The sequence below is a fragment of the Azolla caroliniana genome, unplaced genomic scaffold (genome assembly GCF_043228905.1).
Source record: "Azolla caroliniana isolate FFs.n. ecotype wild unplaced genomic scaffold, voAzoCaro1.0.p SCAF_9, whole genome shotgun sequence".
Lineage (NCBI taxonomy): Eukaryota > Viridiplantae > Streptophyta > Polypodiopsida > Salviniales > Salviniaceae > Azolla > Azolla caroliniana.
Window position 1 is genome coordinate 1,974,313 of NW_028230444.1, and position 72,089 is coordinate 2,046,401.

General features: G+C 39.3%; 2 protein-coding genes and 1 pseudogene across 4 annotated transcripts; 1 reads left to right on the forward strand and 2 right to left on the reverse strand.

Annotated features, from left to right (window-relative positions):
* The first annotated feature begins 5,851 nt into the window (after window positions 1-5,851).
* Window positions 5,852-6,366, forward strand: LOC147859805 (large ribosomal subunit protein eL30 pseudogene; annotated as a pseudogene).
* Window positions 6,367-15,507: 9,141 nt separating this feature from the next.
* On the reverse strand, window positions 15,508-19,091 carry LOC147859806 (myb family transcription factor PHL13-like). 3 transcript variants are annotated; one of them, XM_087325069.1, is made up of 7 exons: window positions 18,771-19,091; window positions 18,088-18,316; window positions 17,007-17,083; window positions 16,826-16,886; window positions 16,700-16,748; window positions 16,432-16,502; window positions 15,508-16,351 (listed from the first exon to the last, which is right to left on the reverse strand). In XM_087325069.1, the coding sequence occupies exons 2-7, from the start codon at window positions 18,314-18,316 to the stop codon at window positions 15,807-15,809; spliced, it is 1,032 nt and encodes a 343-aa protein (XP_087181195.1). In that variant the 5' UTR covers window positions 18,771-19,091; the 3' UTR covers window positions 15,508-15,806. The 3 variants fall into 3 exon arrangements, with proteins under 3 accessions (XP_087181195.1, XP_087181194.1, XP_087181193.1); XM_087325068.1 differs by having other exon boundaries at window positions 15,508-16,358; window positions 16,433-16,502; window positions 17,007-17,080; window positions 18,771-19,090; XM_087325067.1 differs by having other exon boundaries at window positions 15,508-16,358; window positions 16,433-16,502; window positions 18,771-19,088.
* A 21,777-nt stretch (window positions 19,092-40,868) lies between these two features.
* On the reverse strand, window positions 40,869-41,448 carry LOC147859807 (putative pentatricopeptide repeat-containing protein At3g05240). The gene is made up of 2 exons (XM_087324759.1): window positions 41,129-41,448; window positions 40,869-40,986 (listed from the first exon to the last, which is right to left on the reverse strand). Exons 1-2 carry the CDS (start codon window positions 41,372-41,374, stop codon window positions 40,912-40,914), a joined length of 321 nt encoding a protein of 106 aa, XP_087180885.1. The 5' UTR covers window positions 41,375-41,448; the 3' UTR covers window positions 40,869-40,911.
* Between the last annotated feature and the right edge of the window lie 30,641 nt (window positions 41,449-72,089).

The window sequence follows — 72,089 nt, forward strand, 5'->3', positions numbered from 1 at the left end:
TGGGAAAACAACCATTGCGGTTTACTTCATCTTTTCTTGGACATAATAACTTTAAACATGCTATGGGACAATTGGTGGGAGAGTTTACTAGACAAGTCAATGTTCATTGTCTTTCGTCATGGGATGTTTGTCTCTCTAATATTCAACGCTTTACACTATATTATGGAATTCATCAAGCATCCATCCGTAAACAAAAGATGAGTTTAATCCAACAATTTCTAGACACATTGTAATGCATTGTTGGTGAAATCTCCATTTGATGATGTGTTGTTGGATATTCAAGAGGCATTGTCACACACTTTACAAGTGTTAGATGTTTGTACTTATCAACAATCACGGGTGATGGCTATGAAAAATGAAGTACATGATCACAACTGTCATTCACATAAGTTTTTCCATGGGTTGCATGCATCTCATGCTAGGATGAATGTGGTATGTGTAGAGATTGATGGAATGTTAAATACAAACCCACAAGTGATTATTGATGAGTGTGTTAAACATTTCAAGAATCTTTTTGGGCAAGAAAGTAATCTAAATTATGACATAACACAAGCGAGATCAATGTTCTTTAACTCAGTTACAACGATTGGTGGGCAACATGTCATGTTGGCCTTGGAGGAGGATATACAGGAGGAGGAGGAGGTCGAATGTGTATTGTCATATCTCTTAGTTGATAAAAATCCAGGTTGGGATGACATTACGAATGAGTTTTTTAAAGCATTTGTACAACAACTCAAAGGACCTCTAACAATGTTATTCCAAGAAGTGTGGAGTTCTTGTAAAATGCCTAATTCATGGAAAATAGGATTGGTTAAGCTTATACCAAAAGTTGCATCTCCTATGTCTTTTGCTCAATGGAGACCAATATCATTAATGGGTGTGGGTTGTATAAGATTTTTGCCTAAGTAATTGCAAATAGACTTCAAAAGGTATTGTCGTCTGTGGTTCATCCAATGCAATATGGGTTTATTAAGGGAAGGGATATCTTGCATAATATTTTGAATGTGCAAATGGTAGTGGATTATGCAAAAGAATCCAAACAAATTGTAATGATACAACTAGATATCGAGAAGGCATATAATCATGTAAGTTGGTCTTTTATTACTCAACTCTTGTCCCATATGGGTTTTGGGGAAAGGATGTCTCGCGTCCCCTTGTTGGTGGGATTAGGTGCAGTGTCACACATTATGTTAAATGGTAGCGTGACTAAGGCAATACCATTGGCAATATCACTTCGACAAGGACGCCCATTGAGTCCATTGTTATTTGCAATTGCTACACACCCGATTTTGGTGAAGATGCATGAGTTGGCAACATGTGGGGAAATAGTTGGACTAGCTCTGCCATAAGGAAAACAATTGATAGCTCAAGCATTGGCTAATGATTCGCTCTTATTTCTCAAAGCGGTACCTGATAATATAGCAAAAGCCATGGAGGTGTGGAATGTGTTTGCATTAGCGTCAGGATTAAATATAAATATGTGAAAGTCGATGCTCATTAGATGCATTGAGAGTGATTTGGTTGATCTTGGATGGTGTTGCCAAATATTGGATCAAGGCAATGTGTGTCGGCACTTAGGTTACCCTACTACTGTTGATATCTCAACGTCTCAAAGTTTGAATTGGATATCGAGGACCATTTTTGACAAATTTATGTATTGGAAGTATCAAGCATGGACGTTGAGTACTTGTCTCAAAATGGTACAAGCTATAATGATTCCAATGATTTCTTATTTTTTGCCATTATTACCTTGGACAAAGAAAACACTTGATCAATTAGCTCATTCACTTAAAAATACATTGTGGAAGAAAGAATCAAGACTAGGTATGAGTTGGGTATCATGGAACAATATCTGTACTCCAAAACGGTTAGGGGGAGTTGCATTACTAAATTTGGAGGATCATATGGTGGCTCGAAGATTCAATCTGTTGAAAGGTATGTGCATAGGTACCCGACCTTGGGCAGAAATAATTCGTTATTTTGTGGAAAAGGTTGGTATATATTATGGGAAAACCAGAATTACAACATCGTGGTGGCATGTTGTTAATAGTACCTATGCATTTAAATGTTCAAAATCTATTATGGTCCAACAATTAGTACTTTCTTGGCAACGATGCTCAAAATTATTTCATTGGAGCCCCCCTGAGTGTAGAAAAGATATTAATTCCTTGGCAGCTGAGGTTTTGGCATCTTCAAGGATAATACATTGGGATGGAAAAGAAAGCCTAAATACACAATTAAATCGAATGGCCAAGCTAGGATTGGTAACAGTGGAAGATTTTATATTAGAGTCATGTAGGAAAATGATTTCCTTTTGGACAGTTAGAAATAAGTTTCATATACCACGTGGATATGGGTATATTTGGGTATCAATATTGGCATTGCCTAGATTAGTTTTCCTGCTTCTAGAGTTGGTGGTTGCGGACCAAGGTTGTTAGGTACGGTACGGATACCATACGTATATAACGTATTAATACCCGTATAGTACCTCCCAATTTAAAAATACGTTTTCTTAATATGTTAAATACTTATAAAATACGTATTTTATGTATAGTACGTTAAATACTTCTAGAATTTGAAAATTATTTACCTTTCTAAAAAATATCTATAATATTATAAAAAACATCTATGTTTACACAATTTTGTGATGTACAATATAGTTCTACATCCTAAAATGCATATAAGACATTTGAACATTTCACATCCTAAAATACTTGTAGTAATATGGATGTTGACATTTCCTTATTCTATAAATTAGTGTAACTGTGTATCACGATGTTCTACTTCAAATTGTAATTATTTACAATTATGCCTTCATAGATTGAGGAATCATCTACAATAATCACACTCATGATAGGTTTCTCTTTTCTTCGTTTTCTTCTTCTTCTTCTTCTATCTTCTACGATTATCACACTTAGAGTTAGGACAGGTTTATGTCTTCTTTTCTCTCTTCTTCTTCTTCTTCTTCTTCTTCTTCATCATCATCTTCTTCATCGTCGTCTCTTCTACTCTTCTTTCTTCCTTCCTTTGGCTTCTTTTTCACTAATTTTTTTTTTCTTTTGGTTTTTGTTGGGGTTTTACTTACATTTTCTTTATAAATACGTATTATACCTGTTTTTTTATAACTACGTTAAATACCGTATTGGACAAATGTACATAATATTTGACTAAACAACATTGAGGTATAGTACGTACTATACAAATGATGAGGTACTATACGTATTTAAATGTTAAATACAGGTACTTAAACAACCATGTTGCAGACACATGGAAAGATTGGTCATTTGGTATTGGACAATCAATTTTTGTGGTGAACACTAATGATGTATACCATATGTTGGTTGAAGATAGAGTTGTGTTAGCAACTAAGGTTGTAGACACATGGTACATTACTCGACATGCAAAGTGGTGCCATAGAGTTTTGGATGCAGGATGGCAGTCTCATCTTTCGTTCCATGCTAAGGTGTTTCTTTGGCATGTGATTGTTGGTGGGTTGCCTTTGGCGATGGCTTTAAAACGTAGACATATTTCAAATGGGACATGTTTTTTTTGCACGGTGGTTGAAGAAGATGCCAAACATAGGTTCATTACATGTCCGGTTGCTAAAGCCATTTGGGTTGTTATATCATAAATTTGGGCATTGATAACATGCAATATTCTGTCACCTTTTAACTGGGTTTCTATTGATGACGATAAAGGCATGACTGCACCATCATATAAGGTCGTGTTTGATTACCTTAGGTATTGGGGGATGTTATTTAATTGGACCATGAGAAATGGGTTCTTGTTTGATGGACTTCATGGGATAACACAACAACACCATAGGATGAAAGGGAAGTTGATGTGACAATTTTCGCAACTATGTTGTTTGGGGGCATTGTCCCAAGACGAGATAGTTGTATGTCAACTAGTTTTGCAACACTTGAGAGGGTTTCCCATGCATTATCGCTATTCATGATGTAATGAAGATAACAAGGGTCGTATTATCATCTTGTTTTAATCACAAACATTCATTTACAGAGAGAGAGAGAGAGAGAGAGATTATATTATCTTCTTCGGAGGTCAAATATGACATATGAGACCAAAAATATTACATTTCACGTGATACATGTGAAAGTGAGTAGTGACTCTAGATGTTCAAGAACTTTACCAAGGAATGTTGCAATCGAGAGTGCACATTGTGGTTGTGAGAGTAATTCATGCAAGGATTGGGCTCGATCGAAGAGATGTGGAAAGCATGGTCGAAAATGACCAAAGGTAGAGCATTGTACCAAAATGTGATACTCAGATTTGCGAACTTGTTTAGGGAAAAGTGTGCATAGCCGACCACTCTCATCACTTGTGCCCCAACGCCCTATCTCACATCGCAATGCATGTGAACTAAGTCACATGGAAGCAATGGTTCGAATGGAAAATAACGGTATGGGCTCTAACATGTATCGATGTGTACAATTTCCCCGTTCCACAAAGAATATGGTTTTGTAGTTAGGTGCAACATGTGTAGGATAATGTGTGAAGCGTGAGCCTCCACATTTGTCCCATGTCATGATACATTGGCGTTGCAAAAGGCCTCATTTATAGAGGAATCTAAATTATGATGTTGATTATGAAGCAAGTGTCTCACATCCCATCTACCAAACCAATTTTCTATATCTTGCATCCAACCAGAACACAAAATTTTGCTTTTATGCGTCTTTTGGATCTTTTTGGTTGCTTCCCATGCAATTCTAGGAAGTCAATGTGAGGGACTTTTTTCAACCCTAAGCATGTATTCAACAACCCTTTCCATGGTCATGATCTCAATAGGAAGCGATCCCCTCTCAAGGAGGAGGAGGGTGTAGGGCGTTTGTTTCTTAACTTGATTCCCTAGTTGAACAATTGATTCTATCAATTTGATTCCGAAGCCAATTTCAAGATGTCGATCACAAATTTTGTGTTGATTATCCAAGCCGATCCTACTTCAAGTGTCTGCAACGATGAGAGGGACAAAGCCAACTAGTCCTCCCAAATGTCGTTCAGCTGAATGAAGCACGGATTGAGGTTGTTCCCTGGGGCTATATTTGCTTTGAGAGGTTACACCAAATGAGTAGATAGTGCTAACTTGGTAAAGCACTATCGAGGCCGATTTGACGAAGATTCCACTCGGAGCGGTTGCAATCACGGAAGTAGGGTACTGCCGGTTGGCTTACCTTAAGAGTGATGACGGCTAGCAGTGGGTTGAAGAACCACTGCTCTGATACCAAATGTTAGGAGCTAAGACACCCAATGCGGAAACATTAACAACACTTTGAGGTGCAGATCACTGAGTTAGCAAGTAAAGGTAAGATCAAGAATACAGAATGAGAAAGAGGGATCGATAGGCAGAGAGGCACACAAGATGTAACTGTATAATTATTCAAACTCTGAGTTACGATACAATGGAGGCAACAACTCTCTAACGATAGAAACCCTCACAAACTAGGTTACAAAGCCCATTATATACTAACTGGGCTAGGGCAACTGCCCTTTCTTGCCTCTAAGTGGCATGTAGCACATTCGTTCCATCTATGATTTTGAAGTAACTTCAAGGCCAAGATATTTGAAGTTTTCCACACATTCAAGTGGCTCATTATTGTACATAGTGCATGACTTATCTTTTTTTGGCTCTTCACAAGCATAATCTTTGTTTTAGAGTTATTGACACTTAATTTAGTATGTATGCAAATTTTTTCAAATGTCTTCATAAGCTTTTATGCATCTCCTAAAGTATAGTAGAAGCATAATGACAACATTCCCAATGGTGACTTCTTCAACACTGTCTTCCTTTACAAACTTGGCAACCATTTCTCTAAGAGAGAGAAAGAGAAAGAGAGAGGTTGTAGAAGCTGCAGCTATGGTGTTTGCCAAGAAGACAAAAAAGGCTCAAGAAAGCATCAATAACAAGCTTGCACTTGTTGTGAAGAGTGGGAAATTTACTTTGGGATACAAGAACACTTTAAAGTCTCTTCGTGGTGGCAAAGGTAAACTCATCACTATAGCCAGCAACTGACCCCCGTTGAGGAAATCAAAGATTGAATACTATGCAATGTTCTCGAAAACTGGAGTTCACCATTACACTAGAAAGAACGTGGATCTAGGCACTACTTGTGGGAAGTATTATAGAGTGTGTTGCTTAAGCATCACTGACCCTGGTGATTCTGACATCATCAAGACGATGCCAACCGAGTAGAAAGCCTTTTTTTTATATGGTGTTATAGAGTTTTGTTAGGAAACAAATTTGTCGTGTTTCCTCGATGATATAACTGAAAATGAATTTGTATCGCTTACAATGGAGATATGTTGTATGGATGAGTTCTCAATTCAACGTCTCTGGTTTGTTGCTTTAAATGATATTTTAATTACCGAGAGAGAGAGAAAGAGAGAGAAGCTCAGATGGATGTAGCTCAGTTGGTAAGGTTGCCCAATGGAGACCAGGTGGTCATGGGTTCAACCCCTACATTCCACAGTGGCATCTAGTGAATTAATATAAGAAAGAGTATATGAAATATATAATAGAGAGGTGAGGAGATTGGGTTTTGAACCCATGATGCAGTGCTTGTAGTGTTAAGAACTTACCACTAGGGTAAGGTATTACGAGAAAAAGAGAGAGAGAGAGTTGTGTGATGGATAGAGTGTTAACATTGTAGTTCTTTTCACATAATTAATATAGTTGTGTGTTTTCATGAAGAAAAGAAAGATAAGAGGAATATCAAACACTAAGAGTAGTGGACAAAGCAAAAGCACTATATTCACAATTGTTACAACAATAAACAATACAATACAAGAATTTCACTCAAACCAATAGACTATCTCCTTTTACAATTAGGACTAGAGGTCCCATAAAGATTCAGCCATCTGGCCTTGTTTCTTAGTGTGTGCTATTTACTATAATTATTCAATAGCAAAATATCGACACTCACAACATGCATCAATGAAATCTATCAACGTTGATGAAAGATAAAGCTTGATTGGTACTAACGGTGTCATTTTATTGGAAGATTACTCAAACCATACGATGATGAAATTTAGTGTTGGACACAAAATGAGAATTCCATCTTTAGTCTATATGAAAGTATGTTTTTGACAATGTCTTTACAACGTTTGCTGGATTGATGAACTAATCTTGTTTCAAAGATTGACGAATAGCTTCATATTTTTTACTAATTCATGGCAAACATACTTTTGCTTACTGTGATTGAGGATGATGTTGGGTAAAGATTCCTTCCATGTTGAATCTTTAAATCTATTGAGATTATTATGTTGCAATTTTCAACATCACTAATCAGGGTTTCTCACTCTTTCAATAGGTTTTACCCTTCTCATTGTATAATATAGTGTTTCATTTATGTAGGCATTATGATCTATTGTACAATTTGAGTATGAAAAACATGTTCATGTTTGATGGCTCCCAACAATTGATTTCATTGTTCTGGCAATCAAACTTTGTAGGAGTTGCCTTAATGCTAAGGTATTCTTGCACCACCTTTGAGTGTTTACCTAGCCATAAGATCCTCACTATTTTGTGGATACTTGTGGTTCATATGTATTGCCATGTCATTTTAATATTGATACACTACATTTTATGAAAACATAAAAAAGAGAACATTGGATTTGAAAGTGATTCTCACACTTGCAAACGTGTTCATGCAAAATATGCTTTGGGATCATACACAGAAAAGAAACGGGAGATAAATGCACGACACAGAAACGAGAAGAGTACACAGGATGTTTACGTGGAAAACCCCAACTAGGGAAAAAACCACGACAGCCCACAGGTTGCAAACTATCACTATGTTAGAATGTACAACAGTGAGTTCATGGAACCAACGACCTCATGCTCACGATCTTCGCCATAGGCGGCGGTTTCAACAGAGGCAACGACCTCGTTCTCACTCTCTCTCTCTGTACACAGTTCCACTAAAAGTTTGCCCTAAGTCATATTTATACTAATATGACTTTTCGGCTATTTACAAATATAGCCATTATGGACTCTCAGAAACATATTTACGAATATGTCTCTTCATCCGATGAGCACTCCTCACCGGGTCTGCACCATCCGGCTCTCCGTAGCCGGGTACTCCTCATCCGGTTCTCACCGGGTCTGCACCATCCGGCTCTCCGTAGCCGGGTACTCCTCATCCGGTTCTCACCGGATCTGCACCATCCGGCTCTCCGAAGCCGGGTACTCCTCATCCGGTTCCGGGCACTGTTCTTCTCCCTTCCCATCCGGAGGGACCTGTCTTCCAACAAACTCCCCCTTCACTCCGGCATGGGGTGTCTTACTAGTCTGATCCTCTTCCGGCATGCATCCAGCTTGTCGGGTATCAGCACTTTGGTCAGCATATCTGACCCGTTCTCGGCCCTGTGGATCTTCGTCAGTACAAACTCCTGGTCATCTACTCTTTCCCAGATCCAGTGATATCTTCGTTGGATATGCTTCGTCCGGGAATGGTAGGTCGCATTCTTAGCAAGGTGGATGGCACTTTGACTGTCACAATAGAGTCGGTATTCATCTTGCCGGATACCGAGCTCTCCGATGAAGTCCGTCATCCATAATATTTCCTTGCCGGCTTCCACAGCCGCCATGTACTCCGCCTCCATGGTTGACAATGCAACTGTCTTCTGCAGCCTCGACTACCACGAGACAGCTCCCCTTGCATATGTCATTACATACCCGGATGTAGACCGGCTGGTATCCACATCAGTCGACATGTCCGAATCGGTGAAACCGTCAAGTTGAGGTTTTCCGGAGCCGAATCGGAGACACATATTTGAGGTGCCGTTCAAATACCGGAGTATCCATTTGACCGTGTTCCAATGCTCCTTGTCGGGATTGCTCATAAACCGGCTCACCACTCCGACTGCGTATCCTATATCCGGTCGGGTACACACCATTGCGTACATCAAGCTCCCGACGGCAGAGGTGTATGGAATCTTCATCATATCCGCCTTCTCTGCTTTCGTCTTCGGGCTTTGCTTACCGGATAGCCTGCAGTTTGCTGGAAGTGTCGATCCGACTGGTTTCGCATCTGACATGTTGAACCGCTGAAGCACCTTTGTCACGTACTTCTCCTGTGACAACCATAATTGCTTCATTGACCGGTTCCGAATAATATGCATCCCCAGCATCTGTCTTGCCGGACCCAAGTCTTTCATTGAGAAGGTCCGGTTGAGAGCCTTCTTCAGCATCCGTATTTTGGCTTGGTCTCGTCCGACGATCAACATACCGTCCACGTACAGAAGGAGTATCAGGAAGTCGCCTCCTTCGAACTTCTTCACAAACACGCAGTGATCGGCCTGCGTCTTGTGGTACCCTTGATCGGTCATGAAGGAATCGAACTTCCGGTACCATTGTCAAGGAGCCTGCTTTAGTCCGTACAGGCTCTTCTTTAGCCGGCATACCAGGTGCCCCTTCCCTTTCTCCACAAATCCCTCCGGTTGCTGCATGTAAATCTCCTCTTCGAGGTCGCCGTGAAGGAATGTCGTCTTCACGTCCAGCTGTTCTACCTCGAGGTCCATGCTTGCCGCTATACTCAGCACCGTCCGGATGGAGGTCATCTTTACTACCGGGGCAAATATCTTGTCAAAGTCCACACCCTTTTTCTGCTGGAACCCCTTCACCACGATCCTGGCTTTGTATCTCGGGGGGTTGCCGGCGTCTCCCGGTTTCAACTTGTACACCCACTTGTTTCGAAGTGCCCGTTTTCCTTTCAGCAACTCCACAAATTCATACGTATGGTTCTCATGCAGGGAATCCATCTCATCCTGCATGGCACTTAACCATTTGTGGTTGTGGGTGTCATCCTTCGCTTCTTCGAAGCTTTCCGGCTCCCCCTCATCGGTCAGCAGAACATGCTCTGCATCCGGAAATCTCTGGGGCACCCTTCTCTCTTTGAGGGGATATCTCCGTCTTCGGGCTTCGGTAACTATCACGGTATGGCAAGACTTGAACCCATGACCTTATGCTACATGGGTCGAGCTCTTACCATTAGACTATGAATTGTAATTTGTAGGATATTATTTTCATTTATGCTTTATCATAGAAAATTGATGTATATTCCAGATCTCTCTAGAACATTCTAGAAGCTTCAGGATTATTCCTAAAAACACTATAGAAGGAGGCACGAGGCATTGTTTTGAACCAAATTGGTTCAACACCAGTCTTAAGCCTCTTAGCCGATTTGTACTTATCTTTCATATAATATAAGAGCTGCTGTCATCATCCTATCTCTCTCTCTCCTCTTCTCACTTCCTCTCTCTCGGGAATCTTACGCAGTCCCATCCTCTTAGTACTAATAGTACTACTCTTCTTAGTACTAATTCCATCTCTGCTTTAGTACTATTCTTGACAGTAACCGGCTCTTCCATTTGCTCTTCATCTGAATCCGATTCGGGGTCTTGGCCGGTTCCGGTTTCAACTTCCTCCACTTCTTCTTCAGCCTGTTCGGTATCCTCACCGTAACCGGCTAGTCGTTCGAGTGCTAACCGGTCTCTTGCCGGTTGGGTCTGCTCATCGTAGAGTCGATCCTTACCGGTCGACTCGGAGTTCATTATCTTCTTCTCCGACTCCCAGTCGGCGAGCGTCTTGTCCTCCATGAAGATAATATCTTGACTCCGGAATACCTTCTTGTCGACTAGGTCCCACACTCGGTAGCTGAACTCGTCGTCACCGTAACCGAGGAATATGCATGGCCGGGTCTTTGGATATAACTTTCCTCTCCGGTCCTTAGCTACATGCACGTACGCGAGACACCCGAACACCTTCAGATGCCGGTAGGATACTTCCTTACCGGTCCATACTCTTTGTGGTGTGTCTCCGTCCAAGGGTACTGAGGGTGATCTATTTATCACATCTGCCACCGTCGACAATGCCTCAGCCCAAAACTTCTTGGGTAGTTTTGCATGTGCTAGCATACTCCGGACCCTCTCCATTATGGTCCGGTTCATCCTCTCGGCCAGTCCGTTTAGTTCCGGCGTCTTCGGCACGGTAAATTCGAGTCGGATTCCCTTCGAGCGGCAGTACTCCTCGAACTGCCCCCGGTATTCTCCTCCGTTATCTGCTCGAACCGCCTTCAGCTTCCGGCCGGTTTCTCTTTCCACTCTCGCGTGGAGCTCTTTGAAGATGGATAGCACCTGATCCTTCGTCTTCAACGGCGTGGCCCACAGCTTCCGGCTGTGGTCATCTATGAACGTCACGAAGTACTGCGCTCCGGCATGTGACTTCGTGTCTACTTGACACACATCCGTATGCACCAACTCCAGTGGTGCATCACGTCTCATCGATGGCCTTGGTCGAAAGGAGGTCCGGTTTTGCTTACCGGCCAGACAATCAGTGCACTTCTCCAAGTGCACGTTCTTCACTGGAATGAGGTTGTCGTCTGCAAGCCTCTTCATCCCCTTCTCGCTCATATGACAGAGCCTCTTGTGCCACAGCTCACCAGCAGTGTCGGATGCCACGTTCACTTCTTCCGGACATAACCGGGCATTCATCAGGTACAGTGTGTTGACCTTCTGGGCCCGAGCCACAATCAGGCTCCCTTTGCTGAACTTCATGACATCGTTCCGGATGCTACCCGTGTAGCCTTCATCATCTAGCCGACCGGCTGATATCAGGTTCAGACGAACCTCCGGAACGTGTCGGACATCCTTCAGCAGCAACTTGCATCCGGTTGGTGTTGTCAGCCACATGTCTCCTATGCCGACAATTCGGCATGTACCTTCATTCCCCATCCGGACACAGCCGTGATCACCGGCTGAGTAGAATGAGAAGCATTTCCGGTCCGGGGTGAGGTGGAACGACGCTCCGGAGTCTACCACCCAGGTCATCTCGTCGCCGGCAAGGTTTATCTCACTCTCGTCGGTGATGAGCATCAACTCTTCTTCACTTGCCGCGATTGCCGTCGTCCCCTTCCGGTCCGTTCCCCTCCGGTCTTTACCGTTCCGGTCCGGTATCCGCTTCGAATCGGTACCGTCGGTTTCCTTGTCCTTTCGAAAATGCCGACAGTTCTTATGGAAGTGTCCCGGCTTGCCGCAATAGAAGCAAGTAGGTCTCCCCCTTGACTTTGACCGTGTCCCCAACTTTTCCCGGTTCTGGGGACTACGGTTTCTTTGTCTTCCGCGTTCCGATTCGGTAAGGAGCGCTTTGGAGTCAGAGCTCGTATCTTTATCTTTCCGACGCACCTCCTCATCTAGCAACCTCGACTTTACTCTTGCTAGGGATAATCGTTTCCCTTCCGGCCCAGCGTTGCCCAAGGTGACAACCAACGTCTCCCAGCTATCCGGGAGGGAACCGAGCAGGAGTAGCGCTAGTACCTCGTCGGCGAGAGGTACTTCCAATGATGTTGCCTGGTGTATCAGCCCCTGGAAGGCATTCATGTGCTCCGCCATGCTAGAGCCATCTTGGTACCGGAGTCTTACTAGCTTCCGGAATACCGAAACCTGATTAACTGCATTTTTGTTTTGAAACATTATGTCGATCTTCTCCCAGAGCTCATGAGCCTTGCTCTCTTCATTGAAGTTGTTGTACAGGCTCATGTCGATGAAGCACCGTATGTACGCCGTTGTCTTCATGTGCATCACCTCCCATATCGCGGCGTCGATTTTGTCCGGTCTCTTGTCCCCGAACTGAACCAGCAGCCAGAGGTCTTTAACCACGAGCATGTCCCTCATCTTCAACTTCCACACTGAATAGTTGGAGCCGGTGAGCTTGAACATGCCTCCCAACAAATCGTCCATTTTCTGTGTCGTTTTGCTCTGATACCACTTGATAAGAACTGCACGCTCCGTATACGCAACGCTCGGCCACAACCGAGCTTAGGATCATACACAGAAAAGAAACGGGAGATAAATGCACGACACAGAAACGAGAAGAGTACACAGGATGTTTACGTGGAAAAAACCACGGCAGCCCACAGGCTGCAAACTATCACTATGTTAGAATGTACAACAGTGAGTTCACGAAGGCAACGACCTCGTGCTCACGATCTTCGCCACAGGCGGCGGTTTCAACAGAGGCAACGACCTCGTTCTCACTCTCTCTCTCTCTCTCTGTACACAGTTCCACTAAAAGTTTGCCCTAAGTCATATTTATACTAATATTACTTTTCGGCTATTTACAAATATAGCCATGATGGACTCTCAGAAACATATTTACAAATATGTCTCTTCATCCAGTGAGCACTCCTCATCAGGTCTGCACCATCCGGCTCTTTGTAGCCGGGTACTCTTCATCTGGTTCTCACCGGGCCTGCACCATCCGGCTCTCCGTAGCCGGGTACTCCTCATCCGGTTCTCACCGGGTCTGCACCATCCGGCTCTCTGAAGCCGGGTACTCCTCATCCGGTTCCGGGCACTGTTCTTCTCCCTTCCCATCCGGAGGGACCTTTCTTCCAACATGTTTACCTAGCCATAAGATCCTCACTATTTTGTGGATACTTGTGGTTCATATGTATTGCCATGTCATTTTAATATTGATCCACTACATTTTATGAAAACAAAAAAAAGAGAACATTGGATTTGAAAGTGATTCTCACACTTGCAAACGTGTTCATGCAAAATATGCTTTGTTGTTTAGTTTTGTCACTAACCCATCTCTAATCATTGTTGCAAGTGCTTGCGGCTTCTTTTATATGGTTGTTTTTTGGACGTATTTATCATTCGAATGCAATACACACATACCATTTGTTTGGTGGAGATGAGAATAAAAGGGGAATCATAGAATACATTCTCTTTTGATCCTCAATCTTTTAATTTGGTGATGTCTACTTGATATATTTCCTATTGATATATTGTTACATATCTTCATCTATTGTGGACTTGTCCCCATACATTTCTTGCGACAAGTTACCTAAGGCCTACCATTATAATTCCTTGCTCGTCAATTCTAAAGGTTCCTCTAGGTTTTTGGCTTTTTAGCTATGAACCTTCAACCCTTAGTCGTCTTTCTTACATGAATCTAATCCTAGGCACTATGGAAAGGTTGGATTATTCTCAATCATCATATTTTTTGCAATCACTTTCTTATTCATATCAAGTTATTCAGTTTTCTCTCGTGTAATTGCACTAAGGTTTGTATGTCTCCCATGAATTTGATGTTTACATATTTGCTTTCATTTTATCTTATTTGTCATCAATATTTGTATTGAATTGTCACCCCACTTTGAGGTTTCCTAGGACAAACTTCCACGAATTGGAAACATAGTGTCTGTCTTATGTGAACAAAAGTATATTAATAAGAATAACTAAATTATAAATGTGTTTAGATAAATTTGGAACAATTTTCATTCGTGTCACATTTCTTTCATTTTTCTACATATAGCATACAGTCATATAATATATTATCAAAATTATATTTAATAGGTATAAGTTATAACCATAGGGACCACTTGTAAAGGCTAATTACAATGGTTTAATGTTAGGGTAAGTGAGTATGGTTGCATCTTGAGAAATGTCACCTACAATTTATATAACCAAACCAGTTCTTTAGTAAGTGGTTTGATGTTAGGGTAACTGAGCATCCTTACATCTCGAGAAATATAACCTACAATTTGTATAAGCAAACCAATTCTTTAGTAAGGACCAATGAATATGTAAAACACTCCTTGACAATTTCAAGGAAAACGTCTTCCTTAGGTAATCTTTCAACTTTAGATTATACTTTTGTCAGTTTGTGGTGATAGTGTTGCGCAAATGTGGATAAATGATATGTGCATTAGTCTCCTTTGTGTACAGCTATATTTTATATGAATATAATTTTAAATGACCAATGTACAATTTATAAGCTTGCATTGAATATCTTTACATATCTAAATTCATGCTTTTACCCCACATGTAGTTGTTGGGTGTTTGTGTGATGCATGTGGATGATTACACATATCCATGTTCATATTTTTACACAATGATATGCTAAACAATAGATTGAAGTATTTTTTGACACCTACCACGCAACTCCAAATCCTCTTTAACTATTCAAATGATATTCCAATAATCTAGTTGTGGACCACATTTCAAGAAAAAGTAGAAAGAACATGAAAGCAAAGTCTTGAATGATTATGCATGAAATTGAGTAGCCCTAACTATCATAGACCAATGCATAGACCATTCATTATGATTAGATAGTATTTAGATGATCTAAAATTGAATAAGTAGAAAATTAAAATGTTTAAACATTGTTATTATCAATTGTGACTTTTGAAATACTTTTGTATGAGAGAAAACATTGTTATATCAATTGTGACAAATCTCTAACACCAAATCAACGTACAAATCCATGGCATGATGTTAATTGAATGTTTTACATCGTTTTAACTTGATATTAACGACATGTCTTTCTTGGATTGAATCCAAATACATGTCATGATTTTACAAACTTTGATTTGAGAACAAATTGATTTATGGTGCTAACTTTTGAATGGGAAACACATAAGTCTAAATAAATTATTATGTTCTTATCAACTAAGTCTATGTCAATTAAGTTGATGTGACATCATATTATATTAGAATAGTTAATCTTTAACTCATATATTGAGCATGATATTTTTTACATCCAAATCTTTACATTATGGCTTTGATTATGACTTCTTTCTATATATTTCATATCTAGAATTAGTTTCCATTGATGTGTTTTTTGTTTTATTGTAAAGATCTCGAGTTGAATGATGGCATGATTATGTGCATATCATTGGCTCATTTAGTACAAGGCCTCAATCTTTTGATTTGTACTCATGAGTCATAACGTCGTCACGTGTGCAAGATAGAAGACAATAGGGTAGTTTGCGAACAAATTTATCTCACCACATTGGATATGACATGGTGTCATAAGCGTTAGTTGAAAACATGTCCCAACCATCTATAGTTCTTGAGAGTGAATGAGAGTTTACTTCTTCAGCAAATTCCTTTGTGTTCGTATTAGTGATATGGTCATTCATAAAAACATCACCAATTAATGAGCATGATTCAAGATGAGCACCTTGCACATGGTCTCTTTGCGATTTTGCCGCATCCCAATTCGGGTCTTGATTAATGAGATTATCTGACATTGGATATTGAAGAAGGTCATGATTGTGTGTGGCATCCTCTACAACAACTCCTTGGATCATGTCAATAATATTACCAATTGGTTCGGTGGTCGTCTTAGGAATGACAAAAGGGAATGATGAAGTGAGACAAAATGTGCTTGCTTTTGGTGTACTTGTGTTTGGTTGCAAGTCTACACACCCATTTTTAGCTTCATCAATCAAACCTTGAGATTGTGAAGCTAGTTCCTTAGCATTCTCAAGAATCAATTGCAAATATCGACCTTGTGCCTCCATATGCATATGCAACCGCCTCTTGGCTTGTAACTATTAAACATAATAGAGGGGAAACATTTGGTGTAACTAAAACATAGTGTTGGAAACATCAAAGTAAATTTTACCTCTATTTGTTCTTGTAGCTTTTTTTGGACCTCCATTTGGTGTTGCAAAGCGTCTATTATTTCAATAGATCTACAAATGTGTTCACATTAATAACATAGATCATGATGGGTTTATTACATGCATAAGAAAAATTATATGACGTCTTGTTTACACTTTTATGAAAAGTGAGATTTACTAGTGACATCAAACTATAGAATCCTCATATGCAGGGAAATGTCACATAGTGTGTACACAGATATCCTTAGTGTATCACATTTTTTACTCACTCTTTTTGAACATTTGAGGTTGGCAAAACCGTTGGTAATGGTGGTTCATCTGAAAAGTAACAAAATTGTCACTACAAGAAACTAATTGCCAAAGGTTGGAATGGGTTAGAAGAACTTAGAACTTACATTCTCTGCATCCATTAATTGCAATGGCATCTCGTTGAGGTTGCTTTCCAAGTCTATATTTCTATGACACCACATCTCAAATTCAGTATGAAATGTATGAACAATGAGATTCAAGTTCCACTATATATAATTAAATGTTGATCCCAAACTCTAAATTAGTATATTTTACAACAAAAGGTACCTGTAAATGGCTTTTTAAATGATATAGAGTCAATCCTTTTACATTCATGACCTTCAACAAGGACTTTGGAGTTGCTTCTATGAACAAAAGTTTAGTGTTCTACATTAGAAGAATGTTTTGACAAAAAAACTATAGATGTTACACAATTTAAAAAGAAAATTAAATGGTAAATGTAGTCCTTTTATATGTATTGCCCATTGAGACATGATGAAATCCTATTCAATATCATGTAACCTTTAAGGCATGCGTATATGTACATATATGACCCTTTCAACATTGCCTACATGTAGGCAAGTATGAGAATTAACACTTACATCTCTTAAATAAGGGATTAAACCCATCCAAATATTTCATAAAATGCACATGATTTTGGAGTGTATGAAGCCTATAGAAACTAAATCAAAGTCTGTAATCATTAGAGAAAGACTATACAAGGTGGCTTATGCATAAATCGAGGATTTAGCCTCTGACCGAGTTCAAGAATGTAAGACTATCTACACATCCTTTCAAACCTACTACTTAATGTAAGTAGGTACCTATAGCTATAAACTAGTGCCCTTCATCACCGGCCAGTACGAGCTGCATCCTGTGGTCTACACGAAGGGAGAGTGGGAGGTCAAAGGGAGGATGGGATGTTACAAGTGAGTAGGAAACAACCAATGTGGAGGTTGGTGGTTCTACCCCTCGTAGGCAGTTGATAATCGCTCCAAACTAATGGGAAAGTAGCTTCTTTTTGGGAAATAAAACAAAGTTTGTAATTGACTCTTCTATCATTCAAAGAAGATGACATTGATGTAATCGTCACAAATGTTGTATTCTCGTTGTCTTGCTTGCTTGGATAGTTGAGTGGTGATATAAGTCAATAGTTATTTGATCACTAGATGTCACATGTTATTATCTAATTCATCTTCCTTGGACTTAATTGTATGGAAATCATAAATGTACTCCTATATTTTACCAACATGAGGAAACTTGCACCATAATTATTGTGGCATTATATGAATGCATGTTTTATGCACTTATTAATTGCAATTGCATATAATACGAAACAAATGGATTAGTAAAAGCAAACATAACTTACTATCGGGACCACCTAGTTGTGTTATTGCATCTACAAATCTATCATGGAGTTCCGGAGTCCATCGGAGACGAGGCTTTGGATCTGTAGAGGCCGTTATACAAAGATCACCTCCTAGAATATTTGTACATGGTGATGAGGCATGTTTTTTATTTTGATTTTCAATATTGTTGCTTGGGCATCCATCTAATGGCATTCCCATGGAAAAGTTTTCATGATGATGTTCGTGCATCTGGCAATGCATTGATTAAGACTTGTTAAGTCACTAAATATCACTAGTATTCAAAAGTTAGTTGGATGGTAGTTATAAATAGCCATAATTCTTTATTTTGGATCATACAATAGATTTCACAATTAAGTGGTTTACATAACGAACAAGCATAAACTTATGATGAAATAAACTTAATTGGAAAATTAGAACTTTGCTATCAAAAGACCCCTTATGTTTGTGCAAATCAGTAGACTTGTAGAAGTTCTTGCTAATAAGGTTGAGTTAATGTGAATAATATCAAAAGTCCCTTTCAATTGAGACTTCACAGGTAAAACTTGGTAAAAATAATGTAAAACATCGGATGAAAAATCTATTTAAAGCATTTAAAATTACTTTTTGAAGCAACAATTAACACATGAGCTTAAGATACACATTAACTTTATCCACATCAATTAGAAAACAACAAAGCTATGACCTTGCTAAGGGCTTTTGTGGAATTTTATTGGGCAACGATGTTGTGTAAAATCTTGACGAAGCTTGAAGAAGCCGTATGTTTACTCCATTTAAATCATGTGATTGTCTCTCAAGAAGGTGGCATAATGAATGTATTGATTGTGATATTCAATACACATACCACCACTCCATTAATTACTGTAAATCATATCAAAATCTTTACCCTTGTGCCACCAAAAAACTTTGCTCTCTTATTTGCCCTTGCCCAATTGTGTCCTCTAAATGGATGAAAGGGAGATAATTATCATAACTACTGAATGGTTTTATGCAGCTTTATTAACACAATAAAAAACATTCGTTAAAACTCAATCCTAAATGATTGAGTCAATGGCTTCTTTACAACACAAAAGCAAAACAATTGTTGGACTTGGGCCCCTTTGAAAGTTCAACCATTTGTGCCAAACATTGGATGGTTAGCTTTTTCTAACAAGTTTGTCTCCAAGGACCACTCAAAAGAATTAGAAGGATAATGATATTATTGAAAATGACATTTGTGTCATGCATGCGTGCACCCTTCCTTGTGTAACACTCCCTCATATACGCCTACCACATATCCATCAAATGTCTACAATGTAGCCAACTCGTCAAATTCTCTCTACAATTTTATATTGTTTGTTTGGTTCCCCATCAAAACCCATATTAAACAAACGGAGGAAATTCTCTACCTTAAGTGTCATGTCATCTTTATATATTATGTTTTTTGTGACATCACCTAACATCAAAACCTACAAAAGATTCAATTTCAACCACCTATAGTAATCTCCTGTTTTGTAGGTATGTTCCCATTATAGTTTGACATTTAAACATATGTTCATGATTATCTGCACTTCAATGTATTTATCATATATTAGAAGGGTAACACGAATTGACGCTAACGGTTAGAATCCCATGATAGTTTGACATTTAAACATATGTTCATGATTATGTGCACTTCAATGTATTTATCATATATTAGAAGGGTAACACAAATTGACGCCAACAGTTATAATTTAGAAAAGGGGCTCATTACCAAAAGGTACATCTTTTATGTATAGCCTTAGGGCATTTCTTAATACTAATGCAGTATCGTTTTTTGAAAAAACAAGTGTCTTAGAGAAAGAGACGGCCTAGGGCACTATAGCCTAATTAGTTAGAAGTTAGGAGGGATGATAACCCAAGTTCCCAAATTCTAATCAAAAGTTGACTACAATGGTTGGTGTCAAAACTTAAAAGGTTTTTCTCTACATTGGATTTCAACTAAGTAAAAAAAAAAGAGGGCTATTGCTAGGGATTTTTATTATTTTTATTATTTTTTCCAAAATGGAGCTACTTTCCCATTACTTAAGTAAGATTATTACAAAGAGACTGTACAAGGAGGCTTAAGCATAGATCGGGGAATCCCCCTCCGATCAAGTTCTAGAAATTGAGACTAGTTATATCGCCTTTCGGAGGGACTACTTAGTTTAAGTACCTACAACTAAAATAGTGCCCTGTAGTGATGGCTAGTACGAGACAACTCTTGGGGTCGACAATAGAGTGAGGGTGGTAAGTGAGCCGAAAACAGCCAGCGTGGGGTTGGTAGTTCCACCTCGGGCCACTTCCTCCTTGTGTCACTATAGGCATGTTCCGCCATTTCTGCCAAAAGTGCAAACAGGTAGTATCCACATCAGAGGAATGGCTATTGCTAGGGACTTGTCGTAGAGGTTGTTAGTTGTGTGGAATTTCAACATATGGGTTGAAATGTTTTCCTTGAAGTGGTGTTATCCTTGCCTTATTGGCGCTTCTGTGCGCACAACCTACATAGTCATGACTCTAAAATTGGGTGTAGTAATGCTATTTTGTTTTCGCATGCAATTAATATAGTTGAGCGTTTTCATACATGCACACACAAATGAAAGGTAACAAATCAAATAAGATGTGGTCCTAAATGGAATCTTATGTAAATGTGACGGATCCACATATGGATCATGGATACAATGATAATGTTTGTGTCTTTGTGCGTTAATATTTTTATACATTTGAATGTCTTCATGATTTTATCCGTATCGATTTACTATTGATTGGTGTATGGTACATGTGAGTGACAAAGGTTATGTTCCACACAATTTTACATCAAGGATAGGTTGGAGATTTCAACAAACAACCATGCATTTCCACCTCTTCAGGTTTTCATTTCTAAACCATAATCTAGGTTTTGAGTCACATAACGAGGGAAAGTATAGACACATAGAGATATTGGCCCTTATATTAAGTCTCTTAAATAACCACTATTCTTATTTAAATACATATAATGTTTATGTTTATGGTATTTGAATAAAATGCGATAAAAAGATAAAGTATTTCATAACATGGTCATTAGAAGATAGTTAAATATGTGAAGTTCGAATATTAAAGAGCACAATTACATGCTATCGATCATTCTCTCCTCACAAAAATAAATTAGCCTATTCTATCTCATGACACAAATCAATGAAATGCAAAATATATCTTCTTCTTTTTTTCCAAAAAGTGAAATGTATCTTATGTTATTATGTTAGTGTAGAGAACTTGTAGCTTTTCAACTTTAATTTGAGGTATGTCAAAGTTCTACTTACTAGCAATATAGTAATGATTTATATAGTTTTCTAATGCCATATGGTTTTAGACCAACTTGTATGACATGATTTATTGCTAGTACTAGTTTAGTTGATGCTTTTTGATAATGATAACAAAATATTTGGAAGTTAACCATCTCAATGTGTATTTGAAATTAATGTAGCATACACAAGGAAATATAACATTCTATTTGGCTAATGATCATTAGGCCTGTAATCAATGTGTACAAGAATAGTCAATTATTAACATAAAGGCTTCATGTTAACCAATTCCAAGGAAGAGCACAATCATAAAAAACTTAGAACAATTTGAGAGTTTGATCATGTGTCATAAATAACAAATGCAGGCATGCTATAGGAAGGTGTCAATTTATGATAGGGTGATCACTTAAGGTATAAAATACCACCATTAGTACCTTTGTTCTGTTTGTGATCTAAGGGGATATTACATAGCAGAACAACTTTGAATCGCGAATGCACACTCATAGTACTCGACAGATATACACTCATTTTGAAGAAAATTATATATTGGGACCTTAATTTCATGAACCTCACCATTATAATACTCCTGCCCCCTTTCCTCCCTTTTAGGGTAGGCATATTTATTCTCCAATTTGTGTCATATATGTATTGGATTATTTTTTCCACGTTAATACATTATTTCACTCTACGTATTGTTTTCTTTATAACATCATTCATGCCTCGGTAGTTTACAAGTGTTGGAATGAAAACCCGTTAGCCTCTGCAACCATCAAGTTTGCCATCAATCTCCTCGGTAATGAGCCCTCAACAATTCCAACACTTGTAAAATTCATCAAATGCATCAGGAATGTATGGATGAGGTAGGAGAAATAAGTATTGGAAAGGTTGTAAGCCCCTTGAAAGAGCAAGATAAGTCATTAGTGACAACCCAACATATTAAGGGGATAGCAAAAATGAAAAGGCACATGCATGCTAGAAAAGAGGAAGAGAATGGGATGGAGAAAAATAAAGGTATGCGTAAATGGTCAATAGTGAAATGGAATCCTCAATACAAAGCGACCCCCCTATCGAATACTGGGCAACAAAGCAAATTGAAACTGACAGGCAAAATGTGGTTCAAGGAAATGTGTGGAATTGAGATGAAGAAGGACAACATGTGTAGAATCAATATCTATAGTAATTTGATGACGAGGGTCAGATCGTTGGATTGTCCTATATGTTGGTCGTTGGAAATAAGGAGCCCCACAATAGAGAAGAAGCACTTGGATGGTTGGAACAACAAATGGGTTCTCATGTAAATTCAACATATGGTACTCCGATAGGTGTGAAAATGAAAAGACAAAGGAAAGATGCCATGATATGGAGCTCGGGCAAGGTGAATGAGCAAGGCATATGCTATATAAATGTGAAATTTAGGAAACTTCCTAAAATGATCACAGAATTCATGGTATGCCACCTTGAAATGGTGACATTAGAAGAGGATAATCTCAAAGATATGATCTTAGCGAACCTAGTGGAAGCTGAAAATGCATTGGTTGGTCCACTAAAGATGCACAGTATATGTTGAAATGAATCTTAGCTTGTTAACATGGAATATACAAGGAATTGGTGGCACCCAATTCCACATGAAGAAGAATGTAGTAGCTGCTGAAATTCACCGATGCATTGAGGCAATAGTGTCGGATGTTATCATGATGCAAGAGCACCATCTAGATGGGGATAAGATCGACAAAATTGGAAACATTTGCCCTGGGAGTTGGACCAATACATGGTCGGTAGCTACGGGGGATAGATAGATTCATGGGGGAGTACTTATAGCAATGAAACCTAAGTATAATGCAACATTCATAGGCAGAGGATAAAACACAAATATGGGCATTTGGGCATACAGAACATATATGCCCCAAATTCAACTACCGAAAGAAAGGACTTTTGGTTGGAACTAGTAGACAAGAAACCAGATGTAGAGTTGTGGATCATTGGAGGAGATTTTAATATGGTGGGGAAACAAGAAGATAGAAGTGGAATGCAAATGGCACGGTGGAAGGGGCGGAAAAAGATGCATGGGATAAGTTTTGTTTAGCATATAATGTGATAAACTGTTGGAATGCACCTAACTTTCAGATGCAAAAAGAAAAATCTCTTCTATACTCTAGAGTAGCAGGAAGCATGCATGCGAGGACAATGTCCAAGCTTGAGAGATGGTATTTGGACCCTCGGCTCATTGATAGGAAAGGCAAATACATAATTTGTCCTGGAACAATGTTCTCAGACCATGCATCGGTGTTGTTGCATATAAAAGAAAACAATCGATGCAAGCCACATAATGTGAAGGTGAGCAAGGAGTTGGTTATGGACAATAAATGGACTAATGATATAAGAAGACTATGGTCTTAAATTCAAATGGATGTATCATGATCCCGCTCATAGGCTAGTTGGAAAATTTGAGGAATGTGCAGGTTTCTTTCGGATGAAAGCAATTGAAATTAGAAAAGAGATGAAGGAGAAACTACATAGAATGCAATGGACACTTGCTTCTATGCATTGACTAAGAGAACAATACCCGAATAATGTATGGATTGAGGCCCGAATAGAGGAGGCAAAATGCAAACTGGATATGTATCAGAAACTAAGGACTACCAAATCAAAGTAAAACAGCAAGCTGGATGAGGGTAGGAGACCGTGTTACGAAATATTTTTTTGAAGCTATAAAATGTAGAGGCTTCGGGACTCAACCTTCATGGGAATTAAATAAATCATTCTAGGGGACATTATACATACAACACAAATTGGCTTCCTAGAAAACCGGAGCATTGTTGACAATGTGATAACTTTCTGGGAGTATTCAGCATGGGCGTAGGAGCCAGAAGTGGACCTGGCAGTAATGTTACTCGACTTCGAAAAAGCATATGATAGGATCTCATGGGAATTCCTAGAAGCCGTGATGGATGCCCTAGGCTTCGAGCAACAATGGATCCTTGGAATGGTTGCCTTTTATAGGGATGCTTCCAACCAGGTTTTAATGGCTGGAAGCTTGGGGAAGAGCTTTAGGATGACATGATCGGTACGCCAAGGATGCCCATTGGCCCCGTACCTATTCATTATTGCAGCAGAAGCTTTGCATTATCATATTGATGATAGATATTGGCAAATACAAGGCCTTCCCCTACCCGAGGATGTAGGAATGATGCTTGATACAAAATATGTTGATGATACAACAACTTACATTAAGGGGGATGCAAACAACTTGGACAGACTACAAAGGGCAATAAATGATTTTTGTAGGGGATCGAGTGCTAAAATAAATTGGAATAAATTAGTGGGCATTTGGATTAGCAATAAGCTTGTGGTAAATTGGGCTCTAGACCCCAATTTCAAATGGTTGAGGAGAGGAGAAGCTGCTAGATACTTGGGTTTCAAAATCGGTATGAACATTGACAATTCAAAATACTACAATCTACTTGTGGACAAAATAAAACTGAAGAACTATCCTTTGCAGGCAAGATTGTGATTGCAAATCATGTTCTAATGGCCAGAATATGGCATAGTGCAACATGTTGGATAATCGTGCCCAAGTCGATGAAAGTGATAAAAAGGCTTATAAGAAATTTCTTATGGAGGGACACCGAGGAAAAACATGCTCGTGCAAAGGTTGCATGGACCACACTTATAAAAGATAAAAGTGAAGGTGGGGTGGGACTAATAGATCTTGTGGTGCAAAAGAAGGCCTTGCTAGGCAAATTGGTGGTCAGGAGCTTGCAACCACCTGAGGTACCTTGGAAAATTCTTTGGGGACGGTGATGGAGGATGTGGTTTCCAAGACAAGGTGGAAGTTGGCCAAGTACGCTTTTTGGGGGTTTGTGCCAGAAATGCGACCCAAATACCTAGGATGTAGACAGAGTATATGTGTTGTTGGAATTATGAAGGTGTGGCTAGGAATTAGAAAGGGAATCATTTGTAGGTGGAGAAATGATGCATATGCCCAAAAGTACATGCCTATTGTTTGGAACCCACTATTCAAAGATGTGGAGGTGATGATAGGACAAAAAGTAGGCTTCAAATGGGCTAACTTAATCAATGCCCAAGGCAATGCATTGGCAGATTGGAAGAGATTTTTGTCTAATGATGTGGGCACTCAAAAGGCTAGAATATGGAGGATAAATAGGGGTAAATGCATGCTAATGAGGATTACAGATGCTATTGCATGCAACAAGCAAACCTTGGAAGATGAAGCTATAAGTCCCTCTGAAATTGAATGGATGGGACTTATAGATGCTGAAAATGATCTAATTGGAATTAAGGGAATGAAAGTAGGATCTAATGACGCATGCAATTATAAAATAGAGCATGGAATGGTAATATGTGAGCAACCAGCCTATCAAACTGAAAGGCCGATTAGGTTGCTTGCAAAAAATGGAAATGATATGATGGTTGACCCCAAGTTGAGTAAGATCAAACCAACGACAATGTGTTGGCTGATAGAAGGGCATTCAAATAAGACCCAACGATGTATTTCTGGAGAACTCAAGGACGAATTGATGGTGCCAAGTTGGTTCAATTTTTCAGGTACAACACGAAAATCGGGAGGCAAATTATTCTAAAACAAGAACACAAAGATATTGCAGTTCGTAAATTTTGGATACAAGAGGGCATTAGTGAAAGGAGATTAGCTAAATTTTGGAAAATGATATGGCATGACAGTGGTGATCGCAAGATAATGATGTGCATTATGGCTTATTGTGCATAGAATGATATGGCATGACAGTGGTGACCGCAAGATAATGATTTGCTTATGGTTTATTGTTCATAGAGCCTTGCTAGTAGGGGCATGTGCTAAAGGCTCCAATGTAGACCCTAGATGTAGTGCATGTGGACAGCTAGAAAGCATTTCCGATTGTTTATGGGAATGTAATGAGGCAATAGCTATATGGGGAAGGGCATTACGATTGTTATGCCATGCCTCATTCACCCTCAAATGGGGACATAACACGTTCGCGTTCACAAGTGGAAGGATTGCGCATTCCACTTGTAGAATCTTCTTAAAACGAAGCAAATACACCCTCTCTACAAAAATTGGATGCACTAGTATCACATGTTCCTCAACTTGATGAGAATTTGCAAATATAAAAATACATGATAGATCTACGAGTGGAGATCATTAGAAATCATGCAAGTTTAGACACGTTGATAAGTTAATGTAGGCATAATAAAGTTCAACTATGGCTCAATATGTCACTACTGTGCGACAAGGGAAACACTAACTTAAAGACTTATATTAATTAGGTAAGTTTTACAAAAATATCAGGTGTACTTGTATCCATACTAATAAAATGAGTTATAATTTATACTTTGACCCATACGTGCATGTATGTAATTGTGGAAAATGTAGGATAGTGCACATTAGGATAAGTGATTGGAATAACTAACTTATTAAAGTATTCAATACTTGTATTTAAAGTTGATCTAATCTATTCCTCAGTTTGTTCATATGGGATCAAACCATATGTATATAATTGTGGACAATGTAAGGCAGTGAACTTTAGGATAATGTTGTGGAGATAACAAACCTATTAGGCTTTCCTATCTGTATTTAAAATTGATCTACTCTATTGCTTAGGTGATTCACACAGGATCAAACTCTGAACGATAACGCAACTGGAACCATTATCAACACACTACACAATCTAAGCAGCAATGGAATAGAAACATAATAGTTTTAACAATAGAAGACAAAGATCCATAATAACAACATGGACAGTCATGGCAACAATTATAGGGCCATGTTCTGTTAAGGTTAGCTTGGACCAAAATCAGCCTCAATTTAAACTAATTCATGTTTCTCCATAAATTTGGTAGTCAGCTATGCACGCGGTGAAACCAATGTCATAAATCTACTAACCAAGTATATAAAAATAAAATTGAAACATATAGAAGATGATAAAGAATAGAATCCACTAGGTAAAACCCAAAATTTGTATTAATAATGTGAAATCCTAACAAATCGTCAGTGTCATTTTCTTCATAGAGTCTATTACATAGCAATCAATTCATCAACGTCATTTTCTTCATCATCTTGTGTAGAACTCTCTTCGGCTATACGTGCATTGGCTTCCCCTATTAGCCGAGCCAACGAAATATCTTCTATAAGCTCATCATCAAGCTCTATTAGCTCCCCCGGTTCGCCGGCTAACGGAGGAATAGGCTCTCGCGAAGCAGGTTGAAACCTTTCTGTATTAGCGAGGTTCTTTGCACCGACCTCCTCATCCTGGTCTGGGCACTCCCACAAAGCCTTAATCCGCATATTAATAAATATAACCTGGTCCTCGTCCTTCTCCAATGCAACTGTATTTCTAAAAAGCTTCAATGCACATGCAGACATCGTTCCTGTGATGTAAGTAACAAGAAGATTTAGTTGTCAAAAGAAAAAAAAGGGATTGGTTATCTCAAGATCGTTACCCTAGTTCGAGGAATACCTGTGCCAGAAAAGAGATCTAATATCTAGTCTCCTTCGATAGAAAACATCTCGATCAAGCGCATCATAAGTCGTTGAGGTTTTTGGTATGGGTTGACAAGTCCCCGTTCTATCGTGGTGACATGTCGCAATTTCCGTGTCACTGATGGATATACCAACAGATTTGAACCTCCCACTTCATTAGAATGCTCCTTGATTCTCTGTTTCTTAATTTCATTGAAGTAGCCAACCGTGATGTATTCAATGGCATTAACGAACCGAAAAGTTGGCCCTCTATTTACATTGGTCTTGATCCTATAAAAAATAATACATCGAGTTAAGAATAGATTGAACAACCTTAAGAAATGCAATATAGTGAAAGACACCTATAAATAATCCTTACCATGCAAGGTTCTCGATGCCATGGCAACGAGATCTCAAAGCTTGAGCTACCAAGAACCCTTGGTCCATACTATGAAAGACAACTATTCGCCACAAGGATGCAGTCGTTAGCTCAGCGAAATCCTTGACCATCTTCTCCAATTGTTTAAACCTAAATGGTTCATCGTCGTATGATGACCCAGCCATTCGAAATCCGTAAGGAATATCCGCAATCATTAGCGTATATTCCTTCTTTGGCACCTTTTGGATCAAGTCGACGACATCACCGCAAACCACATTGTAGTAAAGATATCTCGTAATATCTTTTTTGTGGCTAAATTTTTTAAAGGAGCCATCTTCCTCCATTTCGTACGCCTTGACTAAGCGACGATCCTTTTCTTTTCTGGCTCGCTCGAGATGTGCAAGGAAGGATGTAGGGAAATCGTGTATATCCTTAACTTCTCCTTGTTTCTTGCCTTGACACGGTTTCTAATAGAAGCAATAGGACATCAGGTATTATTATACAAGCTCTACATATGATGAAAGGGTAATGAAAAACCATCAATACTAACCCAATCCTTGAATGCAATAAAATACTCTGATAACACCTTATATGAAGACGTTAGAGGATAATCCTCGGTCACTTGTTCCCAAGTTATACATCCAAGTTGTTTCATCATAACTTCTTGGATCTTCATGTACACCTTATGACTGTAAAATTGGAAATCAAGATTAGAACTTTGAATTACACCAGATAGACTACAATTTCAGTATTTGAAAGACTTACTTATTGAACTCAGTGACCATTTCTTCAAGGCTTAAATCTTTCGCCACAACCCTTGACAAAACAGACACAAGAAGCTGCTCATCCTTAATACCTTGCATCGCTCTCCACAGAGACAACTTCATGTCGTCTGCCGCTTCTTCAATTGTCAAGTCAATTTTCTTGGTGGCTTGTGACTTTAACTCTAGTTGAGGGTCAACCTTACATTTCTTTTGTCGTTGACCCTTTACCTCATTCTCCCAATTGAGAAGATTTCATCTTGTAGGTCCCATACTTCTCCATCTCTAAACGCCAATTGAAACCAAGACTCATATTTTCGAAGACCATCGGACTTAACATTATCATCTACCACAATGCCGACTTCATGCAGACATTGACGTCGTAGGCCTGGATGTAACTTCACACCAAACTTTTGTTTCACGTCTAAATACTCGTGGTGGAAGAACCGTATACGCTCAATGGACGACATTTTCTGCCTATAGTCATTATCATTATTATGGTCCCATGCCAACAGCTTAGCCTCTTCGGTTGTGAGCCCAACATAAATTTTGCACTCGACATACTTGAAGAAGAAAGTCGTTGGATGTTCTCTCACAAGTTGCCGACGTGCCTCTGCTGAATGCGATCCACCAATGACAAAATAATTATATTGATCATGCTTTCTAATATCAAAATCTTCAATGGTTTCACATTCTTCAGGATCTACCATAACAATAAATGGCCCCACAGTGGCATGAGGATTAATTTTTATTTTTTTCTTGAGATTTTGAACATGCATGCGGTGTGGCTCTCTAATCTCAAGTGGTCGTCGACCTGTTTTTTCATCAATAGGGGGCCGATGGATGTGTGTTATAAGCAAATTAAACACTTGCCCTTTCCTGACCAGTTTACGTTGCATTAACTCTCTCCTTATCTTATTCTGCTCGGATGACAAAACACCGATGCCAACTCAGCTCCTGGCGTCCCCTTATTATCCTCCTCTTCGTTTTCACTTGTTGAATCGGTGTCCGACATTGTGGTTGTCTTCTTCTTTGGTGGTCTTGACTGGACTTTGGATACCCTTTTTGTGGCCTTCAATGGGGAGGGCACTTCATCTCTTAGAGTTACATGGCCTTGTATATAAGGCCTCAAGTTAACAATAAGGTTTTGTGAGCTTTCAAGATCTTTTTTGAACGCTTTTGACCCACAAGATTCCTTTACTAAAAGATCTTCTGAAAGGAACACTTTACGTACCCCCTTGGAGCACTCTATCATTACCAGTATGTTGGCCAAATCTACATCTTCGTAGTCGAATCGTAGAATATGACCATACATAAATGGGGTTTCCTTTCCAAGCTGCCTCTCCCCCTTCTTCTTTGTTGTATACAATACGACTTTTTTCTTTGAGTCGACATATTGCATACACCATTCCTTGTCCGTTAGATCACGGTCAGGAAGGTCTTCACCTCCAGTAGCGGCGACAAGTTTCTTTTGGCTAACATCAATATGTGGCTGAGATTTTGTCTCCTCGTTGAAGAGAAGCTTTTTTCCTCTCTTCATGGTCTCAGGAGCTACCTTGGTTTGGGCTTCGATTGGAGAACCCTGTATGCGAAGCTTTATTTTCTTCACGGGTCGGTCCGACAGGTTCTCAAACGACCTATTTAAGAAAGTATATGCAAAAACATAAAATAGGTGGTCACGTAGATTAAGGTTGTATATTAAAATATAAATATGAAGATGAAGAACAGTTCTCACTAGCAGGCGATTAGTGGTGAAGTGAAAATATCAATCACCATTCCTTGTCCGTTAGATCACGGTCAGGAAGGTCTTCACCTCCAGTAGCGGTGACAAGTTTCTTTTGGCTAACATCAATATGTGGCTGAGATTTTGTCTCCTCATTGAAGAGAAGCTTTTTTCCTCTCTTCATGGTCTCAGGAGCTACCTTGGTTTGGGCTTCGATTGGAGAACCCTGTATGCGAAGCTTTATTTTCTTCACGGGTCGGTCCGACAGGTTCTCAAACGACCTATTTAAGAAAGTATATGCAAAAACATAAAATAGGTGGTCACGTAGATTAAGGTTGTATATTAAAATATAAATATGAAGATGAAGAACAGTTCTCACTAGCAGGCGATTAGTGGTGAAGTGAAAATATCAATCATGCATTCAGAGTACATGGTAGTCCTATATTCAAAAATCTATTCTAGGCAGGGCTATTCAAACTAGAAAATATATATCGTAATAAGTAAACAGGGTTATATATTCTTTTAAAGAGTAGGTATGACTTATATAGATTCCAAACCTATATTGAGGAGAATTTGCTATCATAAAGGCAATTTGTGGATCATTTTCTACTATTTTAAGCTATAGTAGGTCATAAAACACCTATAATTAGGGCATGTTTTTTTTTAAAAGTAAGGCAAGTCAACATAAAAAAGACTGATTTTGATAGACAATTTGATATCTTTTCCACACAATAATTAATTGTTACCCCAAAAATACAAATTTTCTCTTTCAGAGCCTTCTTTTATACAAGAACTCGATACGGCATATCGAGTTCCCGTTTAAAGTTTAGGTTTTAAATGGGAACTCGATACGGCGTATCGAGTTCTTGTTTAAAACCTAAACTTTAAACAGGAACTCGATACGCCGTATCGAGTTCCTGTGCTTTCTTTGCTTTTTAAACAGGAACTCGATATGGCGTATCGAGTTCCCGTTTAAAGTTTAGGTTTTAAACACGAACTCGACGTTCCTATTTAAAAAGCAAAGAAAGCATAGGAACTCGATACGGCGTATCGAGTTCGTGTTTAAAACCCAAACTTTAAACGGGAACTCGATACGGCGTATCGAGTTCCTGTTTAAAGTTTAGGTTTTAAACACGAACTCGATATGGCGTATCGAGTTCGTGTTTAAAGTGTAGGTTTTAAACAGGAACTCGATACGCCGTATCGAGTTCCTGTTTAAAAAGCAAAAAAAAATTATGAACTCGATACGTTGTATTGAGTTCTTGTATAAAGTTTGTATTGTATACGGTGTATCGAGTTCTTGAGCGACAAAACATATTTACAAAAATGTCCACAGTGTTAGAGGCCTACCTAGAGTCCTCGCGCTCGATTCTCTTTGAAGACATGGTTGATCGTGTGGCAGTAGAGGCGGAGATCGCGATTTTGTGCTTTGTGCTCTGTGTGCTCTGTACATTCTGTGTGCTCTGTATGCTCTGTATGCTCTTGTGAGTGAAATATGACGAGGTCTTCCTATTTATAGGGATTGACCACATTGGTTAAAGTAACCATAGTCACCTTAACCAAGGTTGGTAAGTTTGAGGATAGTTAGTTGGTAACCACAGTCACATTAACTAGAGTAACTTATGATTGCATTAATGATTACAAAGTCAAACTAACATATTGATCAATCTTTTATAGTCATAAAAACCTGCAATGACTTCAAAGGTCATGAAGGAGACAATGATAGAGGTTCATGAATGTACCAATGATTGATTACTAAAAGCAACAATTTTTATGACTCTCAAATGCTGTGTATTAAAGATGTGGGCATGAATTAACCAATGATTGATAAGTCTAATATTTAAAATGGTGAGCATTAAAGAACCAATGAGTGAGAGGTTCTATATCAAAATGGGTGCCATTAATTAGCCAATGATTTTAACATTAATCCAACATATTTATGGCTTGTTAATGATTAGATTTATATTATACTTGATTTAACTTCATATAGATGTAGTTTAAATAATAATTGATATTTTAAATACAATTACTTTATTAAAAATAATTTTTTTATGTATTGTATTAATATAATATTACATAATATAGACATTCTATTGATTTGGCTTTTGTTTAGAGAGAAGTTTATGTTTAGAGAGGAGTATATGTTTAGAGAGGAGCTTATTAGTTTTTTTCCTTACCCTAAGCACATAACTTACAGAGCCCTATCTAGACCTTAAGCCATGAGTGAAGATTCACCGTTCTCGATTGAAGAATATTGTTTGTCATCAGACTCATCGTTTTCTACTGAAGAGTATTGTTTGTCGACAGAGTCACCATATTCGATTGAAGAATATTGTCTGTCGACAAACTCACCATATTCGATTGAAGAATATTGTCTGTCGACAGACTCACCATATTCTATCGAAGAATATTGTCTGAGCTCATCTACAGGGAATGTAAATAATGACACATGTGAAGAGTTCTCTATTGAAGAATACGATATTAATAAAGATACGGAGAATGAAGGTAGTGCCCAGGAAACATTGAATAACATTGGCGATGGTCACAACAGAGAATTAGATTGTAACAAGGTTACACCAACCTCTATGCAGGAAGAGAAATCTGGGAGCCCTATGCATATTAGAAGAATCCCACGAAGAACTCGTCTGGCTAGATTTAGCTTGGTGACATCAGATAAAAAGATTGGATTTGATGTCAAAAAAATATGTTGTGCCCATGGTTGTATGTCTATGATTGGAAAATCAAAGTTGCGAGAATTAAGGCGATACTATTTTTCGATGACCGGTGATGAGCAAGACACTTACCTCGGGTCACATATGCAACTAGTGTCTGACAAATGTACGGGGATCAAAGTATCATTCGAGTATTATATCTTCCATGCGCAATAGATATGTAGAGTTGCATTCAAAATTGCGTTATGTGTTAGTAACATGCGGCTACATAGAGTACAACAACATCTACTTAGCGGGGATCAGATGCTCAATTGTAAAGAGGTTCCAAGTATGAAAGGTGCAATTGGAAGACATGCTATTGGTTGGATGAAAACTTACTTTCAGTTAAATTGTGAAGTAATGCCCACTACAGGTAGGATGCACCTTTCTGATAATTATACACGTCGGGAAGTTTATGATGTCTATCAATCTGATATGCTGGGCTCACATAATAAGTCTATCACCTATAGCCAATTCACAAGATTATGGAGAGCTCGGTTTTCAAATGTTATTATTCCTCGTAAAGTATGTATGGGGTATTGCTCCATTTGTGCAAATCTCAAAAGTTTGGCTAAAGGTGCAAAGACATCAATGGAAAAGGATACGAGTAAGAAGTTACTACAAGAGCATCGTGAGGCACAATCCTTAGAACGAAAGAAGGCGATGCATCATAGAGAGAAGTGTTTGAAGAGGTCCGAACAATACATGTGCTTAATGATAGATGGCATGGACCAGAAGAAGACATGCTTGCCGCATATGCGGAGGCTCCCCAAAGATGTCAATGATGAGTGCCTTGTTCAAATGCACTTGGTGGGATGCTTGGCTTATAATAGGTATGTTCGACCTCACGTCTTCATTACTTACCCCAATGTTCACAATGACCCTAACCTAACCGTTACAGTGATTCACCGAGTTTTGATGTCTTGGGGCCAACCTTTCCCCCCTGTTCTATACATTCAATTGGACAATACTGCTAGAGAGAACAAAAATTCAACTGTATTTGGCTATCTAAGTATGCTGGTCAACCAAGAATTGTTTAGGAAAGTGAAAGTCAATTTCCTTTTGGTTGGCCACACACATGACCATATAGATCAGATGTTTAGCACATTCTCCAGACAGTTGTCTCGGCATGATGCTTTCACTTTACCTAAACTATTTGATGTCATTTGTGATGCATATACACCACGCCCAAAAGTGTTACACTTGAAGGAGGTATATGACTTTAAGAGATATATATTAGATGGGGGTGGTGGGAATGTTAAAGTGCTTGCTCAGTTAAACAATATAAGTTTCAATCACATTTTTATGATAATGAAAAATGGAATAAGTGGTTCTACACTTTTGTATGCTAAACAATATTCATCTTCTACAACATGGGAACCTGAAGGTGGTTGCTAGTTATTACTTTGTATGCCGAGTACAATTGTCCATGGAGCTAAGCAAATGCCAATTGAGAAGAAAGGACAGTTGCAGAGCGACTTGGTATCAGAACAAAAACGGTTATGTCTCCAAGCCTTAGAAGAAAAAAGAAAGCATCTTGAGGCCGCCAAGAAATATGCCGCACAACAAGACACGTCATGGTGGGATGTATTTTATAGTGATCAGAAAGAAATTATAGACAATTGTGTATCTGTTGATACTTGGAATTTGGAAACGCCATTCACATGGTCGCTGCAACATGATCGCGTAAATAGAACTCCGGAGCAACTAGTAAATGCGATTAATGACAGCTTAGTCCATCCACAACAAAGAGACATTTATGTGGGACCAAGGATGACCAAAGCAGCCGAAGCTAGATGGCAAGGCAATTTGCAAGAGCTCACTGCGGGGATGTTGATTGCAACGCCGACTGATGAGAACTCACATTGCCACCAATTTTGGGTTGGTAAAATTCTAGAAGTGCTAATGCATGAAATAGAAAACACGATCAAGTCTATAAATGTTCATTGGTACAACACTAGAAGTGCAAATGCTTTTACAGGTAAGTATACATTGGAGATGATTGAATGCCCAATAAGAAGGGGAGGTAGGAAGAGGAAGCGAAACATTCGTAACACCTCGACCCTTGATATCTCTGATGTGGATATCATCGTGTACGACTTCACACTTACAAAAGCCGGACGATTAAGGAAGTCAACAATAGATATAATAAAAGAAAAATTACCAGGTCTACAAGGTGGTTCGAGTCAAAGGCAAACAAGATCTGCTACATATAATCTAGAGTCAAACCATTTGGTTTATGATGAAGATAATGCACTGATTGGTACATCCGAGGATGATGAGGAGGAATCGTCATTGTATATTAGTTATAGTAGTGATTCTCCGTAAAGGAGTGATCATGAATGTATATTTGGTTATTAAGTGTAACTACATTCCGCTTGTAACAAATCAAGTAATATAAAAGCATGTTTTTTGAATTCTTATGATTTCTAAAAAATCGTTTCTTATAAAATAACATTGGTTGTAAAGTTTGTGATATAAATTGAGAATGTATCTTTTTGAAATTCGTCTTTTTTTAGTTACTTCTAAATCACGAAAATAGTGGATTTTTAACCTTTTTCATAGTATGTTTGAACATGTATGATACTGGTATCAATGTGTTTTGTAAAATCATTGAAAAAGCCCTAAAATTTCCCTTATCCTTCCATTTATGCACGATCCTTCCACTTGTGAAGGCGAACGTGTTACATGCTTGTTGGAACTGTCTTAATGATGATGTGGAGAAATTTGATAGGACATGCAAAGCAATGTACAGAGGGGAGAATGGAACTATTCGATTGATCACTAATAACAAGTCACCTACAATTAATGCCCAGAAGTCGAAAATTGGAGATCTATGGATGTTGCTTGCACCCATACCATATGGAGCATATGGACAACAAGATGTACCAGGGTATTTTCAACAAACAAATGGCCTCCAGCAGAATTTATTAAGCTAATATGGCACACATTAATAACTACATTGAGAGCCCAATATCAACAAATTGATGGAACAAATGATGCTTCAGAATGAATGAGGTCGAATTTCAGAAAACAATGGTGTACTACACCGATGGCTGCAGAAACTAGAGTGGATATACGATGGCAGTACATAGTACCTAGATGATTGTTCCCCCCTCCCATTAGATGAAAGAGGGGCGTGAATGACATGAGAAACCTAGAGAACAAACATGTGGGCTATTGAGTGTAAGATAAATAAGTGATGTAGCCCATATGGAAGTAGGTAATGACTACCCATTAAAGGGACTAAAGTTGTGATTGAATGTCATTTTAACTAATGGAGCATATTCTTATTTCGAAAAAAAAAGCGTTGGAATTATTAGTGTCTCTTTGCTTGACAATTGTTCTTTATTAGAATTGTCTTAAGGCAACGATGTTGTTCTTTATCTGTGGGTCATGGAAATTTAAAGTGTAAACTACAATTGAACTAAAAGCTTAGAGAATTTTATCAAATGAACAAAACCCTTTTACTTTAATATCTAGTGAGATATTTAGAGTCTCGTTTGTAAGGTGCAAAAACAATGTTATATTGTGTTTCAGCACATAATGTCTTGTTTTATATTATGTTCATGTTATAGATGCATATTAAAGTTCATATGGTTGTGAACTAAATTTAATGAGTCCCCATGTTAGACATCACATATAAGAGGAAACTATCATGATTCATGAGGGAGGAGTTACCTTCAACTTAATTATTTGAAGGAATATCATGAGGCAAAGTTTATCATTTATAATCAAGGCCTAGGTACTTGGTTCAAGGATATATTAGAGTATGTTCTTTTTTCATTCAAGAAGACCAACGATAAGACGTTTGCATTAGAAACTTTGCATGTGGACCACCTTGAAGGAGATTGCAACTACATGAAACCCACATAAGATTGTAAACTAAGTAAAAGTGGTTGTCAATCACTCTCAAGCCTCTAGTTCCACAAACCTAATCCCACAAACTCTCACTCACACTTCCTCATGTTAAACTTCAATTAAAGGACTAATTAAATCTTAAGAAGAATTTAGAGAGTAAACATGCATACATAATACATATACATATAAGTAATGATAACAACCCCACCTCAATTACTATGAGAGTTTATAACACATACAAAAATGCGCAATAATTAAGGTATAACTAATTAGTGCTTAGCCTTAATCACTCTACTCACTTATGTGAAATATTAAGGAAAGTGGAAGAGAGAGCTCAAGCTTAGGTTACACGAGGAGAGAAAAACTCAAGAGGGAAGAAGTGCAAGAAGTCATCATGTGCATTAGAGTTCACCTCTCTTACAAATCCATCCAATGATGAGCAATATAATTAGAGATTATGGATAATATCGATTAAAGGTACTTAACCATACTTATTAACCTCCAATGAAGAACATGAAACAAACATAAAATATCATTGGCATCTCATTTCATCGATTATTACCATATGTTATACCTTAATTGTTGAATAACAAACGAGCTTAGCCTACCCAATAGAGCCTCAACAACACCTCAAGATGTCGTAAGGAAGGCGGTAGCTAGTCCCCTTTATCCAACCCAGCACCTAAAACTCCCAAACCAACACATGTTCCTAAGTGTAATGTGTCCTTGCATGTTTATCCCAAGTCCTAAGGTAATTGTTTCCCATCTTATCCTACATTAATTGTTGAATAACAAATGTAAAGGAGAGATCTTAGCCTCCCCAATAGAGCCTCAACAACATCTCAAGATGTCATAAGTGTTGTCCATAGGCCAGAAATATAAATACATTATGTAAACTCGCCAGTAGGTAGAATAGTAGGTGAGGAAATCGGTAGAACTAGAAATAGTTGAGTTTTTAGCCCTCACAATCAGCCGATGGCTCGGCTCTGTCTAAAGAGGAAAACTATATAACTCGAGATCTGCATACCTCAAAAGGATATAGATTATTTTAGCAAGATTACTATCGTAGCACCGAGCTTTGCACAAACTGTTTCCGGTCGAGAGCCGTGTATTGTAATCGCTGTGAGTTTCTCATTTAATATAAATCTTGCTCTTACTGTTCCTTCATCTGTGTATTCTCCCCGGTACTCGCAACTGAGCTACGTCTATGCCTAACGGTTTGTAGCCCGTGTACGCTCCTCGTTCTCATATCATCTTCTCAGTGTAGGAGAGGCTTCCACGTAACACGACCCCTTGATATCGATAGCCTATGGGCTCATCGAAGGTGTTTCCCCTAGAAACAGTTAACAATAAGAAAGGGTAGCTAGTCCCCTTTATATAGCCCAACACCTAAACTTCCCAAACCATCACATGTTCCTAAGTGTAGTGTGTCCTTATGTGTTTATCCCAAATCCTAAAGTGATCATTTCCCTTCTTATCCTACATTAGAGTGTTAAAATCAATGTTAGAATTATCCTAAGGCTATGGGTATAACAACCTCATTCACAACTATCATTAACAACTAGTGAGAAGGTAAAAACTATATAAAGTACCTGTCTCCTTGCTTAAGTTTGGTTGATTAAATTCTATTTGATTTATATATATTTGTAGCTTCATTATAATCTCTTCTCCATTTTGATTAATATAGTTTATACTCCTTGGTGCGTCATTGCTCTTTTGTCTCTCTCGTAAACCACAGAACTAAATTAATTGTATGTAAAAGCTATCATTACTATATTGTTGCCCTCCCTATATATGTAGAGGGACAGAATAATGTCATAAAAAAATTTGAGTATCCAGATTATAAAATAGTCTTTACATGCTCTAGCGTTCACAATTGTAGCATAAGTATGACTTTCAGCTTTCTAATGTATACATTGGCTCCATGTCTCCCATCAAACATAAATACACTATTCATGTCCCAATTAGGCCATAACCCCCAACAACTTCAGTTCCATCTCATCCTTTGGTCCATTTTGCACATATTTGTTCAAGATCTATTTTTGAGGTATAAGATAGCAAGAAAACAAAACTTGCCATGTTTCTTTTAAATATTTCCAATAGCATGTGCAATAGGGCATGGAATGAATCAATGTATTCTATCTTCCAATTGACCAACTCAAAAGAAACATATGTATGATGCCAATCCTCCTCTTGTTGAACCTAATGGAAGCCCCCTAATTTCTCACTCTCTAAACGAACATCTTAGATCAAAATGGCAATTGAGAATGGCAACAACACTACAACATTTTTCACCACATTGCATCAAGCATTGCTACATTCCACTCCCCCTTCTCTCATTCACATAAACATAAACACAACTCACAACTAAAAGTTTACTTAATGCATATTGTCATATATTTATTGATCCTTGGTAGGAATATATAATTTTCTAGTTCATTCCAGTGGTGAGTTCTAGATTGTGGTGACTAATGCATAACTAACTCGAATTGTATCTAGCCTCTTTAGTGTATTTTGACACAATGACATACAATCTAAATTGTTCCTTGACTCCCGAGTCCCCACAGGTGTTGGACAAGACGTCATCCCTTACGAACAATTTCTTCTTTGTTAGTAATTAGTGCAATTACAAAGATATTCAATGTGACAAATGAATAATTACGTAAAATTAATAACACTGCTAGAGGTCTTGTCACAACATTGAAGATCCACCAAAAGGTAATTCTTGTATACCTTGTTTTAATTCGTTTATCCATATATATATATATATATATATATATATATATATATATCAATGAATGACGAGATAAGATAGTGATAAGACCATTATTATATCTATCCTACTCATTTTTTTGGTTTGCATCTCTTCACGAATCTAGCAACAATCCAATCCCATCTTAGCGGTTAGAGTGTCCTAGAAAATGCATCTAAATATCCTTGTTTTTCTTATTTTAATTCATAACATGAAGCAATACAAAAGTCATTAATCCCTTTGTATCATTAACAAAGTGTGAGGCATATTGTTATTTGGCAAATTCATCACTTGTCTTAGACCAACCAACTTACACCATGTTAACAATTGCAAACAATGGTGACCAAGAAGGAAAACATGTGTAATGAACCTTGTGAGAGAAAGTGGGTCTTTTATTTTTCCTGATGGGTTATGAACAATTACTCTTTTCCTCAAGTGAATAAGTTATATTGTTTGTGTTATCTCATTCCTTTAATTTATATCGTATATCATCTTAAAATGAAATGCAAGAAGGGTGAAAGCCTCTTTAAATGAAGAGTACCTCTAAAGCTCGGAATTAAAAATAACATAATAGGGAGTTTTGTTTTTCAAACAAGATATCCTTCCATTAGTTTTAAAAAGCGTATCTGCTACAAAATACAACCAATAGGTTAGCGTTGCTTCTTCCAACAACACCTTTGTTACAAAAAAAAACTTCAAAAGCTTCCTTTAGAGCCTTGTGAAAAAGGGAATGATGTACAAAGCATTACTCACCTATTGCAGATATTTATTCTGCAATTCAAACACATTCCGTACAAATGCTTGGTCTAGTCCTGAATGCATGGCATCCTGAATGCTTCTTTTCCAATAGTTGTTTTGGAGGTAAATTGACCTCCATACTGTTGCTTCAGCTTTGCTTCATGATCATCATTTGCACTCTTGTCAAATAGAAGCCTCCGATCAAGCTTCTTCCTTTAGAAATCTGCAAACAGATCCTTATGACTTATGTATGCAAGAAGATTAACAACCTTTTCAAGTGTTTCCAAATCATCCGAAAAGCTGAAACAACCATGTAATGAAGTGAGATTTGTACACACAGTTAAATCACCCAGAAAGTTCACTACATGAGGTTTTATATTCTCCTTCTCGAAGAATATGAAAGTGACCACATCTGGCATTACAAGTTCATGTTGCAATTCAATAAAAAGATGAAATGCTTCCTCTTCTTCCCCTTGATTGTTGATGCAATATGCTTCACTTAAAGTATTCCATGAGACTACAGTCATCTCACACATATCTTCAAATGTCGATGGAGTTTCTTCCAAAGCACCACCTTTGCCATACATATCGATGAGTAAAGTACTGACCATAATATATTTTTCAATCTCATCTCAAACCACATGTTCATGAATAATATACCCATCTCTCAATGACCCTCAAGAAAATATGCTTCAATCCCTACACCTCCACATCAATCATCTCGCCAATCACGCCAAGTTCCTGTACAACTAAAAACGAAATAAATGTAAACTATTTCCTCCTCCCTCATGGTCTGCTTCGGCTCCCACACCGTCATCACTCATCCTCTCATCATATTATTATGGTTCAATCCCTATTGCCGCACCATCAACACACATCATAATGACAAAACCTAAAATGTTCTTCATTCAGTCCACATCAACATCTTAATGAGCCGACCATCTTGGCATCTCGCCAATGGCCACGAAAATCTTGTATTAACAACAGAAAATTACGCTAAAAGTTTCCTCACCTACTCATGGTAGCCGGCTTCGACCCCCCCACCATCTTCACTCATCCTTACAAAAAAAAATTCAGAAAAAATGTCTTCATTCAGTCCACATCACCATCTTGCCGATTACCACCGAATTCCTATACAAATAACAACAAAATGAGTCCACAATATTTCCTCCTCTCCTCATGATCTGATTCGTCCTCCACACCATCATCACTCATCCTCTCATGATCGCGATATGCTTCAACCTCTACCATCATTATTCCTCACCCTAATGAACAACAACAACAATATATATATATATATATATATATATATCTCCCAAACGATGTCGTATATGAACAAAATGATATTATAGTACCCTCATCACCTCTAAACAAACAATGCTTCGACCCACACACCATCTCAAGTTCGCCTTATGACAAAAAATTCTTCATTCAGTCCACATCAACCATCTCGCCGAATTCCTGTATAAATAACAACAAAATGAATGCAAACTATTTCCCATCATCATCAGTCATCGTAGTGAGAAACCTAAAAACTTCTTCATTCAGTCCACCTAACAAAGAAAAGAGAAAAACAGACTCCAAATTTGAAAATTACTAAACTCATAAGTAATTCTCCCTTTCAGTCAAAGTGACACCACTCTCCTCTCTGTTCATTAAATCGATTCTAGCCCTCAACATCTTCATCACTCATCCTTTTCCAAAATTAGAAGATGCTTCATTTTCCTCATCCACCATCTCATCCCTATCACTCCACATGCCTGCCCCTATCACATCCGCCTCTTTATGTCATTCCTCACAACTATGTTTGAAATAAGAAAGGACTAGGAGGAGGGAATAGCCAACGTGGTGCAGCATAATCCCAACGATCTTCATGTGATTCATCCAGCCAAAGAGGTATTGGCCACCATATTTTATGAAGTTTTCGCCTTTTCTTATGCACCTTTTCCGGCGTTCCTTTAATACTGTCATACACTCCCTTAACCGTGTGCACCAAGTTGTCGCAAAACATCTTAATCATATTGACAACATTGTAGTCGATGCCTTCATATTTCTTGCTGCAAAGACACTTCCACCATACCCATAAAGCATTAATTGAGACAATATTCCAAACAAAAGAATTTTTAAAATATTTACCACCAACAATGTTAGGACGGACTGCTTCAATTGTACTCTCTAACATACATAATGCTTCGGCACGTTGCTCCGCCTCATACAAAGATACTTGCACATTCAAAGACCCCCATAAAACAACCCCCCATGTAAAAATTGCTCCCTTATATTTACAAGAAAACATCCTCAATATTCTTCCCCAATAGTTTCGAGCTACATTACAAGTCCAAAATAAATGTTTTAAAGTTTCCTCCTGTACTTGGCAACACACACAACGACGATCATCGACTTGCCCTTTTAAATGAAAACCTACAGGTAAAGCATAATGAATCATTAACCACTTAAAAGAAATTGCTCTCCACATACATGGTAAAGCCCATAAAGTTTTCCAAAATGTCCCCATATATTGATGCGATATAGCACCTGATTCCCAATGCTTTTGTGCAGCAGGATTTACGCATTGTCGTTGCATAAAAAATTATCTCCCATATCCCACAGAGTATTGGAAAAACGGGAGAATCCTACTCATTTGTTCATTTGTCGAGGAACAGCCAACAAAACGCCATGCATAATCAGCTGGGTCCCACTTCAGATGTGCCACTGGCTTCCTTTGGAATACGTATATTTGTATTGCATGATCCACCAAAAAAGGGCTCGGATCTAAGAAAAACTTCTTATCTAACCGAGCAATAACCCTAATGGGTTTTTCGGAGGCTAGCTGCATAACTTCAACTTCTTCATCCACTAAAGATAAAAGACCATCATCGACAACTTCATAAAATCTTTTTTGACCTTGATTAGCATAAGCTCGAGCACCTATTAAAACACCCAACGAAGAGAAAAGACCATACCATGTATAAGTATTAGCAAAATTAAGTTGCATTTGACTATTCTGAAAAGCTTGCTGCATATGCTGAAACATCAAAAAAACCCCATGCAAGGACGATAATAATTGTTTTCTGTCATCTTCTGAGAGCATTTGAAACCGCTCCCAAGCAGCCACAGAGGTAGGTGGTCTTGAGTCCATTTTTTCCCATGATAAATGTGGTCTAATTCCTAAAATACAGCCATAGCTATTAGTAAATAAAGGATTCCATAACAACGGTTGCCTTAAAAATTGGGCTTCCGTCGTTGGCAATTGAAATAGGACAGCCTCTCTAATGTCCTTCCATGCCCTCAAAATACCTGTAAAGAATCTCATAGAACCAACATTATGAGCCTTAATTGGAAATTCAAAGTTAAACAACCATCGAAAACTATCTTGCCATTGTCCTCCTATTGTAGGTTTAATATTGCGAGGAGATAACAACCATAACTTTTTCCACAACTCATTCCTGGGCATAAATCCTCTCACAACATGCTTTGCGAGAAGGGCCTTACTTTGGAGCAAAGGATCTATTAAGCCAAGTCCACCTTCACGTATTGGTTGGATTAAAACTTACCAAGCAACTTTTGCAACAGCCCTTGATCCCAAAGGGGCACCCCAAATAAAATTACGAACTAAGCGTTGTAGTTTTAATATAATAGACCGTGAAAATAGCCATGTTGATGCAACATACCACATTGATGTAAGCAAAACTGAGTTTGCCACAATCACCCTTCCTAGTAGAGATAACTTAGTAGTATCCCAATACAACAGTTTATTTCTAACCCGTACTAAAAGGGGTGTTACCAACTCTTCTGCAGAAAAATCTATCCCCACTTGACAACCCAAATACCTTACAGTTGTACGTCAAGGTACCCAAATAAAGCCTGGAGATGGCACATATTGTGGGGGAGAAGACGACGCAACCCAAAATCCCATGGATTTGTCCCAATTGATCAAAGCTCCTAAAGCATCACAAAAATCGGATAACACTTGTTGAAGGTTCAACAAGTTCCCCTCATCTGCGGAAACATATAAAGCGGTGTCATCAGCAAATTCTGAATCAATAGCGGAGGCTGCATATCCTTGTATAGGTAAAGCTATACCACGAATGTCGACATTTCTACTCCTAAGAAAATCAGAGAAGGCTTCAGAAACTAAAATAAACAAAAAAGGAGCAAGCGAACACCCGTCTTACTAATCGCGAAAGTGAAAATCTACCACCAATATCACCTACAAACAAAAGAGAACTATGAGCGGCCTTATACAATGCTGCCACTGCCCTAATCCATTGCATTGGAAAGCCCATACGCAATAATGTCCCTTCCATAAAATCCCAATCCACTCTGTCATAAGCCTTCTCAAAATCTAAACACAATAGCTAAATCTTATTGTTGTTGTTATGTAGTACCCACCATTTCCCAAAACAAAAAAATATTATCAAAAATACTTCTTTCTTGAACAAAACCTGTCTGCGAATCATGAATTAGTTGAGGTAAAAACAGTTGTAATCTCCTTGCTATTGTTTTAGCTAAAATCTTATACACAACATTAAGTAATGTTATAGGCCTCCATTTTCGAATATCATGCAAAGGGCCATCCCCCTTCGGAATCAAATATATTAGCCCCTCTGTCCATTCCTGAGGCATAAATCCTTGATCAAGAATTTGTTGGTATGTAGAAGTCAATGCATTACCAATCATATCCCAATACTCTATATACCATGAAACCCCCATCCCATCTCTACCTGGACAAACATCCTTACCTAATGCCTTAGCTGCTCCGAGAACTTCCGAAGGTTGTAATGGAGCAAGCAAAATAGTTTGCATTTGAAGTGAAACTCGGTTAGAGACCGAAGCCCAAACATACTCCCTCTTAATCAAACTATTTCTTGATAGAGGAGTTGCAGTCAACAAATTATGACAAAAAGATGAAGCTATATCCCGCATCTCTACAACATCCGATGTAAAAGATCCATCAAAACGCCCCATGCTTGTCAGATGAGGCTTATAAGTTTTAATTTGATGAGGATGAAAGAACTGTTTACAAACCGTATCAACTTGTCTACTCCATCTTGCAAAGGATTTATGATATCAAAACTCTGGCCTTTGCAATTGTAAATCTACAATCATTTTCCGGACATCAATAGCTCTTCTGGCTAAATCTACGGACTGAGGCCACTTTTCTTGCAAATGTTGTAATGCTGTCAAAGCTCGTTTATATCTTCCAATCTTGGAATCGTACTCAAGGTACAAAGCTTTCGCCTTATGCTGGAATACTTCCTGAATTTCCTTTAAGACATGTACCATATTAGATAAGACAACATCCTTATCATAAAGACATTGTCGTGAAGATTCTGGGCCATAGGTGGAAACAATGTGAAATGCACGGGAACACTGGTGTGCACGAGTGCACACCCCTAGCGAATTAAATAGTGTAAGTACTAGGCATAGGTAGAAGGAGGTGTACTAGGTAGTTAAGGCATTAATAGGGATTCAGACATCGCGTAAGTAGGGAGAGTTACGAGGAGAGAGAATCAGGGGGGAGAATCTAGGAAGGGAAAGCAACAAGTCATGATTGCTTTGTAACGGTCGCTCCTTGTGCTATAAAAGGGATGACCTTTGACTGTTTATGGGATGTCATTTTTTAGAGAGGAAAGAAAACAGGGAGTCCTACGACAGAACACCAAAAGGCGCTTCCCCTGCTCGCGTTAGACGCCCGAGTGCTCCCTGCCAGGGGATCGACCTTCTGTGTGCCCACATGTCTTTGTATCTAACTACTGTAGAGCTCTACGCTCCATTGCCGGCACTGATATGGTTGTAATCACCCACAACGCCACGCGCATGTGTTGATTAATAGAAATTTGTCTACCTAACGGAAGTTGTGCTCAGCATCTCTATCTGCGCTTGTGTCTACACACGATCCTCTTACACTCTCTCTCTCGTCTTGCTAACCTTCTCAGTTTAATTGCGGTCTTAGGGCTTACGTAAACCACAAACCCTTCCTCCTCGCTTCTCGATTCCTTGGTACAAGACCACCGTGGTCCTACCCAACTTCTATGCATCCGCGAGGATTTCCTCGACAACGTCGAGACCAAATACTTTGAACAGAATATTTACAATCTTCTCTAAAAACAACATAGTTAGGAATTCTAAATCTATGAGTCCTTCTTACCGATGATAAAAAGAAATTTAATTTTAGAAGAGAGTGATCAGAGAAAGAAAAACTAGTCATAATTCCTAATTAACCATTTCTACTCCACATAAAAACATCCCCATAAAATCTATCCAAACGAGAAAGGTTGACCCCTGCCAAGCGTCTATCAGATCTTGAAAAACATAAGGATTCTAGTAATCTATTAAAGGAAGGAACTAACCAAAGGTCAACCAAACGAAGTGACATACATAATCTTTCCCACGCCCAAATATGTGAAACTGCAATACATAAACCCCCTTGAATATCGTTTGGACCAAAGGCTGGCAACCAAAAGTGTTGCCACCTCCTAAGGAGAAGATTTCCATATCTTAAGAGATGTCGTTCCCCTAAATGATGTTCCTGAATCATGAGCACATCTATTGTGCCCACGTAAGGTTTTCTTAATTATTGTCTAAAAGCCCCTCTCATTCGTCGAAACCGATTACCTCCTAATCCTTGTACATTCCATGAGATTATATTTAGAACATCCATAAATAGACTAGGAATTATGAAACTATCCTTTTTTCCGCCAAAACAAGACCTCTACGTTTTCCTTCCTCAGCAACACGTAATTGTCTTCTTGTTGTCATCATATCTTTACATGAATATTTATGTGAACGGACAGGGATCGTCTTTTCTAATGTAGAATTATCCCCGACACCCAAGGATATTGTCGAAAAAGAGCAATCATTAGTACTCTGAGGACTTTTCTTTTCCAAAACCGAGAGAGAGTTCTATTTTGATGTATCATCCTCATAAATTACTAAAGCTAACGGGTTGTCACAATCCATGTCATTACCTGAACAGTCAATCTTTCGCCCTTTGTCCTGAGACATCGAATGGGACAAGGAATGAATGATATGTTTTCCTTTATCTCCCAATTGATTACCTTTGACTTGCCCCATAGAAAAAGCCTCTAACTTATGCTCACTTGTAAGGGCGAATGTATCATTAAATTCTTTTAACGGCAAGACTTCTTGATCTTGTTTCGAGGATGATGGACTTTGTACTTCGGTGACTGTATTCGCCTTCCTTAAATTATTTTTCAAAGAAATATCACTACCTTTCTCGCTATTCAAAGGATTATACGGATTGCAATCCAACAAAAACATAGAATTTACCGAAGAACTAGGTTGTTTAAAAGAGTGTTTAGTTGCAACTGATGTCCAATCTGATTTTCCCAGCTTCGAAGTTGATTTGAAGACCTCCTCTGATCGATCGTGTCTACGTGGACACTCCTTCCCTAAATGCCCAAAATTTCTACATATAAAACATTGCTCCGGAAGACCCTGATACATAAGCTTCTGGGATAACGGTTCCTTATCTTCTTGTAGATTCGGCAACAAAACATAAGATGCTAATTCACTATTCCTAGGTGCCAAAATCCTCAGTGAAGGTGCTCCTCGTATACGGTCATCATCTTGTGAACTATCATTTTTAATTGCTATTATTGTGCCTAGAAGAGAGCCAATTTGAGTTAACACTTGACGTCATTCTTTCTTCAATCCTAGGAAATGGCAGTAAAAACCTTATGGGCTTCTTTGTTCTTTAAAATATCATCAGCACTCACATTATGATTCCGTTTATAAAAAGATATCCATGCACCTTCCAATGATGTATGCTTGATCTCCAACAATTGGCCAACGGACGAATGATCGGAAAACTCCAAATGATAACATCCTTTGCCCATAAATTGTATGTCTATCACATTATTTACTTCTTCCGGAAAAATCGCATATAACATACGACGTAATTCAGGCCTATTCGGCCTAGGCCTTCCAAATATGCCACCAACAAGACTGCCTCCAACCGCTATACTTCTGTGAACACTAGGGTTTTTTCATTGTCTGACAAGGAGAGTGAGACGACCTTACCAAAAATATGAGGAGAGATGATAGGCGGGTCGAGGGAAGATACACATGAACTCCCTATGTGCATTGACTCAGGTGTCGCTCGCCGCTCAGCCATCACTCGTATCTCTGCTCACCATCTCTTTCTTCCACGTTGTTCACCGTCCACCTCTCAGGCTGATTTCCAATCCTCAACATAATAGGGATTTTTACACTATTATGCTAAAAGAAAAAAGAAAAATGGATGTTCGATTTTAATCCAATGCAATGCATTGGATTCTAGCTGTATTGACTAAAATACAATGTAGTGCATCATATTGTGGTGTCCGTTTCACGCAAGAGCATGCATTTGAACACACCACTCTTTTAGCCACTCCCGTTTAGCACATCACCCATTTTAGCCCACCCTTTTAGCACACCATTTTGGGACACGTGTAGCTAGGCCGTCCCAAAATGGGTTCTTTGTATCTTCTATATATTGAATGATAAGTATGAAGCTAGCTAGACTGGTTTTGATCTCTTATGTGCATTTCACAATATTTTAGTTTAAAATCCATGTTTTATTTTTTTATGGAAAAAATTAAAAAATTAAAAAAGCTTGGATTTTCAATTGAAATCCAGTGCATTACATCATATTCTAGTTGAAAATCCAAGGTTTTTTATTTTTTCAAATTTTATCCAGTTGAAAATCCAATATAGTGCATCAGATCCTAAATGTGGCTCTAGACACTAACACAAAGATAAACAAGAAGCATGACTTAGAACCATGATGCATTGCATCAGCTTATACTCTATACATCTAGTATCTCATGCAGTGCAATGGATTCTTGTTGTAAGTGTTGGATTTGCAACAAAAATCCGATGCATTGCATTAGATTTGAAAATATACAAATTTCCCCTAGTTTTCTATGTAGTTAGACCTCCATTTTCTATAGTTTTCACCACATTTTTTTGCTAAAAAAACTCCACACATAATTTAAAAATGCAAATAAAAAACCTAATATGTGGACTGCCAATGGTCCCCTCTTCCATGGTAATGCATCTTGGTCTGAAACAAAGTTACAACAGGTTGTTTCTAAAATAAAGTTCTTAACATGACAACAAGTTGAGAACAATGGTCTACATTTTGAGACAAATCAATAACAGAGTGGATTGCATTTAATACTAAGAGACACATTCTATTTAAATAGACATAAATTTAGCATTGTAAAATTTGTTCAATGGGGTACCATTTTTATAATTTGTAAAATCAGGGTTAATACGATTAAGCTTACATGGAATTCCATATCTTATCTCCAAATTGGATAAAAGAACATGACAACTGAAATATTAAACTATTGACTTTCTTGTCATGAAAATAATTAGTTGAGAATTTTGGTATGTTTTAAAAAACCATGTATAACACGTTCTTGTTCACAAGTGGAAGGATCACGCGTTCCACTTATAGATTCCTTTTATAATCTTGCGATTCTAGGCGATTTTCAGAAACTTGATACACTAGTATCACATGTTTTAAATAACATTTAAAATTTGTTAATTTTTCAAGATTTAATAAGTTTCAAAATGATAATTTCTAAAATTGAATAGTTTTTCAATAAATGTTTAAATGTTGATGGTTTGCAGATATGAAATGTAGTTAACTTAAAGAAAATCACAATGGTTAACTTAAGGCACAAGTCCAGATTAATGGTTTCACCATCTTGAGAAGATATAGGTTCCAGAAGTGGAAGTTACATCTATTGTTAGACTTGAAAATGTTTTAAGTATAAGAGGTAACATTGTAATCTTTAATGCTATCATCTATAAATTTAGTGCTCATTAACTCAAGAAATGTATACAATATTCATAAACAATTTTGATAAATCCATAACTCCTAAAATGTAGATGATATTCATAAACTGTCAAAACTACCAAACTTAGATGTAAACATTAATATATATCAATTTGAACATGTCACATGCTTATCAAGGTATCCACAATGCTTTCCTCTTCTTCATTTTGAGAGCTCCACTACAAATTTTGTGAAGTAATTGGCATTTGCAAGGTTCAATTACCATCAACACAATTATAAATGGTTTCTTGTTAATAAAGGAAGCACATGTTCAGCATAAGGTATCTTGTTGTGAAACATACTTCTTTACAACATCGATATGCATCTTTACTCTTGTCAAAACAGAGATTTTAGTACAATTCGAGTTCATGTAAACCGTAAACCTCTTTTATTTGAAAAAAAAGAAGATTTATAAACATGAACTCCATACATTGTATTGAGTTGATGTAAAAAATAGAGTTTTCATCACAATTCCATACAACGTATCAAATTCATGTTCAAAGTTTTTTTTCCTGATTTTAAAAAAATAAATAAATAATAATAAATCGAACTTGACTTGATGAAAAAACTAGATTTTTCACCACAATTCAGTACAATGTACCTAGTTCATGTTTAAAGTAAATTTTTTTAATTTGTTTCAAAACAAATTTATTTATTTGATTTTTATTTTTATTTTATATTTTGGAAAACAAACTTTCAACATGAATTCGATACTTGTATCGACTTGTGATGAAAACTCTGGTTTTTTCATCATAACACCCAAAATTCAAAGGTTATTTTTCATCACTCACTTGTCGGGGAACTCTTCGAAAATTCAAAGGTTATTTGACGCAATCCTCGTCAACATCAGATAAATCAACCTTTGCATTATTTGTTACTACTTTATTTTTTTGAAGGCTACCTAAGTTAAAAGGCTCGATTGATAAAAGTGAATTCGAACTTTGCCCAACATCATCGGTGCACTCTAGATGGGACCGTTTAATATTTACATGGTTATATTCCTCGTTTGAGAATAATGAGTTACCAGATAATGTAAAAGGTTCAATAGAAAATAGAGAATTTTTACTCGATGTCGAGGACATCTTGACTAAGGCTAACTAAGATCAAATAAATGAAAAATGGTTCAAAAATTTCTTCTATATTAAGCCACATTTAAAAATAATTTTATTAAATTAAAAAATAAATAAATCTATTACTATATAAAGGAAAGTCATCTTCTCATTGTCATTATCGTGTTCAAGATTTTGAAGAGCTCAAGAGCACATAAGGTATTTAGCACTCTCACTTTTTCTCTCCGATCACCTGAACTCAACACTAGCACCATGAACAAGGGAAAGAAAATTTCCAGGTATCTTATTGTAACCGATTTTTAAGATTCTCTAAAGAATCCAAAAAGATGCTTCATTTTTCTTAATCAAATTTTACAATGAGAAGTTGATGCAATGCATCGAGTTCAATTTGAATGCACTAGGCTTTCAACGGGAACACGATGCGGCTTTCAACGAGAACTCGATGCACTGCATCAAGTTCCCGTTGAAAGAGCACAAATTTGTGATTAATGTGTGGTTGAAAATAATTTGTTTGGCAGTTTTATGGTTATTTGTTGAGTGCTTCAAATACTAATTTACAATAAAATTAAGGGCTTTTATATTGATTTTAACTAAGTTTTCCTTGAATTTAGATATTAATATCCATTTTCAATAAGATTTTCATGTAATTATGTTATTGGCTATTGTTTGCGATGAACCTCGTCAAAAGGTTCCATCATTTAAATTGAAGATTCCCTCCCCATCCAAAAAGCCCCATGACAGTGTTGCAAAAGAGCCTTCAAGAAGAACCTTAATTGAGTCAAGAGGTGATGGAACATTTAAGTCTTCAGTAGGCAACACTGTGAAAACATTGGCCGACAAGCCCATTGAGCCTCACCTAAACTTCCATGTAGAATGGGCATTGATTTATACTGAGGAAGAGGGAGACTTGCTCCTCATATTTGCAAAGTCTGAAGGTGAGGATAAGCTGCAAGTAGGCAAGACGTTCACATACGGACAAATAAAGAATGTTGAATATGAAGATAATGATTCTCCAAACCTCTTGTTCGACATTCAGAGCTCAAGGGGAATGCGCAAGGTCCGAGTTGATGAAGGCTATTTTGTGACGGACTCTTGCCACCCCAAAGCCTTGAAAAAAGATGTTCAAACAAAAAAAAACTTAATTGTTGTTTTGCGCCCTTACATTAAAGGAGAACTCATGGTCGCACAAGCAGAGACCCCGACGAAGTGTGCCTAAAAACCAACATCAGAACACAAGAAATACAAGAAACGGCAGCAACCTGAGGACGACGAAACCGAAGTTTTAACGTTCATCGAAGATGAGGAGGAAGACACAATTAGAAGTAATTCCTCCAAGTGGGCAAATTGCCTCAACAATCCTCACCTCCGAATAGAATCGGATACGTGAAAACATCGTGAAGACTAAACTTCTCCGTAAAGGAAAGTTGTTTCATTTACCGATTTGTTCAATTCAAAGGCCGCTTGTCGATCTAGAAACAGGAAGACAAGCTTTAGAGATAAGAGGGCCCCATTCAGTGCATGTGCAATATTTAAAAAGCAAAATGAAGATAAATCCACATGCTATTGTTGTGCCATTTCTGGTAATGGTAGATCTAGATCAATGCCCAACTATAGCGAACTTCAAGTAAAGTTCAGTAGATGATACTACGTCATTGGAGGATCCCACTTTGCTGAAGCCCGCCATCAACTTGTTAAGGAATATCCTCTTACCCCCTTCTTCAAATAAGTAGAATGTAAAGTGTATGCCGGTCTTACACATGAAGAAGCCAAGTTGGTAGCTTGGAACCACAATAATGACAATGACTATAGACAAAAGATGACATGTATAGAGCGCATCATGTTCTTTCATCACGAGTACCTTGATGCTTTGCAGAAATATGGTCCTAGGCTACATCCTAGATTGCGACGACAATGTTTGCTAGAAGTGGGGATAGCAGTTGACGAAAGCACAAAATCTGAAGGCCTAAGAAAGTACGACTCATGGTTTAAGCTTGCTTTCAGAACAGGGGAGGTGTGGGACCTTCAAGATCGAATATTTAGTATGTGGGAGAGAAAAGAGAGAAAGGGTCAACGCTCAAAGAAGGCAAAGTTGGACCCTCAAGTGGAGATAAAGTCTAAGTCCCGTAAAAGTGACTTAGTGATAGAAGAATTAGCCGAGGACATGAAGATGCTTCGTTGGCGGTCATTACAAGGAATAAAAGATGACATATTATTAATATCTATACTATCAAGAGTGGTCGCTAAGGAATTTAACTTAGATAAAATGGTCACAGAATTTCAAAAGTGAGTAGTCTTTTTGTATTATTGTTTTTGTTTGGATTGCTTTGTTAATTTGCTTTTGATTTTGACCTTTATGTGTAATGTTTTTTAGTCATAAGGTTTACATGAAGATACAAGAGCTGATGATGAAAAATTTGTCCCTGCCTACATGGGAAGAATTGGAGCAATCGTGCCCAAAAACATCATCATACAAGGCTCTTGAAGAATTTTTCATTGTGTTTAGAGAATGCGTATCTGTATAGTTTACATCTTCTATAGTTGATTTTAGGATAATGTGCATTTTCTTATAAATCTTATAATTGCAGAAACCACCTCGCTCGAAGAAATTGGGTGATCTAGTAATGAAGGCATACCAACCACATTCATCACTCATTTGGAATGAGCAAAGTATGAAAAGCGAATGACGAAAGGAAAGGATCTAGAGGTGCCTGAAGACTCGGATACAATGAAGAGTTTTTTGCACAAAAACGATCCTTTCAGACAGTTGTACTATAGTGTATATAATGGTGATGTGGGTAATATGCTTGACATATTACCCAAGAGGCATTATACATTGCTCATTGCGGACATACGATATGGATTTCGAATAACGGGGTCTGTCACGGACAAGTATAATAGAGTAGAACGAAGATAAGACTGGAGAACAAGAGAGAGAAAAAGAACAAGAACTCAACTTATAGAATCCGTAACTTGTGTTGTTCACCTTGATTAGAATCAAGGTGCACATGAGTATTTATAAAAGAGGGTAGGGCTATGTAAGCCAGCTAGAAATAGAGTCCATAAGGATGCATGCAATAGAGTACGCATGAGGATGCATGCAATAGAGAATGCATGAGGATGCATGCAAGCTAGAGAATGAGAATGCATAGTGTGGTGGTCACATGGACCACACCTAGATTAGGCCCCTACCAAGCCCCATGCACCACACATAGACCACACCCAAATTAGGCCCCTACCAAGCCTCATGCACCACACCCAAACTAGGCCCCCACCAAGCCCCATAATTAGTAGAGCTAATTGGAGCGGGAGAACACCCTCCACGCTAAGACAGAGTCTATAAAATGTAACTTGAGACATAATGAAAGGAAGGCTATTCTTGAGAGCATTTCACATCTTGAGCATTTCACATCTTGGTGGAGAAGACGGGCCAAGCCACCCCAACTCACGACCCCAACAACGCCCGCCACGATGCAACACGACAACAACGACGGCAACGCAAACTCGATGAATCCGGAATTCCTACAACACAATCAAGGACACCAGCCCACATCGCCAATCGACCAACTGGTTCAAGCTCTGTCCAACATCATTTTACAAGTTAACCATACTAACCAAGCCATGTTGTCCTTTCTTTCAGCACGATCCGAGCCACAACAAAATCTCCCGGACTCTCGAGTTCGCCCAAAACCGTTCTCCGGCCTACCATCGGAAGACGTCCTCTCTTGGCTGGATCATTTCGAAATGGTGGCCAGTTACCACCAGTGGCCACACCCTCGGAAGGCAATGGAGATGAAGACACCCCTCGAGAATATCGCGGCAACATGGCTTGTACAACAACCCGAAGAGACACGCAACGACTGGGATCTGTTACGGGCAGCCATGATTCGGAATTTTGCTCATCAAGACTCTCGCCAGACGGCCCTACAACAACTTGAGTCAATTACCCAACAACCACGCGAACCCATCACCCAGTTCGCGGTTCGTTTTGTGCATATCCTACGCCGGGCTGACGCCAACATGTCGGAGGACATGAAGTTGTTTTTTTTCTGGCCGCGTATACGACATGACCTCCGCCGCCGTGTACGCGATCAAGGCCCGACGACACTACACGAAGCCATCCTCACTGCCCAACGCATCGAAGCTGCAGACGCGCACGACATGCACACACCAGGTAATCTCAGTCATGATCATACAAACACTATACCAGCCGTCACTCCCATGGACATCCACATCCAGAACGCGCAATTACGTGCCAAGCGTGCATTGCCCGAACGAGACAGCCAGGGACGCCCCAAATGTTTCTACTGCAACAACTATGGCCACATTCGGCGTCACTGCCGAAAGTGGCAGAACCACCAACAGAAGTAGAACGTCCAATTAGCGGACGCTGCCTTCCTCTCTGAGCTCCCGGAAAACTAATGCGCGGGGTGCCGCAGGGAGAGCCGCCCCCGCACGTCCACGTCTCCACGTCCTCAACTTCTCCCGTTTCTCCCACGATCGAGCCGCCCCCGCACGTCCACGCCTCCACTTCATCAACTTCGCCCGTTTGTACCACAATTGCCCGCCTCCAGCACACGACCCAAGAAGTTCTCCTCGACTCCGGCAGCAGCATCTCTTCCATCAGCGCAGATTTAGTCACCCAATTACAACTTCCCACGAGCCACGCACCGCCCATTAAAATCCTCTTCGGCGACCAACAACGGGTGTACCACTCACATACGCAAGTCAGGTGCATGCTCACCATTAGTTCCGCCCAGATCCACCATCGTTTCTACGTCCTCCCGTGCCAGTTGTTCCCAATCACCTTGGGATGTGATTGGTTCCTCCATAGTCGAGCTTGTCTCGATTTCTCCGCACAACAGCTCATCCTCCCAAATCACATTCCGATCGCACTCTTCACTACTCCGCGGGATACCACCCACATCAGCAACACACAGTACCTGATATCACCGGCGGAGCGCATCAACGACATCAGACGGCTCCTCACCACCTTTCCCTCGTTGTCTACACCACCTGTAAAACCTCCCTCGGTCCGTTTTCCGATTCACCACACGATTCCTACAGGCAACGCCCGCCCCATCAACGCAGCTCCCCGACATCGCTCGCCTCTCGACCACGAGCGCATTGACAACGCCGTCAAAACTATGCTCCAACAAGGGATTATCACACCTTCCAAGAGCGAGTGGATCTCGGAGCCACACATGGTAAAGAAAGGGGATGGTTCTTACCGCTTTTGTGTCGACTTCCGACAACTGAACCATGTCACCACCCATGACCGATACCCTCTCCCTCGTATCGATGACCTCCTCGACCAGCTTGGCAAATCAAAGTACTTCACCTCCCTCGATCTAGCCTCGGGATATTGGCAGATCCCGATGAATCCTCACGATGCCCACAAAACTGCATTCCGCACTAGGAAAGGCATTTTTCAGTTCACATGGATGCCCTTTGGCCTATCTGATGCGGGGAGCACATTCCAGCGAATGGCTAATGCCATCTTCGATGATCTCATCACCCGCCGTGTCGTCATCGTCTATCTAGACGATATTCTGGTACATACAAGCACTTGGGCAGAACACCTTCAAGTCCTTCGGGAGGTCCTAACTTGTGTTCAACGCTATCGATTGCAGCTGCAATGGAAGAAGTGCCGATGGGGTAGTACGTGCCTCCACTTCCTTGGGTACGTCATCTCCTCCGACGGAATACAAATGGACCTGGAGAAGACAGAAGCAGTTCAAAAATTCCCACGCCCCACCACAGTCAACCAGCTTCAACGCTTCCTCGGCCTCCTCACGTTCTCTCTTCGTTTCATCCCACGGCTAGCCGACCTGTCAGCCCCACTACGCGCGCTCCTACAAAAAGACGCACCCTTCCTGTGGACCGAAGCCTGCGAATCCAGCTTCCTGCAGCTCAAGAGAACACTCCAAGCCTCTGACCTCCTGGCCCACCCTGATTTCACGAAGCCTTTCCATCTGCAGACGGATGCCTCCAATGTCGGCCTTGGTGCGGTCCTGCTCCAATCCGACGACAACGACCAACTCCGCCCGATTGCCTACATCAGTCGGTCACTTACCAAAGCCGAACAAAATTACTCGACAACTGAAAAAGAGTTCCTCGCCATCGTCTGGGCATTCCATCGTTTCCACCCATACCTTCACGGATCAAATACATCAGTCGAAACAGACCATCAGCCATTGCTCTCCCTCATAAAGAAGGCTCATCCACCCGGCCGCTTACTTCGTTGGGTTTTGGCGCTACAGGATTACACATTCACTCTGCGCTATCGCCATGGTCCACAAAACATCGTCGCCGATGGATTATCCCGCATATCCTTTCAGGCGAACCAAATCACCTCCAACACAATCGATTTCCCCATATCCTCGTCCCAAATGGCCAACATGCAACAACACGACAAACAAATCCAAGATATCTGCCACCGCCTACGAGCTGAACCGACATCATCCCTCACCAAGCAATTCATGATCCAGGATAATGTCCTACTTTTTTGTCAAGTAGGCAAAGAACCCCGAGTCTACGTGCCTGAGCAACTACGCTAGTCATACCTTCGTTTCTTCCACGATCACCCGTTGTCCGGCCACTTGGGTTTTCATAAGGTGCTCGACAAAATTCGTCGCAAATTCTATTGGCCTGGGCTACGCCACGAGGTCGCCTCCTACATCAAAGCATGCAACTTATGTCAGGCCATCAAATCACCTCAAGTGGCTCAAGGCCTCTTACATCCGATACAAGTTCAAGCTCCATTTGAAATCGTCGAATGGGACATTATGGGCCCCTTTCCCGAGTCACAAGGAGGGAACAAATTCATCCTCGTCATCACCGAGTACTTGACGCGTTGGGCTGAGACGGCCGCTATCCCAGATGCAAAGGCTATGACCATCGCCTCCAAACTATTGGAGAAAATCATCTTCCCCCACGGTTGCCCACTCCAAATCTTGTCCGATCGAGGACCCCAGTTCAACGGTGAGCTCCTACGCCTCGTTTCAACACAACTAGGAATCCAACAGTTATTCACGTCACCCTACCATCCGCAAACGAATGGGTTGACGGAGCGCCTCAATCGAACCTTAAAACAACAAATCTCAGCCTACATCGATCCGCTGCACTCAACCTGGGACCGAATCTTGCCCTTCGTTACGCATGCCTACAACACAACTGTGCAAGCCTCTACCCGCATTAGCCCATTTCAGGCCCTTTATGGAAGGGACCCGCGCTTACCCCCAGAAGTGGCAGTTCCGCAACCAACCACACGACTCCACGCTGACACTGTCTTGGTGGTCCCACCTACAACAACTCCAGCCTCTCCTCCGCAAAGCCATCACGAGCAACCTGCACCAGGCACAACTACGCCAAAAACGACAACACGATATAGGCCGTGTCGACCATCAATACCACGTCGGTGACAAAGTCCTCGTCTACTTCCCCATCTGTCGTGGCGGTCTCAGCGAATCGCTCATGCACCGATGGATCGGTCCCTTCGAAGTTCAAAAGCAGATACGCGACACTACATACCTGCTCCGCCGCGCCTCCAACAACCGCTCTACCTTTGCTCACCAGTCTCGCATGAAGCCCTTCCATCAACTACCACCGCCCCCGCCCACACTCATGCCTACGCCCACGCCCGTGTCATCCCCCCATATGGAACCGTCGTCCACGCCTCGTCGCGCTTCGACTGCACAGTAACTTTTTTTTTACAAGGGGGAATTGTGGTGGTCACATGGACCACACCTAGATTAGGCCCCTACCAAGCCCCATGCACCACACATAGACCACACCCAAATTAGGCCCCTACCAAGCCTCATGCACCACACCCAAACTAGGCCCCCACCAAGCCCCATAATTAGTAGAGCTAATTGGAGCGGGAGAACACCCTCCACGCTAAGACAGAGTCTATAAAATGTAACTTGAGACATAATGAAAGGAAGGCTATTCTTGAGAGCATTTCACATCTTGAGCATTTCACAATAGCTAGGAACTTCCAATGTTCAATCTACACTATGTGAAGTTGAATTAAATATAAGGATGCATATGTAGCTCAAGTGGTAGCGGCCGGTTTATGGGGGTATTGTTGGTGAAAAGCGTGAATTGCCTCTAGTGCATTTTGTAAGTGTGTAATTGGTTTCCATGTGGCGTCCGAAAGAGGGTAACCTTTCCATAAGACCAAGTATTGAAGTCGTCATCAACACAAGTGAGAGTCGAGGATCCGGTCAACCTCATACTCCTCACCTGTCGATAATTCCACGGGTGGCGGAGGAGGAGGTTGGCGTCCTGGAATGCGAGAAGGATGATAGAGTTCGAGGAGAGAGACATGGAAAACATTGTGAAGCCGAAATGTGGGGGGAAGCACTAACTGGAAGGCAATTGGGTTAATGTGCTCGAGGATACGGAAGGGGCCTAGCTTTTTGTAGTCGAGCTTCGCACAGGGACGGGTGGTTGCGATATGTCGACGTAGCAACCAAACCATGTCACCGACTGCGAAGGTCGGCGCGACTAAGCGATGTCGGTCAGCATGAGCTTTATACTGTTTTCCAGTGGCACGGAGCTCGAGGGAGAGGTCATGGTGGACATCTTGTAAGGTGTGGGCACACTTCTCGGCCGACAGATTGATGGATATCTCCAGAATGGAAATGCTAAAACGAGGGTGGAAACCGTAATTTGCAAAGAATGGGGAAACTTTAGTTGAGGCATGGATACTGTTATTGTAGCCAAATTCCACCATGGCAAGGAGGTCCACCCAATCGTCTTGTTGGTAGCTAACTGAACAACGGAGGTATTGTTCGAGGATTTGGTTGACTCTTTCTGTTTGGCCATCAGTTTGAGGGTGGTGCGCAGTTGACAAGTTCACAGAAGTCCCGAATGTCTGTAACAGTCGGCGCCAAAAGTGGGAGATAAATTGAGGACCTCGATCAAAAGTGACGTCCTCAGGCAAACCTTGTAAGCGGACAACATTTTTCAGAAAAAGGGCAGTTGTCTCCTCCCCCGAAATGGTTTTCGAACATGGGACAAAGTGAACCATCTTCGAAAACCAAGCGAAGACCACTAGCACCGTGTCACGGTCACCGACTCGAGGAAGGTCGGTGATAAAGTCCATGGAGAGAGATGCCCAAGGTCGATGGGGAATTGGAAGTGGGTGTAGAAGGTCATATGGACGATGGTGAGCCACTTTGGAGCAAGCACAGACGTCACAAGTTTTGATAAATTCTTTGACCAATTTCCAAGGTTGAGGCCACCAAAACCCCCAAGAAAGCAATGCCAGCGTTTTGGTGACCCCAAAGTGTCCGACAAGAGGATCATCATGGCAAGTTTGTAGACCTCGGAGACGACATGGGCCATCTGGTACATAAAGGAGGTGATTACAATAGAGTAGCCCATCGTGAGTTGTAAAGTGACTGAGATCCGAGCTTTGTCATTCCTGGGATGGGTTGTTGAGGCGCACCATGATGTTAGTAGCGAAAGGGTTCGACGTGGTTGCTTGGGCAATCTCGTTGAGCAAGGAATCATCGTGCAACAGATAGGTTGCAAACATGTGGAGTTGATCGGGCTGCAATAAGCAATGTGATTGCTGAGAATAAGTGTCGTCGCCTAGGCGCAATGCAAAATCAGGTCACTGGGAGAGAGCATCCGCTTTCTCATGTTGAATGTCGGGCCGAAACAAGATTTCGAAGTCATAGTCGGCAAGAAAAGATGACCAACGAGCATGTCTCCGATTCAACGTACGAGTGGTGGTGAAGTAGATGAGATTCTTGTGGTCGGTCACCACCTGAATACAATGTTGCGCCCCAGCCAGATAGGGTTGCCATTCAGCGGAGGCCGAGATGATAGCTGCGAGCTCCTTGTCGTAGACTGGATAATTGATTTCCGGGGCTGTAAACTTCCGAGAGTAGAAGGCGATCGGATGTAGGGTGCCATCGTCATCAAGTTGGGACAAGACCGCATCTATTGCAAAGTCGGAGGCGTCGGTTTCAACCTGGAAAGGGCGGGTGGGGTCCGGGTGGACTAACAGGGGGGCGGAGAGAAAAGCTGCTTTGAGGGCATTAAAAGCATTATGTGTTGCGGGGGTCCAAAGAAATGGAGTATCTTTCCGGGTAAGTTGGATGAGAAGTTGAACTAGGGATGAGAACCCGTCTATAAATCATCTATAAAAATTTGCAAAACTAAGAAGCAATTGTACCTCTTTCAGCCGAATCGGGAGAGGCCAATCAGTGATTGCGGCGACCTTGCGTTTATCCATTGTGATCTCGGTAGGTAAATTGGTGAAAGGAATGGTGACGTTCCCCAACACAACGGCCAGTGTAGCGACCAAACCGAACTCAACCGCAACAGAATCAAGTGAGTGTCGTGACCGAGCAAGAATTGGCGTTGTTGGAAAAGTGATGGAACGGCTACACCAATCCACCGTCGGATTGTGTGTCTCCAACCAAGATAGCCCCAACACAATTGGATGTCGGGGGGTCGCGATGAGGTAGAACGTCAGTTCCTCCTAGTGTGCCCCGATTTGAAGTACCAACGGGATAGTGGCTTCGGTAACTGCCCCCGATGAGAGAACCCTACCGTCGATCACTTCAACGGATATGGGTTGTGATGTGCGGACGGTGGGGATATTATGTGCGCATACAAACGATTTATCGATAAAACAAGTAGATGCTTCAGAGTCGAGCAAGGCATGAGAATGTATTGAAGTCGAACCAAAACAAAGACTTACTTGCAAAGAAAACCCTCCTAATGGCGGTTCGGACTTGTAGGAGCATGGAGAAGGTGAGTAACGAGAAGTGTCCAGCGGCATGGCTCCCACTGCAGCCAGACTTGGTTGTTTTCCTATTGTCGAGGAACCTCCGCAAGACGTGCATGATGGAATTGTTGTCGAGGGCCTCGCACAGGGCAGTGGCGGATGACATGGATGGGGTTGCCACAATAGAGACAGAGTCCATTGTCCCGACGATGTTGGCATTGGGCTTCAGTTAGTGGTTGGAACCGAGCATGGTCGATCTCCATCAGGGTATGGGAATCGACCTCCATTGTGGTATAGGTTTCATTGGCTGATGGTAAGGTTGGCGTGGGTAACAAGTAGGGCCTGGTGATTGTTGCGTTCCGAGAAGAAGCCTGAGACCCGCGAGTCCCCCGTTCTTCTTGACGAAGTTCGAAAAGACGATTGTCACACTAGACAGCTTGGGAGATTACCTGATACAACGATGTGGGCTCCGGGAAGTTTAAGAGAAGAGTCTTGACGTCATGTCAGAGACCACGATGGAAATGGTCGCATAGGGCTTGGTCATCCCAAGTAACATCGCAGGCAATTTGGCGGAACTCTGAGGCGTAGATCGAGGCAGGACGTGAACATTGTTGGACAGAATAAATCTTTGTGAGTGTCGTCCGTCACCGATCTGTCTCGCCAAATGTCGCTTCGAGCTCCTCAATGAAAGCGGTGAAGTCCTCCAAGAGAGGGGATGAGGTCTCGATCAAGGGTGCAAACCACGCTTGCGCCGGCCCAGAGAGAAGCATGTCGACAAGCCCAACCCGAGAAAAGTCGCTAGCATACCGTTGGTGCTATAATCGGATGATAAGCCGAATTTGGTTGATAAAGCCGCAAAGATACGCCCTCGTGCCATTGATTTTATCGGGTAGGTTGATGGTTGGTTCGAGGACATATGGATGAGAAGAGGACATGGTCGGGCTAGGTGTCGACGGTGGTTGTGACTCGGCGGCTAGTGGATTTCTTGAAGTGCCAGATTGCAACTCTCGTAATGATTCCCAAAGGATTTCATTCTCCAGTTGAAGTTGTTGCAAGGCTGCCATGATTTGGTTTAGGTTGTCGACTGAGCCGGACATGGTAGCAAGAAAAAGAAGGTGAACAAACTGTCACGGACAAGTATAATAGAGTAGAACGAAGATAAGACTGGAGAACAAGAGAGAGAAAAAGAACAAGAACTCAACTTATAGAATCTGTAACTTGTGTTGTTCACCTTGATTAGAATCAAGGTGCACATGAGTATTTATACAAGAGGGTAGGGCTATGTAAGCCAACTAGAAATAGAGTGCATGAGGATGCATGCAATAGAGTACGCATGAGGATGCATGTAATAGAGAATGCATGAGGATGCATGCAAGCTAGGAACTTCCAATGTTCAATCTACACTATATGAAGTTGAATTAAATACAAGGATGCATATGTAGCTCAAGTGGTAGGGTTTGCCCAATAGAGACCATGAGGTCTTGGGTTCAATCCTTATCTTCCTCTGTTGCATATGTCTATGACAGGGTCCACATACGACGACATGCCGTATAAATATCCTCAAATAGAAAAGATGGTGAAGGACTTTGCAGAGCTGACCCTGGCTCCATTGTGGTGAATAGTAATATTTCATAGTATGGGTCAATATTTATTGGTCACTAGTGCATTAAAGTCGATATGACATGCAACTGAACACACGCATTCGTAAGCTTTAAGTTGTTATGCATTGTATATATGGTTTCAATTGCACTTACTATATACAATATTTGATGATATTGACTTATTTCCATTCCATTACAAATACTAGGGTTAAAACGAACATAACTCATACCCCAGGCGATCGAATGGTGAGCGTTGTGGAGCATTTGTGCATGGGGTACTACGACGCAATTTCTAAGAACAAGGCTCGGCCACATGTGGCTGAGCAAAACGTCGTAAATTATATCATGTGGCCAGTTGTGACGAAGAAATTGTGCCATGTTTCCGGCGAGAAAAGTCTAGTGAACACGTACCAAAAGCCCCAACGTTTAATTAATTGATTGATCGAGTCGTTTTCTAACATTGATGATTGGGTGCTCGACTTATTCTCTAGAACATGCATTTTTACAAGCATGATCAATTTATCTTAAAATAAAATTGATTTACGACTTTGTTTTCTCACTTATGCAATTACAATTGATTATTCAGGAACAACGACTACATGTGCTTTGAAGATGTTCAAGAACTATGTCGCCTTGGAGAAGGACTCTTCACAAGTTAATTTTATTAAAATGAGAATCCAAGGTATCTGGGATTGTCCCGACCAAGACCAAGAGGTTGGGGCAAAGCATATTAATGAAACTGAAATGTTTCAGTTGACCTCCAGAGAACCAATGGAACCTAATAGAAGAAGGAGAGGGACCTTGTCGACCTCGAGGATGTACTACAATCCGAACAAATACAAGATTCAGCTGAGCATACAAAAAAGACACAACAACCAACTGATGTTGGAGAGCAGTCAGTTCTAGATTTGTTAATGGAATGACTTGTATATTGCTTTGTATTTGTAATTGACACCTTCTTTGAATTGTAAGAACTTTTAGTTTGAGTATTAATCTTGGAGTAACATTTTGTCTTTACTCTATCCTATTGTTGTATCTAACTCAATATGTCTATCATATGGTACAAATGTTGACTTGTCGAGTATATGGTTAAATATAATTTCCATTGAACATATGCTTTTAACTTATTGATTGTATGTCAAATGTTGGATATTATTGTTTCTCGGTTAATATAATTGAACTTAGTGTTTAAGTATATTTGGTATCCTATCAATATGATTTATGTTTGTCATAATTCTTGGTAAACTAGTTTCGAGTAAAAATAATGATATTAAGTCAAAATGGTTGCTCATATGATTATGCGTTCAAGTTTGTTCATATGATTGACATATAATTTGCGTAGTGGTTTTTTTTGCATGTGTGGTATCTCGTGGGATATGCTTTTACGAATATTTTTTCAATTATATCCTTAAACCCTATTTACAAACTCGACAGAGCAATCTTTATAAGTTTTAGAGACAAATATACAAACATAATTGCATTTCAAAAGCATATTACAATTATAACTGGATGCATTCTCGTCATCTTATCTAAGAATTGGATAAATTTATTATAGATTGAATAAATGTCGGTTAAATTTTAATGTTAGAAATATTAACTGAATATCTAAGCGGTGACTTTAAAAAACATGTACACATGCATGATATGTTCTTAAAAGTTTGTTAAAAAAAGGTAATTCTTGACATCTCACGTAATTATCAAAAATGTAATGCGACATATTACCTGTTTTAAATGTCTCAGTGTTTGGCTCATATTCCGGCTCAAATTCATATACGTCAGCTTCTTGTTGTGAGTCGGCCGACTCAGACTCGGTTGCATTGATTGGTTGTTGTTGGTCAGTCTGTTGTGTAGAAGTGAAGTTAGATGGTGTTGAATCCATAGTGGTAGTAGTCGGCTAGGAAGACGACATTGGTTTCTGTTGTTTCCAATCTTCAATCATCTTGTCTTCCATGAATACGATATCATGACTCCTCACCACTTTCTTGTCAAGGAGATCCCACAGCCTGTTGCCGAACTCATCTTCCGAGTACCCCAAGAATATGCATGGCTTGGACTTGTTGTCCAACTTTGATCGTTGATCTTTTGCAACATGCATATATGTTAAGCATTTGAACACCCTTGAGTGTTGGTAAGAGACATTTCTTCCAATGCACACCCTTTGGGGGACATCACCCTTTAGAGGCACTGAAGGAGATTTGTTTATAAGATAAACAACAGTCAACATTGCCTTAGCCCTATACAATTTCGGCAATTTTGCATACGACAACATGCTTCTTACCCTTTCCATTATGGTTTGATTCATTCTCTCTACCAAACCATTTAGCTCAAGTTTCTTCGGCACTATATACTCAAGTTTGATGCCTTGGGTCTTACAATACAACTCGAATTGGCCTCTATACTCACCACCATTATTTGTTCAGACAGCTTTCAACTTCTGTCCAGATTCTCTTTCTACCCTTGCATGAAACTCTCTTCTTCTTTTTTTCCTGAAAAAATATCCTCCATTGGTATTAAAATGAAAGTGGCCAGAGGCCATGTACAAAATAGGCTAATATTACTTTGAATATTGTAAAGCCATGCCGAATGACTCTAGCTAGTCTTTCAAGGTAAGATAAGTAAGGAAAAAAAAGCCCGCCAATCTTTATAGGCAAAGAAATTACAATGATGTCATACCATTATCCAAATCAGAGAAATGCCCATGCTTTGCATTTGTTCAAATGAATCGAGTGCTTTGTGGCCTTGTCCATGCTGGACATATGTTATAATGAGTGCATTCCAAGCTATTGACATCTTGAAAAACAAACTTTTCCAGCACTTCCTTGGTTGTTCCAAACCCACCACATTTGTCATACATGTCCATCGAAGCATTGCCCAATACCATTATATCATTATCCACAAGAGCCATATCCACTTTTCCCTTGTCAATAGCTTCTACACTTCCACAAGCCTTTGCTACGGCAAGCTAGGAGACCACATGTAAAGGAAAAAACAATCTCCAGCATGTAAAAACAAGTCCATTTTATCATGGTTGCATTCCAAATGGCCACATTTGTAGTTAGACGTGTCTGAAACACATCTTCCTTTGCCACTTGTCATCTGAAGACCATAGTCAACATATAAACAACATCTCAGAGTATCCAATTTTTTCGAACTTCTTTTTTCCACATTAGCCCTCAACCTTGGACAACAAAAATTCCTACAAAATCAACCAGCTTCATAAATCCTGTAATGTGATCACTTTATCAACTAATTCCAATGTCTGAAGTCAAGCAATGTCTTCCGATGACAGCAACACATTTGGCCTGAGTTGTGTCTTAAAAACATTAAAAATCTCCAAGCTTCAAAACATGTATTGTCGTCGACCCTCAAGAAAAAGCTTCCAAGTCCACGCCATCAACACTCATAAAACAAAAAAAAGAAAATGCTTCTACTCTCCCATCGTGAAGTATGCTTCAACCCCCGCCAACCTCATGACTCATCCTTATTAAACAAAGAATCTGTTTTATTTTCCCCATCCAACATCTAGCCGATTACCACCAAAGTCCACCTCAACCATCTCTCGTCGTAGACCACCAAAGCCCTATACATACAAAAAACATAATGACACTACTCTCCGGATCCCCTCATGAAATTATGCTTCTGCCCCTGACACCATCTTCACTCATCCTTGTCAGAAATAGATAATGTGCTTCGTTGTCCATATCAACAATGTCATCTTTTACTACGAAGGTCCTTGATATTGGAAGATGCGATGACCAACATCCAATGTGCTCTCCTTCTCCCCTCATGAAAGTATGCTTCAGCCCTTACACCATCAAAAAATCGAATGAATCACTCTCCTCAGACACTCATAAAAAACTGCTTCACCCTCCAACACTATCTTTATGAAAATCTGCTTCATTTTCAACATCAACCATCTGTCCATTTTCAAATTCCATCAAACATCCTGACATATAGACAGCAAACAATAAATATAATAAAGTATAATATTATATACACCCTCAAAAAATCGAATGAATCACTCTCCTCAGATAGTCATAAAAAACTGCTTCACCCTCCAACACCATCTTTATAGAAAATCTGCTTCATTTTCAACATCAACCATCTGTCCATTTTCAGATTCCATCAAGCATCCTGACATTTAGACAACAAACATATTAGTGTAAAAAACTCCCTCACCAACTCATGATACTATGCTTCAAACCCCACACCATCTACACTCATCCTTATCGCTCAAAAAGAATTTGCTTCTTACGTCCACAACAACCATCTCGCCATTTCGCTAATCGGCACCAAATTTTGGCTTGCCATGTCCTTGATTTCCACCAACAACATCACTTATCATGTCCAACGACACTGCTTCATAGTCCATTAGGTAAGTAACAAAACTTGTCGAAAAGTATCAAACAACACTTTAAAGACCGACAACACTTGCTCTTTAGACTTCAGCACGAAAGCCCACAACTTTTTGTTGAAGTCATCAATAAATGTCACAAAGTATTGTCCACCATGATGAGATGGAGCATCCACATAGCAAATGTATCTATGTGGACTAGTTCTAGGGCACATTCTCTCCTCATCGGAGGTCTAGAGTGAAAGGTAGCCCTATTTTGCTTTCCAGCCAAGCAGTTTACACATTTTTCAAGATGTATTCCTTTCACTTCTGGGAGGAGATCCTTTCCATCAAGGATATGCATTCCCCTTTCACTCATGTGGTCGAGCCTTTTATGCCACAACTCACCATCTGAGTCGGCCACTAGATTTGCTTCATCTCGGCACAACTGTGCATGCATTACATACAATGTGTTCTGCTTTTGTGCTCGAACCACAATTAGACTTCCCTAACTGAACTTCCAAGCACCATTATGAAAGCTACCATTGTAGCCTTCATCATCCAACCGTCCAGCCGATATTAGATACAATTTGACATCCCGGACATGGCGTACATCCTTCAACATTAACCTGCAACTAGTGGATGTTAACAAGCACACATTTCCTATACTCACAATCTTGCATTCACCGTCGTTTCCCATCTTTACATAGCCATAGTCACCGGCTATGTAAGATGAGAAACATTCTCTTTTGGGAATTAGGTGAAACGATGCACTAGAATCAACTACCGAAGAGCACTCAACATTTGCAAGATTCACAACTCTAGCTTGTTCACAGATGAATAACAGTTCTTCCTTACTGGTTGCAATGGCTGAAGTGTTTTTCTCATCTGAAAGTTTTATGGGTTCAACATCATCAACAATGCCTTTGTCCTTCTTGAGGTGTCGACAATTTTTTTGTTTCGCACTATGTTATCAGTTTTTCTATTTTGTTCTATGTTATTAGAAACTTAGGTCACACTATGTTTTCTCCTTCTTCTTTTTTGTTTTTCTCCTTGTAGTCCAACGTCTATATATCTGTGCCCACACACACACACACAAAAGACACACACAAAAAAACATACAAAAGAAAAAGGGCATACATATATAAATATATAAATATGATTATAAGTAATATAACATTTCTCCTTCTTGGCCCTAAGCCAATTCTGCACTCAGTCGACTCCATGGTGTGGGCTCCACTTGAGTGGACAAGCCCCAGCAATGATCCCTTCTTCAAGCCTCTTAGAAATATTTATGCAAGGGTTCTCATTGCCTAAGGTGGTGTCTCGATCTATTAAAAGCCCCACAACTCATAATTTGGTCCTTACATAATGTTAGATGTAAATACTTCTCTATTTATAATTATGTCCTCTTTTATCAAATTTTAGATATCCCTGTCTAGGTAGCCAACCAACGATCTTGCTCTCAAAATCTGATTTTCCCTCTTCAAATCGTCATATGTATAACAATTATGGGGAATAATTGAATGTTTTTCAAACTGGTCATCCTAGGCCTCTCACATAATTGCTTTCACATAAGAAATAATATCAAACTCTTTTATAACTCAACCATCCTAGCTAAGAACTCCAAAATACAAGGCTTCTCACACAAACATTATATTTACTACTTTGCTCTATCGATTGTATAAACCAACCCACTTCACTTCTTAATGATGTTCTTAGATAGTAAAAATTGAGACCTCACTTGTTCCCTATATAATACTCTCATATTATAATTTTAACATACTAATAACCATTTGGGGACTAATAATATTTGAGCCCATTAGCTCTCCATCATATTATAAACTATTAGTGACCTTTGAGCTTCTACTCTATATGCTAGAGCGTGAGCCTTTTATTCTGGGGAATATATGCTTCCATTACTGACAATACATTAGTAATGTTGTGTTAGTCATGCATCAGTGTCATTATGATAGAATGTTATTAGAAGAGGGAAAGAGTAGTGACAATGTAAATAGTATGTATACTTGCATTCATTTTGTGCTTACAATTCTAACACCATATTAAATATTTTTTTTCTCATTAGAAATAAAATTCCACTAGCAAGGAAATTTACGTCAAGTTCCTACCAGATGATTAATCGGCTTTTGGTGCAAAATGTGAGTACATTGACATATTCAAGACAATGGAAAAACATATACTACAAAATGGTAAGGCTCATTAGCTACACACTCATACATGTGTTAGATTCTACAAAAATTCCGTACTAATATTACGAAAATAAAGAAAAAGATATTGTTGTAACATTCCTTCATAAGTTGTGCCTAAGTTACATCGTTATGGTTACTCACAAACTTATATGCACTATAGTTTGAAATTCAATGTTTTTTTTGTTTTTTTTGTTTTTTTTGTTTTTTTTTTCAATCAAAAATAAAGAAATAAAAAAATGGATTTTCAACTAACATCTGACGCACTATATCGGATTTTAGCCTATACATCTAGAATCCAATGCAATGCATTGGATTTTAGTTGAAAATCCTTTTTCTTTTCAATTGTTTTTCATTTTTTCAATAAATAAATAAGAATATTTAAAAAATGGATTTCCGGATTTTAGCTGAAAATCCTTTTTCTTTTCAATTGTTTTTCATTTTTTCGATAAATAAATATGAATATTAAAAAAAATGGGTTTCCAACTAAAATCAGATGCACTACATTGGATTACAGTTGAAAATCCAAATTTCTTTTCGTTTTTTCATTTTTTTCATAAAACAATGAAAGAGTAAAAAAATAGTAGATTTTCAACAAATATCCGAGGCAGTGCATCATATTTTAGTTGAAAATCCATGATAAATGAAAAAAAAAAAAAAAAAAAAAATCTTGGAGTTTCAACGGAAATTCCATCGGATTTCTGTTGAACTTCGTGCTTTTCAACCGAAATCTGATGCACTGCATCGGATTTCCGTTGAAAATCCATCATTTTCAATGCAAAAATCACCCACGTTCTATAAGAAAATATAAAAATCATGGATTTCCAACTAGAATCCGATGCAAAATCCATGATTTTTTTAGTGTTTTATTTTTATGGAAAAAATGAAAACAAATAAGAAAAAGTTGATTTCCAAATGAAATCCGATGTAGTCCAACAGATTTCAATTGAAAATCCATTTTTTCAATTTTTATTTATGGTAAATTTTCAAATATTCAAAAATTTGGATTTTCAACTGAAATCCGATGTAGCGCATCAGATTTTAGTTAAAAATCCATTTTTTCACTTTTTTAAAATTTATTTATGGATTTTTTTAAATTTATTTATGAATAATTTCAAAACAATGGATTTTCAACTGAAATCTGATGTACCGCATCAGATTCTAGCCATATAGACTAAACTCCGATGCAGTGCATCGGATTCTAGCTGTATAGACTAAAATCCAATATAGTGCATCGGATTTTCAGTTGAAAATCTATTTTTTTATAACTTTTTCTATTTTTTATGGAAAAAAAATATAAAACATTTAAGAACGATTTAAAAGATAGATTTTCAACTAAGACCCAATTCATTGCATCAGATTCTAGATGTATATACTAAAATTCACTGCAATACATCGAATTTCAATTGATAATATAATTTTTTAATTTTTTTAATTTTTTAATGTTTTATTTTGTTATAGAAAAAAATAAAAAATAAAAAATTGTGGATTTTCAACTAAAATTGCGGATTTGCA

Bases quoted from the DNA above. Each gene is read 5' to 3' on its own strand.
- LOC147859807 (XM_087324759.1), bottom strand. From the start codon at position 41,374: ATGGTCAGTACTTTACTCATCGATATGTATGGCAAAGGTGGTGCTTTG. The intron at 40,987-41,128 runs GTAGTGAACTTT...ATCTGTTTGCAG, and splicing joins AGGAGAATATAAAACCTCAT to ATTTCTAAAGGAAGAAGCTT.
- LOC147859806 (XM_087325067.1), bottom strand. From the start codon at position 18,316: ATGCACGAACATCATCATGAAAACTTTTCCATGGGAATGCCATTAGAT. The intron at 16,749-16,825 runs GTAAGTTCTAAG...GTTACTTTTCAG, and splicing joins AATTAATGGATGCAGAGAAT to ATGAACCACCATTACCAACG. The intron at 16,359-16,432 runs GTAAAATTTACT...TATGTTTAATAG, and splicing joins AGCTACAAGAACAAATAGAG to TTACAAGCCAAGAGGCGGTT.